Genomic DNA, 72,089 nt, shown 5'->3' with positions numbered 1-72,089 from the left:
TCCTGACTTTTGCCTGGACAATGGACTCATTTCTCTCCCTGCGTGATTTTACTCCCTTAGTGCCTCAGTGGTCGTTTGATTGTTTTGAGTTATTAGGATAAGTTTTCTTATTCTTTTTTTTTGGTTGTTATTGTTCGTTTGTTTAAGACAAATAGCCACTACAATTTGTCTGTTCATTTGTTGTGTATGGATTTGTCCTGCATTTATTTCAGTGTGCAGACATGCAGGGTGTATTACATACAGACCTTTGAATGTGTCTTTATTCTTGTATTGTATAATATGCTTTGATTCTGTGCTTTCTATCATGTAGAGTCACTGTGTGAAGGAGCTGATTGTTTACCTGCTTTGATTTATCCTTATTCAATAAAGGAATGTCATGTTACTCTTTGATGTGTATTTATATTTATATGGGATGTGTATTTTATAGTCTATGGGAAACTGTAAATTATCTAATATTGCAACATCTAAAATCATCATTTATCATCAAATTAATGATCACAAATGTTTAAATAATGACAGGGGGTCTAGTTTCAACACCTTCCTAAAATAATCGCCTAAGTCTTTTTTTTTTTTTTTTTTTTTTTGTCAAAAACAAGTTTTTTGCCTAAATCATCTCCTCTTGATGCTGGCCACCTCTGGTGAAATCACCAGCATCAGAACAGGTCATGCCATTCTACCCCTGAAGTATAACTGCCTAAATCGCTTGTGTGCAAAAACTGTGACTTTGGTAGTTTTATTTTTGCCTAAGGAAAACAAAAAAAAAACATTTTTAGGCTATTTTAAATATTTCAGGATGGCAGCGGTATCAAGAAGAAAGAAAATTTTCTCTGCCAGTGAAGTTATTTCAATGATCCAGGGCTCATCCTCAATTGGTAAGTGATGAGGTTTAGTATAACTTTGGCATATAACATATTACAATTGCCTAAGTCAACAAAGGCATGTTCAGAAATTTGCCTAAGTCATTTATTTCTGTTATATTACATAATTGACTGACATTGTTTTTAGTATGTCAGTAGTCATCTTCTTTTATATAACATTTTTGAGTGAAATTATCAATAAATATCATAGTTAATTTTTGGTGAATTTTTTTGTGTCTCTTGAAAAACCTGAAAAAATGACTTAGGCGATTATTTTAGGAAGGTGTCGATGTGATAACAATGCGTAGTGGGCAGTGGAATAACGTTTAGTTTCCGTTTGTGGTGACTGTTGACTGAGATAAGGGATAAGATTAAATAAATCCTGGAACTTAGCCTGGTCTGGAGCAGGCTAGCTCCACAGAATAAATCTCCATGGTAACTTATATCAAAACATATCCTGCTATCCACTATCCTACTTTTGTGCAACCGGATCAAGGATAAGTTAATCCAGGATAACCAAGATATCCCGGCTTAATCCCTTATCCTAGTTTTGTGCAACAGGCCTCTGATGTTAGAATAACGCCTTTTTTTTTTTTTTACAGTAAACTGTTTGATGTTGTACTTCAACATGTTTTATAATATGTAATGATGTATTTCTTAATTGCACTTCAGCATATGTTTTATAATATATAATGATGTATTTCTCAATAGCACAATGTATCTTTTACAATCAACATATGTTTTATAATATGTAATGATGTATTTCTTAATTGCACTTCAGCATATGCTTTACAATATGTAATGATGTATTTCTTAAGCGCACTTACATAGGGCCTCTGCAGAGGCCTGGAAACCATGTTAAGTTTTTGGAAGTTTGATAATTTACTGATCTGAAAATGATAAGGATGTGCACTTGTCCAGTCCTGAAACACACGTGTTTGTGTTGTTGCAAACCTTGCTGTCATTCCTCAAATTCCATGAGGGATTCCTGCAGTTTGCGCTGCCTGTCCAGTCATTTGGTGATTATATTGTGTTGAACTTGTGAAAGTTTCCATTTCTGTCAAGACGTTAAAGGAATAGTTCACCCTAAAATGAAAATGAAATGAATGGCTGAGATGCAGCTTCGGGGTCGGCTCGCTGTGGCTTTGGTTTTCCTGTGAATTTCTGGGTAGTTTCCAGTGGCATGAAGGGAGGAAATGACAAAATCTTTCCTTTAATTGGGTGAACTGCTCCTTTATGTTCCTCAACAATCCTAGACAATGAAATTTCATTTTCATGTTTCCTTTTTTAAAGAACTAACTGTAACTGATATTTTGAAGAGACAATACAGAACAGCATGTAGAGCAGATCTGTGAGTCGACGTCATTATTTACATGTTTAGACAGTTCACGTTCAGTATTCACCCCTTGAACTTTTCCACATTTTGTCACATTTATTATGTTTTTCTATGCTGCATTGAAGGATTGCACCTAATTTCATTGTTAACCATGACAATGGCAATAAAGTGATTCTTATTCTTCTTATATTCTTATTCTTACATTACAACCACAAATTTAAATGTGTTTTATTGGAGTTTTATGTAATTGACCAACACAAAATAGGCAGCATTGTGATTTCGGGGGTAAATATTCCATTAGTCAACTACTAATTGTGCACTCCACAAATCTGGCTTCATGGAAGAGTGGCAAGAACACACCATTGTATGAATAGAAGCCACATCTTTATGCAAGTGTGAGGACAACACTTTCCACCAATCAGGACACTGCATAATAGCCTCAAAACCAGTTAAAGTTGATTAATATTTCCTGCCCATCAGGATTGCATTCTGCAGTTTCTGGAATTACAGATGCAAACCATCACTACTCATCACTTTCATACATTCATTTTCCAAACCACTTATCCATAAGGGTCGTGGGGTGCAGCTCCTCAATTCAAATATTTAACTTCATATAATATTTAATAAATTCAAATTAAAAATGAGGCCCACCCACAATGCCATGCCTGCAGTCTGCACAGCTTCATCTGTGAGACAATATTTTATATATTATATTTATATTTATATTATATTTTATCAGTGCCATGTTTTTTTTTTCAGTATCCTCATGTCAGAGAACAAGAAACACATAATTTTTAGATCATAAACAACAGACCATCCCCACAAATACCTACATATTTCTATAAACAAAATGAATGTGCTGCTTTAGACCAGAAATTTCTCTTTTTCAATCACCAGAACAAGCTCATAAAAAGTCAAAGGCCTAAGCTGATTTAAAAACAAACAAACAGAAAAAAAACATAAGGTCAAAATTTAAATTATAGTTCCCACCCACCACCATTATCTTCAGCATTAAACACTGTCACCAGGAGAGGATGCTGAGCGGTGCTGTGCGCCAGTACTGTGATCTTACACTGCCATCTAGTGGATGTTCAGGAGAAATGATCATCGTCAGATTTCAACTGTAAGGTTATGGACGCGTGAGCAGACTTTTGAACATTTACCTGTAATAATTATAAAATTACCGTTATGAGCATGAATATCCTTTTTTTTTTTTTTTTTTTTTTTTTTTTTTTTTTTTTTTTGCCAATTTATGTGAGAAAATAACAGGTCGTGAGTTTTATCCAAAAACTAAAATTATTCTTTTTCCTAATTATTTTTCAAAGAGATGTTTTTTTTATTTTTATTGATTTCTAGTTCATTATTTTATGTTTTCATATTAACCGAAACTGAAAGAAGAAGAAAGTATGAAGTAGTTTTACTCACCACATAAACTTTGGGTGTAATTATACTAAAAATAATTTCTAAACATTTTTTTTGCCAATTTATGTGAGAAAATAACAGGTCGTGAGTTTTATCCAAAAATTAAAATTATTCTTTTTCCTAATTATTTTTCAAAGAGATGTTTTTTTATTTTTATTGATTTCTAGTTCATTATTTTATGTTTTCATATTAACCGAAACTGAAAGAAGAAGAAAGTATGAAGTAGTTTTACTCACCACATAAACTTTGGGTGTAATTATACTAAAAATAATTTCTAAACATTGCCACTACTTGGTATTCATTCCCTCAACTAAACAAAACAGCAGCTTCCTACATCACTAACAGTGGGTTTTACTGGACTTATTATAGATCTGTGGTTTTACTGTTTGAACCTCTTAGTTAGTGAAAGAAGTGCCTTTCAAAGTGGGGTTGGGAGTCCTCCCAGGGGGCGTGAGAGCCCTCCAGGTGGTTCTCAGCAAAATGATGAATCGATTAATTTCACTTCAGTGTAAATGCTTGTGGAAAAAAAAAATTGAGCATAGTCTTTCACAAGACTTTAAACACAGAAGTCTGACGTCTGTCCAGCACCAGTGATGACATTTAAATAGATTTAACATAAAATGAATGAAATCGATACATTTTGATTACGAATATTGTGTAAGTGCAATCTTTTCTTATAAAAGATGCTCTTGGTTCTCGGTTACATGCATCCATGTCAGACGCGCTACAGCGCTATTGTTTTTAAATGACCATGAAATCCAAACACTTTTCCTCTGGTTCAAGATATTTATTTCCAAAAACTAGACTTCTTGCCGCAGCATGGAGTGACAGACAGATCAAATCCGTTGATTACCCTCTTTTCCATTCCATTAAACAAAACCAAAAAACAATGCTTAGCAGCGGTCTAAAACTGTATGGCTGCGTGCCTGAAACCGAGAGCCTCGCCGGCCCCAACAGCCAACCCTAATATAACCCGGGTGCTGCAGTCACCTGTCTATAAAGAGAAGGCGGGGGTGAGAATAGGCATCAATAATACACAGCTATGTCAGCTTCTAATAATTAAAATTAGCCATAACTTCATAGTTGTTATCAATTCAACTCATAATTCAAACCAGAATATTTCACGTTCATGTCTCATAATTAATCAGGTAAATAATAATAGTAAAACAGATAAAATAAAATATTCATCAAAACACAAATCAAACATTTGGCATTTGTTTGTTTGTTTGTTTGTTTGTATGTTTGTTTTCTGTATTTTTATTATTATTATTATTATTATTATTATTATTATTATTATTATTACTATTTTTACACAAAAATAGCTTTTTGTAAATACAACCAAATTTCTTCATATTTCACAAGGAACTTTTTCACTACTTCTCATCACTGAAATTAAAAGAAGAATGCTGTGAAACCATGTATTTTAATCGAATAATTTAAACTTGCAGAGAACCCTAGGACTCCTACATTCATTATTTTTACCATGCCTTTATTGTTAGTAAAGGTTGGTGTGTTTGTGTAAAAGTTTTAACAGAAAAAACACAAGGAAGCGGGAGTCGGAGACTGTAACCCATACAACATCATTTATGTATTTGTAGATTTTTTAAAGAACTACAGGATGTACTTTTATTGCTAGAAGACAAAACCCGTTCAGGCCAGTGAGCTTCGACATCCGGTCAGCTCCGCTTCCGCCTCGCTGTTTCCCACCTGTCCCCAAGTTTCCCCAATGCATCAGCGGGTCATCCTCGGTCGGTAAGTCGGCGTAACCTCTGTTGGTTTAGTTACTTAACGAGTACAAATGGTGTAGTCAGTCATCGTGTCCTAACAAGCTCATACACATGTGGCCAAGACCAAGGCGGCTGTGCTGAAGCCCCGCGTCCGCAGCAGGGAGGCGGCAGGCAGGAGAGGTTTGCTCCGGGCTGGAGGAGCTTCATGACGAGGCTTTAGACACAGAAACCAGACAGACTCCGGCTGGAAAAACACACAGCAGCAGGACGGAAAACTTTCCTAAAGAGACACGACAGAAATCCACTGTGTTTTTGACTATTCAAAATCTCAACAACGGCGACGGCGTGTCGAGGCCATTGTAGGCAGGGGGCGGATCTAGAAAAACAGTGATGCTCAAGGGGGGCATGGGCATTTTACAGGGTGGCAGACAGATCAATACACAGACAGATAGACAGGTAGACAGACAGACAGGTAAATAGATAGGTGACTTTTATTAGCACTACAAACTGTCTGAAAACAGATCCACTGGCCTTACAAAGTCCTGATTATTCTGATTTCTTTAGAGCTGAAAGTAAATGTGGTTGTCTTTCTGTCACTGGTGAATCGCTCTGAAAACTGAATGCAGACAACTTGCATGAGTCTGAGTGGTAGATTGTGCTGTGGAGTGGAGGAGAGAGTCAGCATTCACTTGCACTTGGACAGCAGACTTTCAGTTTTGTAAATGATTGACCAGCAAAGACATTTAATTTACATTAAATGATCTAAGCAAGAATGGCAAGGGCTATTTTAAGGATGGGGTGAAAAAATTACTTTGAATTTCAGAGAGTGCAGTGGTAAATTCATGAGAAAAGCCTCTGGGAAATTCTTTTTCTTTTTTTTTAAAATTAATTTGTCTTTTTTGTTTTGTTTTTCAGTCAAGGAACCTACGATGCTGTATTAAGGTCACTGTAGGAGAAAAAAAATATGAAGCTGGGGAGGCGGGTAGGGTAATATTCTGGGGAAAATAACTCAGAATTAAGTTTAAAAAGTAAAAAATTGAAAATTCTAAGATTATAAAGTCACAGATTTACCAGCCACACACTGCATACACTGCTGCTCGCCGTGTATCAGACCTGCAGCTGATGAAAATTAAGTGATGTGGCTCTTTCACTGCCTGTGTTGCATTGAAAGACATCTGTGCTGTTTACTTGAAACTGCAACTTCATATCAGCTTGAAACTTTACTCTCATATTTTGCATGAATGTTAAAAGATAACTGCATTAAAAGCCTGTCCAGCCACAGGTGCTGCAGAACTCCCCTGCAGGCTCTTCTCAAGGAAGTCACAGACAAAAGGAAAAAAAAAAAAAAAAAGAAAAGAAAAAGAAAGTCATTTTATTGATGCAGTAAGGAGGAAATCAGTAATAACATGCAGCATGGTTGTTAATTAATAGTCAGTTCCACTTAGTCACTCACCCCAGTGCACCAAGTGGACATAAGCACTTAAAAACACATTAAAGCAGCATAAAAGCCATGGCACCCAGCGACCCATGAGAATTTTAATTTCTCTGCTCTCTTTTATGGTTCCAGGAGGACGCGGAAAAAGCCCAGAGGAAGTCGAGGATAAAAGGGTGAAAGAAGAAAGTCAAACCAGGAGAAAAGATGAAGCGTTCACAGCGCGGCAGCAGGGGGTTGCATGGAGTGAAGCGTGGAAAGCTGTCAGATGAAGACAGAGAAGAGTTAGCGCAGACAGCCAGCAGCCAGACTTCACTGTCAGACGAAGGCTCGGTGGCTGGAGGGACACCTGAGCGCCGCAGCGAGCAGTCCTCCTTGTTGGCTGAGAGCTATGGACGGGATGCAGCGAGCGGCGTGATGTCAGCTACAACAACAGCTCCAAGTGTGAGCACAACATCAGATTACCATCATGTCCTAGATCAGATGCAGCAGCGACTCAGCAAGGTAGGAGGTGACTTGATTAATTGTGGCGTCCGCCCCACCAGTACCTACTCGGCTCGACTCGGCTTGACTCGACTCAGTCTGTAAGCTTTTCCATAATGTGGTAGTACCTTTTACCAGGTACTATTTTAGTACCTACTCGGCTGGGGTTCCAAGCGAGCTGAGTCGAGCCGAAATGTGACGTAAACATCGCGCAGGCCAATGATTGGACAGGGAGTGACGACACATGAGAGTGACTCCTTCACGAAAACCAAACTTGGCATTTTTAAAAGAAAACGGCAACAGTGACCTTGCGCATTGATCATCGCTGAAGTTGGCAAAGTTGGAAAATGGCAAGCAAACCGGTACCGTGGTCAAATGAAGAGGTGGAGACTTTTCTGTGCTTGGCGGTGTGGCGGCCTTGCTATGACGACTCCACCGACGGCGAGATGGTAGTCAGTTGTAATGGAAAACTAACGAAACCGAGGCCAGTCGAGCCGAGTAGGTACTAGTGGGAAAGCGCCATTATCTCCTCTTTCCTCAGTCCTAAAGTGACGTCATCCCATTTAGATACCATTTTCCCAGGTTGGCTCATCATGTTGCTCCTCCTCTGTTTCAGAAATCGCCCCTGAGGAAGATTCAAAGACGCAGTGCATCTCTGCCTTCAGAGTCCAGACGCAGAATTTCTTCACAACAGAGCAACTATACTAAGCACTATGGCACACTCCCTCTGCCTGTATATACACCACTATATACACCACTACCCTATGTCTCTCCTGTTACTGAAGTCCATCATCATGATGGACTTCGGGGAAAGTCTCTCCAACCACCAGGGAAAGTTGCAGACACAATAAATTCTCCCAGTTACAGCCTCCTGACAGGAACTGAACCACTCCCCTTCTCTCCTGTTCTTGGACATGATGAAGCGTCCTGTGTCACTGAACCTCCCTACAGAGGGTTTGGTTTGGACACACATATGCCAGTTTCAGCGAATACCAGCATCAGTACCATTTCTTCTCAGTGTAAACCTGGTCCCCCCTGTGAAGTCACAGAAACAAAATTGAAAACACCCCTCCTGTCTGTAGCAAATGCAAGTGCTTCTCTTTCTCCTGAAGTTACCTCAATTCAAGGAAGAAAAACGATCTACTCTCCCCTAAGAGAGAGAAGGGATACACTTTCAAGTCAATTACAAAAACTCAGGCGTAAAGAAATCTCACTGATGGAAGATGATAGTGATGATTCAGATTCTGCATACTCCTCCATTTGCTCAGAGCGAGCTAAGTTAGCACAGACACCCAGCAGCCAGACTTCACTGTCAGACGAAGGCTCGGTGGCTGGAGGGACACCTGAGCGCCGCAGCGAGCAGTCCTCCTTGTTGGCTGAGAGCTATGGACGGGATGCAGCGAGCGGCGTGATGTCAGCTACAACAACAGCTCCAAGTGTGATTGCATCGTCATATTGGCATAATTACCGAGAGCCGATACAGCTGAGACACAGCAAGGTAGGAGGTGACTTGATTAAATTTGGCCTCCTCACCCCGAGCATCTGTCGGCACCCCCCACCTCCACCACCTGTTCCTCCTCCTCTCTTTTACCCACTGAAGATTCAAATACCGAGTGCATCTCTGCCTTCAGAGTCCAGATGCAGAATTTCTTCCCACCAGGGCAAGCATACCGAGCACTATAGGAGATTGGAAGCTGAGCTAGCAAGTTTAAGAAGACCTGCCCCCCCCACAGAAGTCACAGAAACAAAATTGACAACACCCCCGCTGTCTGTAGCAAATGCAAGTGCTTCTCTTTCTCCTGTGGTTACCTCAATTCCAGGAAGAACAATGATCTACTCTCCCTCTCTGAATCATCTAAGAGAGAGAAGGGATACACTTTCAAGTCAATTACAAAAACGCAAGCGTAAAGAAATCTCATTGATGGAGGATGGTAGTGATCATTTGTATTCTCCAGACTCCTATGTTTACACAGGGAGATCTAAGTTTAGCCCCCCTCCTCTTCCTTTGAACCCTTCAGTCCGACCTCGTGGACCAGAGGGTCAGAAGTCACTTAGTTATCCTGAAGGAAAGGCAGGTGTCTCCTACACAACAATTCCTTCCCAAAAAGATACAAGTGGTGCCCAGCTTTTTTATCCTGCAACCATGGCTTCTTCCTCTGTTTGTGCCCCTTCATCCATCATTACATTCTCTAACTCTGCACAAGAAGCCTCCAAGCAGAGTTCTTCTCCAAAACCCCAGTCAAGCCTGTTTCAAAGTTGTGAGGGTCCTGAAGAACAATCAGCCGAGGTCTTAACACCTCAGAACAGAAATGCCACAGACGATGGCAGCCTCCCAATTCATACCCCCACTTCCACTTCAGATGTGGCCACGAGTTCAGTCACTGGTCCTCTGTTTCCTGAGAATAGCCACAGGTCCCTCATGGACTCCACTGTCAGAGACATTGCAGAAGACACATTAAGAGATATATTTAGGAATGATTTTTTGGTATTGAAAAGCCAGTTAGGAGAAAACCACGACGCCATAGAGGAAAAGATTCCACTGGTCACAGCTAGCCCCCCCTCAGCCACAGACACTATGCCAGCTTCTTTTCTCCTCCCGTTCCAGAGAAGTGGAGAATCCAGTGCCTTCTTTCGTTTTGGCATCATGCCCTCACTGAGTGAAACTCCCTCCACAAGGAACAGGAAACATACACAACAGAAGCGATCTCAGAGTTTACCTGATATCATGTCACAGAAAAGCTTTGACAGGTTCACGCCTGAGATCTCTGATGATGGAAACAGTGAAATCTACAGGTTCCAGTGCACCAGCCCAGGCCTGTACCAGTGCAGTGTGACAGGCCTGGTGTTTAACATGGAGGGAGAAGGGGATGTGACTTACAGGATCGTCCACTGGGACCGGAGGCTGCTCGCCCAGCATCACAAGAAGCCTGCAGGACCGCTGTTTGACATCAAATGCCGGCAGCAGTCTGTCTGCCAGCTTCATCTCCCACATTGTGAGATCAGATCTACAGGTGCATGTCAGTTCTTGTCAGTGGCTCATGTGACCGACGAGGGCACCGAGTTCATCTTTCCACATGAGATAACAGAAACTCATGTTGTTATCAACATCACTGGATTTTCCCGTTTTGGTGTTGCCAGGGATAAAAACTCACCACCTTACCCGATTAAGGCAGCTGTGTTTCTGTTCTACACTCCTCCAGTTGATTCTATATCCCTCCTTAATGTGTTGTTACTGCCAGGAAACGTTGTGCTCAGGAACGTGCAGAACCAACGGGAGAAAAGAAATGCATGTGAGAGATACATAGAGGTGCCCCCACAGTGTCGGCTCTACCCAAAGCAGAAGTACGTGCTGTCAGCCTCTCACAAAGATACATCAATTCGAATACAACCAAAGAAGGCAGAATTCGACTGTGAAAACTACCATAATTTCTTGACCACATTCCAAGTCATTCTGAAAGACAAGATGGAAAGTATTAAGCTGCTTCTGAGAGATCGTGACAGTTCCCACTGTGTATGGAGAAATCGAGTTTATCTTTCATCAGCTGCTGTCAGGAGACCCCAGGTTCAGGGAGGTCAGCATCTCACCTCTGTTGAGATTTTGCGCTCTGTATGGGAGCCCTTCATCAACAGGGTATCAGGACCTATGCTCAAAAGTCTGTTGGACAGGCTTCATCACAACGGGGTGATAAGTAAGTCCGAGAGGGAGGCAGCAGATGTGAAGCAAAACAAAACAGAAATGGCCAGTTTTGGTATCAGCATGGTGATGGACAAAGGGGAGCGTGCTAGTTTAGAGATGATCACATTTCTCTGTGAGGAAGACAAGTACCTCTCTGAAACCCTTGGGTTGATGTGAAAACACAACTAACCAAAGGAAGAACTGCGTTACTCATTGGCATCAGAAACAATCTGTCACCATTTAAACTCAATGGCCGCCCAAAACTTCTCTTGTGCGATAATGTGAACATATCCTCATGACCATAAAATTTGACCAAAGAATAAAAATGGGACGAGGTGTCGGTGTTCCTCAGCACCCAAACTACTGTCAGCACTTCTCCCCTCAGATATTCAGCTTGTGAGGGTGTCATGTTGATGTCACACGTCATAATCCATAGGTTTTGTAAATTTGATGAAATGGTGCCTTCCTTTGAATGTTTCACCCAAAGCGTGACGTCGCCTCAGGGAAGCTTCAGAGCTCGTCGATACAGACATTTATCAATACACAGAATTTACTGTTATTGTGCCATAAATGTGTAAACATGTCAGAGTGTGTGTGACACTTTTGTACAGTGTGGGAAAATGTTTTTTTTTTTTTTTTTTTTTACTTTGGGGCATCTTGAGAGGAAATTCAGAGGGACGTCCCCACAGTCTCACTGGTCTGGTCTTTCTTTTTAATCAGTGATTAGTCACCAGTAACCGGGACAGTTTTGTCGTATACAGTTTTGGGCTAATTTCAGAAAAAAACGATGTAATGAAGCACAGCTCCTCCCTCTGGCCAAGTCAGCGCTGTGTCAGAGCCTAAAGGACGTCCTGCACTGCTACACACACTTGATGCTGTAGCCAAACCACAGTTTTACTATATTAGACTGACATCCATTATCTTTCTGTAATCACACACATGTCTTTTTGCACACTTCTTACTCATGTGCACTATACATATGCACTGTCTTTTTTTAATCATTTGAGGTACTGAGTTTTTCTTAACTGCAAAACTTTGTATTATATTTTTATCAGCCTTTTTTAGGTTAATATTTTCTTATTTTTTGTATTATTGTCACGGCTGTTTTCTAAGAAAAGATGTCATTTTAAGCCAGCTGTGTTTCTATTGGACGACGACATGTGGTGCCTCTCAACAACATGTGTTAGGAAGCATTGACTTTGTGCTGTTTTTATATTAGAACAATTTTTGGTTTTGAAAAGTAAAACAGATGTGTGTTGTCCTTAACTAGTCGCCCAGACGTTAGAATAATGCCTTTTTTAGAGTAAAATGTTTGATATTGTACCTCAATATATGTCTTATATGTAATGATGTATTTCTTAATAGCACTGCAGTATATGTTTTATAATATGTAATGATGTATTTCTTAAGTGCACTTGAGCATATGCTTTATAATCAATATATGTTTTATAATATGTAATGATGTAGGTTTATATTTTTCTTCTAAACAAGCTTACAATTTTGTGTGTCATACCTTGACAGTTTCGACTGCTGTCTCTGCAGACATCATCAGAATGGTCACGTGATGTTGCTGTGATGTCTGATAGGTGTGTTATATCCAAGTTGTCATTCCACCTGAGTGGTAGAATGACTGTGCCACCTGGTGCCAGGTACCAGAGGGCGTTTATCCCTGCTGTCCGTCAGTCCATCTGCTGTTTAGAAGAAAAATATAAACCTAAGTTATTTATGTAGGCAAAATGAACCTATTTAGTATACAATGTGTAATGATGTATTTCTTAATTGCACTTCAATGTATGTTTTATAATATGTGATGATGTATTTCTTAATTGCACTTTTATACATAGGGTCTCTGCAGAGGCCTGGAAACCCTGTGAAGTTGTTGGAAATTAATTCCTGCAGTTTGCTCTGTCTGTCCAGTCATTTGGTGATTATATCATGTTGAACTTCTGAAAGTTTCAATTTCAGTATGGAAATATCTGCATCTAATGATTCTCAAATATGTACAATAAGCAAAACAAGCTTTCTCTGTGACAAATTGCCAAGTTAATGATTAATGATGAGTTATGATAAATTAATTAGAGCTAGCTCTACAAAGTGTCCATCAGCTGCAGGTCAAGTTAAACCCAGCAGGCTGCTTACTTTAGCAAACCTGCTGGCAAAAAAATAAAGGTTTGACACTGAATGAAGAATTTTTTTCCAGAAAGATGGAAAGCAGTTCTTTTATTTTCCTCTGGGAGCTAAAAGTCAAACCTGTCTGCTGTGTGTTTGCTGCATTTCTCTTTTCTGCTTCATGTAATTCTACATTTTGTGTTATTTTCATGAGCCAACAGGCACCAAACTGATTGATTTAAAATAATAAATCAGAAAGTGGCCTGAAATATCCATGTGTGGACTCATATTGTGCAGACTCTGGATGTTTTTCTGTCATTTCTTCTTTGACACTGCAGCGCTTGGCAGCCAGACAGGCTCCACTCTGCCTCTCACATCTGTTCCTCCTGAATTTTTACAAAACGGAGGAACAGTCCGACGCTAAACTCCATGAAGTGGATGCGGGCTGGACCAGAGTTGTTGCTGCGATCCAGAGGAGCAACATGGACATGAAGGTAAACAGCAATAATGTCACATGTTTCACTCTTTAAGGCCTGAATGTGTTGAAAACCAAAGCAGCTCTTGTTGCCTGAGCTTTGTCTCTCCGGCTGCTTCAGTGGAATCCATGTGCAAATAATCTCACTGGGAAATGTGGAATAGAAATCTGTACCATCTGCAGATCTGTGTTCAGTTTTGCAAGTGAATGTGGAGATGAATCTGTAAATGTGGTCATAAAGTCTGAGTACACACGTGCAGATTCCTGTACACAGTCACAGATTTCAGTACACATTCAGAGATTCTTTTGCACATTTTCAAATCTTGACCACACACAAACACACACACACAGACTGATATACATTTACACAACTCTCTACACACATTTCCTAATAATTCTGCTACAGTAATCTCATAGTCATCACTGTAAATGTAGTAGCCACAGGTTTTGGTAATAAAATGGCCTGAGGTGTGAAAAGTGAGCACATGTGAAGCCTGCTCTCTCTCAGAGTGTCAAGTTGTTGCTGCATTAACCTGGAAGAGGTGATGTGATGTTGGACTCTCACTGCTCCGTGTCCTTTGGGCTCAGGAGCCGAGGAGCTGAAGTTGGAGAAATGGAGTGCAGTCAAAAGTAAAAACTCTGAAATGGAAGAGAGGAAAAGTGAGAAGTTTCACAAAATGAAACGACGTCGGCTCTTTAGCAAATCTTCTTGGATGCTCTCCCTCCTGTGGCTGAAACTGAAGCGGCAGCACTTCAGCCTGCAGGAAATAATCCAGAACTTTCTCTTCCTCCCAAAGCAGAGACTCCACAGAACAAACCATCAACCAGCGACAGGTTTACTGAAGTGTCAGCCGCGTCGCCGCGGTTTTGGAAGTGTGGGAGGAAACCGGGAAGACCACACCCACTCCCACAAAGGGGGCGGGGCCATATGCTGAAGCCCCGCCCTTCCTGCTGTGAGGCTGCAGTTTCCACTGGGTCTGTTGGAAATGACATCCTTCTTAAGAGCGAGCACTCATCTTGAAAAAAAAAATCCATCAGGATGAGACCATCTTAGGGCTGTGTGTGTGTGTGTGTGTGTGTGTGTGTGTGTGTGTGTGTGTGTGTGTGTGTGTGAGGGTCAAAGGGAAGCAGGGCTGGTTGGAGATGAGAGGGGCAGGGGGTTTGGCTATGTGAGAGTGTGTGTGTGCGTGTGTGTGTGTGTGTGTGTGTGTGTCTCTGGAAGATCTCATCATATTTTTTTTCAAGATGAGTGTGAAATAAAAAGTCACTTTTGGAAGAAACGGAGGAACTTTTGGCCGAAGCTGGACTTCTTCTGCTCGTCCTCCCTTTTCTTCTTCTTCTCCTCTTTTTTTCTGCACCTTCTCCATCAGTTTGTCCCTCCAGTGCAGCTCCTCCCTCCGTCTGTCCTCCTCCTGTCGGCTCAGCCTCTTCCTCCTGTGCGTCTCGATGTCCTTCACGTGCTGCTTTACACACCACCTGCTTTTTGTAATTATGTGAAGCATTTTTTTTGTTGTTGTTGCCATGGTTTATAGCAGTTAAAGCAGAGAGAGAGAGCACAGTTTCAACTAGGGGAGACTGGGGACAGTTGCAACAAGGGACGGTTGCAACAAGCCTTATTTCTCCAATCAGAAACATGCTAGAGTGATGACACTCACACTGCACATGCTCACTTAGACCCTCTACCCACAAATAAGAGAGTGGCCATATTGATCATCTGGTCCAGCTTTTATCAAGGCAAAACTGTTTTGGAGGTATGAAAGTAGATTTTTTCATGAGCTGTATTTTTGTCATACTGTCCTGGTCTTTTGTATGAATTAATCCAAACCTACCTAGCTTGAATCACTGTTTTGTTGACTATTCAGTGACACCGTTTACATGTGTCAATGTCACTGTGGCTAGTTAGCACATGGTGTTTTGTCATGACTGATACCACAGGGACGGTTGCAACAGTTGCAACTGTCCCTATGCTAATATCAAAACAGACCACACAACAGTATTTTTGAAGATTTTTAGCTCAAAATAGGCACAATTAATATATTTCATTGCTCATGATGAACAGAACAGGCAATCATAATGAGAAACTAATGCTAATGATAAACAAAATAATTCCCCAAATAACTTGTTGAGCAAAAGTTTGTATTCACTGGAGTTTTAAAACAATGTTAATTTTGTTAACTAAAACCGTTAACTGTTTGTTAACATGTTTAATAAATGTTTTTTGTACTGCAAACGATTCCATTCTTTTTGTCCCAAACTGAAATATTGAGTTTCTATAGCTTCAGTAACATCTACACATTAACTCAGGGTAGGCCTATGTTTTACACAAAACAAAACTTAGTAAATACTTTAATACTGTATACTGTGCTTATTCAGACAAAAATCAGAAGATAATTGGTGAAATTTAATGATTTTTTAATATGTTGCAACCGTCCCTGATCCGTGTTGCAACTGTCCCCAGGTTTGGGGTCAGTTGCAACGTTTGAATTCCTTTATTCAAATAAATATTGTGATTGATATGTTATATGTAGCCATCTTTAAATGGTATGGGTATATAGCAGACAGATGTAGGTTTAATATGTAAAAATTTGGTGTGCCTAGTCCAAATAGTCTCTGAGTAACTGAGGGTAATGTAAAAAGTGTTGCAACTGTCCCCAGTCTCCCCTACTGAACTGAGCTTTTTTTTTTTTTTTTCTGCCTGACTGACAGTTTTATTGATCACTAAGAGCAATGACTTGGAATGAAGTTGGTTCAGTGTTAAAAAAAAAAAAAAAGTAGCTTTGATGTAGTTGATGTAACTTGCTACATTTCTCTGGAGGGGAGCTTCAGTGTAGTGAAGCTTCATGTAATGCAGAGTAACTGGTAGATTAGCTCACTACATTTTCCAAGTAGCTTGCTCAACACTGGTAGGCTAGATTATTTTTATGATTGTTAGAATAAAAGAATTATAAGATCCATTCCTGACATTAAAGCAGGCCATTACATGCATCTGCGTGCTGTAAAAGCTATCGGAACCGCTACTACTCTGTCTACTCTGCGAAAATAATCCCAAACAAAGCGAGCTGCTGGCGCCAGCGTCCTCTGGCAGGCTAAATGTGTGTCGTTACTATAAACATTAGAATAAACGTGCAAAACATTTTTTCCTGTTTCCCGTCATTACATTTCCCGGGAAATGGGAAATGGTTTTAATGATATTTCCCAGGAATCCATTCTTTTGATGGTGGCCTCCTGCTCCTGCATGACATCCTGGAACTCAGCGATCTTCCTGGCTCCTCTGCTCCCTCACCCTGTCTCTCTCCTTGTGAGCCTCCAGGAGACTCCCAGGGTCTGTCTCAGTCGAAGGGCTAGATGACTTGGTCGCAGCCTACGGTGCCCACGTAGGAGGCGTCCGACGTAGGTGCCGATATCAGATTTACCGTAAATAAAAGTTTGGTGAATTGGGACGGTGTGGCCTGCGGAGGATTCCTACGTCATTATTATCGAGTTTTCCCGAAGCGCATTGGAGTGATGCAGCGTAAAATGCCGAAGTAGGTTTCACAGGTGTGTCAGTGAACACCTGTGCATGAAACAAAACGATAAGCAGTTTTAACGCTCTCAAGGTGAACAACATTGATTCTGTGGTTTTATGTATTTTATTTTATTTTGTCTTCGTGAAGATGCAGAAAATTACTAATTATTATTATTACCACTCTGGCAGCATTAATATTACAGATTTTTCTGATTGCTTAGGTACCGTCTTTGAAACTAGAGGCTATTTAAAAAAAAAAAAAAAAAAAAAAAAAAAAAAGTGTGTTTTGTCACTACAGTACACACACACACACACACACACAATCATGTGAATAAGCAACAGTAAACAGCGAGTGCAGTGAGTCTTCATCTGCAGCTTGAAATAAAGTTTGAGGAAAAACCCTTTTCTCTTATTTGATAATGTGATATGTCCTGAATACACATCCACACTGTACACATGTGGATACCTGTGTGTGTGTGTGTGTGTGTGTGTGTGTGTGTCCTGCAGAGAAAGAGAGAGCACAACACATACACACACACACACGTTTCATTTCTACTGTCAGTGTGTAGTGTTACTGCCTCCACTCCCACTGGTGTGTTTACAATCAGCTCTGTCATGAGAGAGGAAAGCGGCTCGTCCCATCACACGACGGTCACATCAGGTCAGACTGAGGTCAGCGAGCCCACCTGAGCAAACACTTACCTTCAGCACAGGTGAGCTCCCAGCTGTTTTCACCCTGTGTGTGTGTGTGTGTGTGTGTGTGTGTGTGTGTGTGTGTGTGTGTGTGTGTGTGTGTGTGTGTGTGTGTGTGTGTGTGTGTGTCAGGCGAGCTGACAGGAAGCTCCTCTGCTCGGCTGTTTGTGCTCTGAGTTCTGCTGACGTCACAAAGCCTCGCTGGAACGTTCTGAGCAGGTAGAGGCAGGTGAGCAGACCCGTGTTCAATGGCGGGCTTTAGGGGGCTGGCCCGCCCAGGTCATCAGATGGGCCCGCCCTGAACGAAAAGCAACGGAAAGCTTTTTATTTATTTATTTATTTATTTTTGACACTCAACGTTGTACTACTACTACTGTCCTGTCTCTTTTAGTTAAATAGTTTTTTCTCTCTCTCTCTTTAAGTTAAATCTTCACTCTCTCTCTCTCTCTCTTTCTCTTTCTCTCTCTCTCTCTCTCTCTCACACACACACACACACACACACACACACACACACATCTATCGCATGAAATCTCTGCGATGACGCCTGGGTTATTCTGCATCTGATTGGCTCACCTGATATTCCTTTAACCAATCGAACTCCTCTGGCCTAAATCCTGACCAATCACAGCCAAGGAACGCACCGTTCATGTTCGCGTGCCGCGCGAGGGAGAGAGAGAGACTTAAGGGTTAGTCTGTTAAAAAACTTGGTCGGAATGAATTAATTACAAATATGGATGCCGAACAATTTTTAAATTATTTAGCTTAGCTGTGAGTGAGTCCTAAAGAGGCAGGGAGTAAAAATTTGAAGTCGGTTGGCTCTAACGCCAGATTACGGTGACGGTCTGGACTTGCTTTAGTTTCTGTCTGCTAGCTAGCTCGTAGCTCCAGACACCACAAAGCTGCACTCTGACGTCAGCTATGAAATGACTGAAGGCTGAAGAGACTGAAGCTGGAGGTGGATTACAAAGCTTCTTCACACCCTGAGCTGACCTGCTGGCTTCCAGGCAGAAGGTAGGCTACGTTTATCTGCTCTCTCTCTCTCTCTCTCTCTCTCTCTCTCTCTTGGGTGATCAATTTGGTCGTTTCATTCAAATGGTGGAATACACAGGATAGAATTAACTGGTTGTGCGCAAGTTTAGAAATGGATATTTTGTTCATTGTATTGTTCATTATTGTTCTTTATTTTTCAAATGCTGCAAATCCTGTGTCGTTGACAGAAGCAGGTGAATCTGTTGATTGACGTGACTGTTGAGTAAACCCTGTTGAGATGCAGCAGGTGAATGTGAACCGCTGTCATACATGATACAGGCCATGTTGGCGTGATCACTGTTTTTATTATTTGTAATAATGCGGTTATACAACTATTACCCACAAAGTACCCACTCATTCATACTGTGGGCATTCCGCTCTCAATATATATATATATATATATATATATATATATATATATATATTTTTTTTTTTTTTTTTTTTCTGTTATTCTCTCCGTTTCAGTGGAAATACATGAGATCTGACGCTAGTCCTTGTCAGCCAGCCAACTTGGGCTTATCATGTTTTCTAGACATTGTGATTCCCCACAATTGAATAAATACCTTACACAGCAACATAAAACTGCTCTGCTAGCTCAATCATGTTGTTACTAGAATATCCGCTGGGAAAATTTTTTTTTTTTCATGTACTGATAGTTATACTTCTGCCGACTTCTCAGTCATTTTTAATCTAACAGGTGCCGTGACAGCGACTCACCAACACAGCTGAATTTTATCTACAACCAACTTATATTAACAGTTATATTTAAATATAGGCTACTGCTTTCCAGTGTCGGTGCCATAACAAACATCTGTCTTTTCGTAAACTCACCGGCAGATGTTTTATTTCAGCTGGGGGTGTGTCACTCCAATTTAACATCATCTCGGATTAATGTGGCTAAGCAACAAAAGTAACGACAGTAAGCAGTCACATTCAGGCTGAACAGAGTTATATAATCACCTTTTCAGGCTATTATCAATTTACCTCTGAAATAAAGACGACAGTTTTCACAGATGTGTTGATTTATTAAATGTCCATTTCAATGTACAGATGCAAACAAACTGACAAATTAATTAAATCAATGGCCTAGGAAACTCATAAAGACTAAACAAATTAATAACGATTCATAGGCCATTTAATAACTGATAACATTAACACGTTAATAACAAGAACAAAGTTATAGCCGCACATCTCCGTGGAAAATCTGACAGGTACTGTCCGTGGTGCTGAATCTTCTGAGGCATTTCATTCTCTATTATAGAAACTGAAGCTCCATAAAAGTCACGGAGGATCTTGTTTAGCTCTTCTTTCCTTACAGCTGAGAAATCAGCTGTTTGCCCGGTGTTTGTCAGGTAGTCTTGTAGACATTTGACGGCCCAAGACGTTGACCGGCCGTACCGGCTTCATTTCCTGACCTCTCCAGAAGATCCAGCTCTTCACTCGTCACTCTCACGTATCTCTCCTTTTTCTGTTCTGTCTTGTCTTCCTCGTTCAGCCTTTTATCCAAACTTGGGTCGCCAAAGAAATCAAAATTGACAACAAAACGGTCCATTATGCAGGCTAACAAAGCTGACAGCGGCTTTTGATGCGGGTTTCAGTGAAACGTTTCGTGTTGCCATGGAAACCACACAGGAGAGCAATAGGAGAGGCAGAATAATATTTTCAGTGATGAAGTATAGCACGGCTAGCCGTACTGTCATGCTCATTTGAGCACATTCTAAACCTCTGATTGACCAGTCAGATTGCTCGGTCGGATCTACGTGTTGTATAATAGATATTTCATATGCATGCGCTATGCAATTTGAGTTCTGCTGCATTAATTGACCCTTGGCCATGCTCGCTTTTTGAATGAGTTTAGTATAACTGTAGTCCTTACAATCCGGTGCCAGGGTGAGGGCTTCCTGCTACTGCTGAGGGCTGTGGGACAGAGCCAGACGCCTGAGAGTCACACACACACACACACACACACACACGGACAGAGCCACAGGCAGGAGGGAGCCAGTGTGTCGTTCCGTGTTCTCACCACTAGATGGAGACAAAGCGCCTCTGATGACAGAGGAGCGCCTCAGAGCCTTTTCAACAAAACAAGAACCAACTGAAAGTCACCTCACTGTGTGTTTATGAGAACTGAGAGGAAAACAAACACTCTGCTTTTCAAACAAACAAACATCTGAACACACACACACACACACACACACACACACACACACACACACACACACACACAGACAGTCAGAGGTGAGCATGTGACGTCAGCTGAGTCGTGCTGCGTTCGGATGGTGTCGGGATTATCAGACAGTTTAGCTTCCCGGCAGGAAGTGCACGTGAACGCCTCACCAAATCGTCCGATAAAGTCGGGAATTAACACGAAGTGACGTCTCAGAATGTCAGCTCACGGCACGGAGTTTTCTGTGAATGAACACAAATCTGCTCTGTTGAAACCTCAGCGGGCCACAGCGGGACATTTCAAAGTAAAAGTCACGTCTGATGAGATTCTGTCCCCAGATGCTTTGTTTCCCTCTGCGGATGTTTAAATGAAACAGTGAACAGTGTGAGTTTACTGGCCAAAGACTTCACGGCATCAGATTATAATCTCATGACGTCCAGAGTCCCAAAGCACAGGGATGCAGGTGGGAGCTGCTGAATTATCCCATGAGGACGTGAACGCAGCACAAGTGAAAGTGAAAGTTTGGTTGAAGGCTTGGACGAGCCGCGACCAGGAGGCTCATCATCATTTTGGACTTCGGTCACACTGTCATGATGTAGAGGAGCTGCAGACGGTCGGACGTCAGGAGAAGATTTCTGTTTCATCTTTGTATTCAAGTCCGAGAAGAAAGAAAGAAAGAAAGGAAGAATGAGTGGAAGAAAGAAAGAAACTTCCGCTTCTGCTGTGAGTCGCTACTTTTGTCTGACGCCATTTTCAAGCTGCATTTTTCACTGTTGAGTTCATCTCTTAGAAATAAATTTTAAAAGTAAATAAAAGCAGTGATCATTTTCTTTGTGGTGATGGAAAAAAAACCTCATCAGGCGGTAAAAAAACAAATGTTAATCAGTTCTATACATCAGACACCACCTTTTTAAAGCCGTTTAATTCCGTTTTATTCCACAGGAAATACAGACTGATCTGTGTGTATGAATTTCTGCTTCATGTGAATCTGCATTTATTTGTGCAGATCATCAGCGTGATATTTCTTGACCATATACCTCAATATGGTTAATGTGGTGATGACTGCTGTTGCTCTGGGAAAATATTCAGACTCTGAGATTTTAATTAATTCTTTTATGTCTTTATTTTTCTGTGAGTGTAAAATATATTCAGTAAAAAAGACGACATTTACAACTCAGCAAAGTGAGTAAGGGGGAGTGAACCAGTGAGGAACAACAGGTGATCTATGAAGACAGGGACAACTCTCTCTCTCTCTCTCTCTCTCTCTCTCTGTATGTGTGTGTGTGTGTGTGTGTGTGTGTGTGTGTGTGTGTGTGTGTGTGTGTGTGTGTGTGTGCGTGCGTGTGTGTTTCAGTGCTTTCTGTGACATGGGAAACAAAATCATGAGCAAATCAGTGAAAAAACAACAACTAATTAGCAAGATGTTAATAAAAAAAAAAATACATAAATGAGACCAGTATCAAGAATGACCACAAATAAATAAATAAATAAAATGTAAAAAAAATAAATCATACATTTGCAAAATAACATTTGTTGGAAATGAAGAGGAAAAAACAACAAAAAACTTACATAAATATACACTTAATATAAAATAGCAACAAAATAACTGAAGTTTCCACAAAAATATGTTGAAACACATTATTTATGTGCAGCTGCACTGACTCCATTTAATACAGTTAATGCCTGTTGTCCATTGTGTGTGTGTGTGTGTGTGTGTGTGTGTGTGTGTGTGTGTGTTTGCACCTCTTAGACTGACTTAAAGCTGAAGATGAATGACTGGGCGGAGGAAGAGGAAGGCAGAGCAGAGTCTGCACTGTCCCGCTATCTGTCCATGAAGAGTCACCGGCCTAAAGCACGATCTCTATACTTCAGTGATGACCCTGGACCTTCAGACACAAAGACAGCTGTTACAGTGTAAGCCTGCCTGATGGAATATGATGACATGAGATTATATAGCCGAGCAAGTAGTGAGGATATCAAGAAAAGATTAAGATTCACTTTATTGCATCTTCATCGTATTACATATAAGAAAAAGCAAAAATCTTAGGTCTTGCCTCCCGTCGACACCAGCAGCAATAGTAAACAACAATAAAAAATAAAAACAATAAACATAATAAAAACATCAAGACAATTAAAACACTACCAATAAATATATTGTGTAAAGAGCAGGAGTGACAGTGTGTTAGCAGTGTTAGCAGTGTTCAAGAGGCATTCAACAGTCTGATTGCTTGGGGGAAAAAAAGAGTCCTTAAGCCTGCTTCTCCTGGCTCTGAGGCTTCGGTAACGTTTGCCGGACAGCAGCAGCTGGAAGAGTTTGTTGTTGGGGTGGCTGTCTTTAATTATTTTCCTGGCTTTGCTGATGCAGCCATTTTCATAAATGTCCAGAATGCATGGGAGCTCACAGCCGCTTATCTTCTGAGCTGTTCTGACCACTCTGTGTATTGCCCTGCGGCTGTGAGCTGTGCAGTTACCAAACCATGCAGTGATGCAACCTGTTAAAACATTTTCAGTGGTGCTCCTGTAAAAGGCACACAGGATGCTGGGACCCATGCCAAACTTCTTCAGCCTTCTCAGGTGGAAGAGACGTTGCTGGGCCTTCTTCACCACCTGGTTGGCAAGGGTTTCCCATTTCATGGTGAAAAAAAAGGTTGTGACCAAATCATGAGCAACTGCTGTGAGCGACTGCCAGTGGAAAAGTTAGTCTGGAACCCTGATTTACAAGAATTAATAACATGTTTCAAATATTTGTGTTTCCAGAGGTTCCTACCACAGAGCAAAGTTTGCAGTGTCCAGCGGTCTGTCCATGAAGAGTGACTGGTCTAAAGATCCACCTCTATACTTCAGTGATGAACCTGGACCTTCAGACACAAAGTAAGACAGCTGTCAGACTGTGAGCCTGATGGAATATGATGACATGAGATTATATAGCAGAGCAAGTAGTGAGGATATCAAGAAAAGAGACTGCAAAGAGAGAAATGACTGCTCCCTGCTCTGCAGTCCAGCTGTTCAACCAAAACCCATCAGGGTCTGTGCTGTTTTCCACAAACTATGATGCTGTTTTATTTTTATTTTTTATTTATTTATCCTTTATTTTACCAGGAAGGTCCCATTGAGACACAATGTCTCTTCTTTCAGGGAGTCCTGGTCAAAATGGCAGCATAAAGAAAGTTTCAAACACAGAAGGACACCAATTACACATAGACACACACAGGGGTACCATTTCACAAAGACAAAGGCTGACAAGACAATACAGGCTAATCCAGGGCTAGGATCACCAGCACTAAGCAGAAAGAGGAGAAAAAAATAAAATAAAATAAAATAAAATAAAATAAAAACTCAACAACATGTTGTAAGTGGCCTATATCAGACAGTGACACTGTTCTGTAAGGACTGTATTTAACAGACTTTTAAAAATATGAATTGTAGGTAGGGAATCTAAGTTAAGAAGGCTTTGCAGCTCATTCCATGCATGTGGTGCATAGGCATGGAAGGCAGATTTCCCCAACTCTGTCCGTGGAGAAGGAGTTTGAAGAAGAAGCTTATTTGAAGAACGTGTATTATATGTTTGATGGCGGATGGATAACAGGCTACATATGTAATGGGGTAATTTGAACATTAAGGCTTTAGCTATAAAAATTAAAAGATGTATTCTCCTTCTCAAATACAGTGAGGTCCATTCAACCTTCTCATACAACACACAGTGGTGGGTCCTAGCAGAAGCACCAGTTACAAAGCGTAAAGCTGAGTGAAAAGCAACATCTAGCTTCCTCAATAGAGATGAAGCTGCATGCATATATACTACATCACCATAGTCCAGCACAGATAAGAAGGTGCTCTGAATTAATCTTTAGTTAATTAATTAATCGTTTGATGTTTTGCACCAAAACACCTGAACATTTCCACTTGCACCTGCACTCACAAGTTCTTCACATTGACTGACAGATAAATCTGATCCTGTGCTGCTCAGACTGATGTGCATGTGATGCACCATGACTCACGTCACACACACAGCGGCCACACCCACCCCAAGCCCATGACTTGAGTCAAGTGTAGATACTCCTGGTCAAATATTGCTGCACTGCCAGTGGAAGTTGCTCAGTCAAATGTTTTACTTGAGTTGAAGTTATTCTCTTTTAAAAATACTTAATTATTCAAAAGTACATTTTCATTTCAACATCAAGGTTCAAGGTAAAAAACACAAGGTTCAACACATTGCTGTATTTTCACAATGTATTTACAGAACCTGCAGCCACGGCTCTCCCCTTTGCAGATGTGCCCACCTTCTGCTAATCCCATGCAGTCTGGGCCACAAAGCCTGCAGTCCACATGTGTTCTTGTGGCCTGTTGTAAAATGGTGTGTTTGTGCAGACTGGGGCCTAAACAGTCTTGGAGCTGCATGAGTTGGCTTTGACTGGAAAGCTGAGACTCTTGTGGATTCAATGAGCCACATTTAATTCCTGTGTGATGATGTTGGCCCCCATAGCAGCCATTTCACTGCAGGCAGAGCATTTTTTCAAACTGGACGTTGCTGTAGAAAATGACCTCTAGTGACCTCTAGGAGAATCACAGCCTCATCAAACTTTACAGACAAACTAGAGAGCGAGGCCGTTCAGAGGAGCTCTGCTTCTCCTGCTGGACTGACAGGAAGGGCCAGTTTCTGACACATTTCCACAACGAGGATAAGAGGATACTTAAGAATCGCAATATGTATTGATCGGCTCCCAGGTGATAGTATTCATAGTATATACTATACTATATAACATACTATATATGATACTATATCATGATAGTATTGGATCAGGAGATAAGCATATTGTCCCAGCCTGAGTGTTGCAATACCTGACTTCTGGTCCTGGAACCAGACAGGAGCACTGGAACCCAGCATGAAAACCCACTTGGATGTGGAGGGGATTCAGACATTTGTTATGGGGTCTTCACTGGAGTAGTAACAATGGTGACTAATCTCAGGGTTAAGTCAAGGGGGCGTCGTACTCTTTTGCTTGTTGAAAGCTTGTTGCAGCGAGTTTCCTCCTCACCCCATATTGTGGAGATTTTTTGCTTTTGTTGTTGGTCAACCTTTCTTTTACGGATTCACAATAAAAAATCAGTAAAAAAACATGAGCTGTCAAACTCTTGGATTGCTGTATTTGTCATAATCGGCTGCAAAAACTCAAAGTGGATGTCATGCTGCTTACATGGACATTTATTCTTGTAAATGCTATCTTAATTGAATTAATATTAGAATATTGCAATACATGTAAATGTAGTCGCTGAAAGTGACATAAGAGACCGCTTATGCCAATTGCAATAACCTTGACTAATATCGAGTGTCCCATCATCATGTTTGTTTGTTTTTTACTTTTTTTTAAAAAAAAAAAAAAAGATTTTAAGATTTGAGTTAAAATGTAATGTCTAAATTTAAACAAACTGCTCTCATCTCTACAGGGACAGGAAGAGGATGAAAGCAGTCCTGAGGGATCCAGTCTCCACCAGCTGTGGACAATGGTTCTGCAGACGGTGCATCACCTCATACTGGGACCAGTCTGATCCATCAGGAGATCCTGGCTGTCCCCAGTGTGGAGAAAGATCCAGAACAAGACCTGGACTGCAGACAACCAGTCAAACCAGCACAGTGGACAGCGGTCTGCAGGAGGTTTTAGACAAGCATAAGATCAGTCTGAGGAGGAGATGTGAATTTGTGACAGAAGGAACTGCTGCAGCAGGAACTGGAACCCTCCTCAACAGGATCTACACTGAGCTCTACATCACAGAGGAATGGAGGGAAGGGGTTTATACCCAACATGAGCTGTGGTGGCTGGCGACAACATCCAAGATGGTGACCCTCCATGACACTCCAATCAGGTGCCACGACATCTTTAAACCCTTACCTGGCCAAGACACACACATCAGAGTAGTTGTGACGCAGGGCGTTGCTGGCATTGGAAAAACCTTCTCAGTGCAGAAGTTCACTCTGGACTGGGCAGAGGGCTTGGAAAACCAACATGTCAGTCTTGTGGTTCTGCTTTCGTTCCGGGAGCTGAACTTGATTAAAGATGAGCGCTACAGTCTTCTCCAGCTGCTCCGTGTTTTCCATCCAACATTACAGACGGTCACAGCAGAGCAGCTCGCCGTCTGTAAAGTCGTGTTCATCTTTGACGGTCTGGATGAAAGCAAGTTTTTATTGGATTTCCAGAACAATGAGGTCGTGTCTGATGTCACACAGACATCATCAGTAGACGTGCTGTTGACAAACCTCATCAAGTGGAATCTGCTTCCCTCGGCTCTCCTCTGGATAACTTCCAGACCTGCAGCGGCCAATCAAATCCCTCCTACATGTGTCGACAGGGTAACAGAAGTCCAAGGGTTCACTGACCCCCAGAAGGAGGAGTACTTCAGGAGGAGATCCAGTGATGAGGAGCTGTCCAGCAGAATCATCTCACACATCAAGGCGTCCAGGAGCCTCCACATCATGTGCCACATCCCAGTCTTCTGCTGGATCACTGCTACAGTTCTGGAGCACATGTTGACTACAGACCAGAGAGGAGAGCTGCCCAAGAGCCTGACTGAGTTGTACTCACACTTCCTGCTGGTTCAGACACAGAGGAAGAAGCACAAGTATGATGAGAGACATGACAGGAGTCAGCAGGAGCTTTTGGAGACTGACAGGGAAGTTCTTCTAAAGCTGGGCAGGCTGGCGTTTCAACATCTGGAGAAAGGCAGCCTGATGTTCTACCAAGAAGACCTGGAGGAGTGTGGTCTTGATGTCAGAGAGGCCTCGGTGTACTCAGGAGTGTGCACAGAGATCTTCAAAACAGAGTGTGTGCTCTTCCAGAGAAAAGTCTACTGCTTTGTTCATCTGAGCATTCAGGAGTTTCTCGCTGCAGTCTACATCTTCCACTGCTACACCAACAGCAACACAGAGGTTCTGGCCAGAGTCATGAGGAGGGAATGTGATGACAGAAAGCCATCGTTGGATATCTTCCTGAAGACAGTCATGTCTGAAGCCCTGAAGAGCAAAAACGGTCACCTGGACCTCTTTGTCCGTTTCCTTCATGGCCTCTCACTGGAGTCCAACCAGAGGCTCTTAGGAGGCCTGCTGGGTCAGACAGAGAGCAGACCAGAAGAGATCAAGAGAGTCATCTACAACCTGAAGGAGATGAACACTGAATATATCTCTCCTGACAGAAGCATCAACATCTTCCACTGTTTGATTGAGATGAACGACCTCTCAGTGCATCAGGACATCCAAGAGTTCCTGAAGTCAGAGAACAGATCAGAGAAGGAACTCTCTGAGATCCACTGCTCAGCTCTGGCCTTCATGCTGCAGATGTCAGAGGAGGTTCTGGATGTGTTGGACCTGAAGGTGTACAACACATCAGAGGAGGGACGATGGAGACTGATCCCAGCTGTGAGGAACTGCAGGAAGGCTCGGTTAGTCCTGATGTGAAATCAGCATTACACAAATAGTGCAGAGCTGCTTCCATACCTAACACTGTCAGGAATATGACAAAGATATGTAGTTCTCTAAATATTCAGGATAAAGGATTGATGCTGAGAGAAAAAAATATATACTTCAGTGTAAAAAGGAGGCAATGTAATGGTGATGCCCATAGCAGCTCACCCCTACAATACTTCAAAATCAGAACCAGGTTTTTGCTATGGAATTGAACTTGAGCATCAGGTTTCTACAAGGGTTTAACATTTTTCCTGAAAATTAGTTATTTTATTTTAAAAAGAAGAAAAATTTCCCGGGATTCCAGGATTTTTTTTTATTGCCATATCTTTTATCGATAAGGCCTATAGCCGACCATGAAGCTCAGCCCAGGTCATTGTCAGACATTAATCTAGGCAATTATCTGTATACATATGCCAGCCTAACCTTTTGTAGGTTAAATATAGTAGGCTATATTATTTTATGATTGTTACAATAAAAGAATTATGACATCCATTCCCGACATTACAGCTGGCTGTTGCATCTGCGTGCCGTGAAGGCTATTGGAACCGCTTGAGAAGTGGCATGTGAATGATTGAGGCTATGTGACTTTTTTAGGGAAGAAACTTTTACACTTTAGCAACTTTTACATACATATATATATATATATATATATAATAAACTAACAAAATTCGTCATTAGACCATTTCTAGAGACGACTCAATAGGCCAATAGGCCTAGGCTATATGACTGTGTGCGGCAGCAAATGCGAATGATCACTCGAGATTCACATTTTTTATTATTATTGTTGTCGGACCGACATTTCTCTTGCTAAGAAGCTAGCTTCCTTCCTGTGGCTGTAATGTGAGCAAGCTAACAATGTCCCTCATCAGTGCTGAGTCTCCTCAGCAGCGCTGTCTCATCACCATGCTGATGATACAGAGCTGGCACAGGTCCAGAGGCTTGACTTTATCTCACTGCTTGAAGTGTTTAGCACCCTCTAGTGCAGTGTTTCCAAAACTGGAAGCTCACACTCACATATAGTCTCTACTAATTTTTGCTGTCCTTGGACACTTGGACATCTTCACGGGGTGCTGAGACTCCAAATGTCTCCTCAAACCACAGGTTGATCCCCCTGAACGCCTCATCACCCTCTCACACAACCTGCACTCTGCAGTTTCATTGTCTACTCTGCAAAAATATTCCCAAACAAAGCGAGCTGCTGGCACCGGCATCATCTGGCAGGCTAGGTGCTAGGCTTGTATCGTATCCGTGAGCCTGTATTACCGTAACTATAGTACTAAGGAGCTGCTGCTCGCAAAATGTGCGTCATTACCGCAAATATTAGAATAGAGGTGCAAAACATTTTTTCCCATTGCCCGTCATTCCATTTCCAGAGAAATGTAATGGTAGTCTGACTATCAGTCTGGTCTAGTGAACAATGATGTTACTGCTCAGGCAACAAGGGAAAAATAAACATGACTTGTAACAAATAATCTGGAATGAACTGCTCACTCAGACGCACTGAGGAACAAAGAACAAAGGGATCCTCCTCACCTGAAGAGCAGAGAGTGAAGGAGCTCAGGAGACTTCATACACCTGTGTGAGCTCCTGTCTTCAATTAACATACATGTGGCTGATAAACACCCAAGCTGATAAACAGTCATTAGTAATATGGATATGATGAGCGAGCAGGCTGAGGCCAATAACAGAGCAGCGAGGACGTCTAATAAGTTGAGAAAACTGCATCCCTTTACTGTAACGCAGCCTTTAAAAGCAGGAGAGGACAACACTGATGCCATAAGATATTACCATATCCCAAATCCCACATGATATTAGGGCTGGGCGATATGACCTTTTACTAATATCTCAATATTTTTAGGCCATATCACGATTAGGGTTGGGTATCGGTTGGGTTTTATCCGATACTGGTGCCTACTCGGTATTTTTTAAACGGTTCCCGTGCTTTATCAGTTCTCGACCCAGTACTTAAAAAAACAAAAACGCACACACTTTGTCAAAACACAATACCCTTTTATTTCCAGGGCCAGATTGAACACAATATTAACTTAAATATTTAAACAGTATAAATACAAATAACATATGGCAATAACAAACTCGTGCCATTTGTGCACAACTGTGGGGGAGAGGGAGTTACAGTCGGGCTGCACGGCTTTAAGGCGTCTGTTGCATGTCGCAGTCTGCATCCTCCTAAGACATGAAATGTAGCCAAACCTTGGAGCGTTTTGCCTTCGGCATCTTTATTGATCCTCTCACTATCAGTTCTGATCAACAAGTGTGCTCAATAGCGGCACTGACGTCACGTTCAACAACCGCAAGTTGACGCCAGAACACCAAGGGGCGGCACCGAAATGAGGCACCGAAATTTTCGTTCTTATTCGGTCTCATTACTACCGTTTACAATGGAACCAATGCCCTATTGGCACCGCGTTTCGGTACCCAACCCTAATCACGATACACAATATATATCTCGATATTTTACCTTTGCCTTGAGATGATGCTTTGATGCATACAATCGAACCAGAATGGCAATACCTGATATATATTGATATTTTTTCTGTGACGTAATTGGGGTTTCCCACAAAGCATTATAGCATAGTGTCCCAGTTAGTTTCTTTTTTCCAGATGCAAACCCTTAAAATAAAACAGTCAATTATAAGTTTAAGCCACATGCCAAATGTCACACAGGCACCTTTATTAACAGAGGTCACTCTCATAACAAAATGTATAAAACAAATTGAACAAAAAACGGTGTGCACATAGTAATTAATTCAAAAATGCACTGTGTTACAATTTTAACAGTAACAGTAAACAGACTTGCAGCAGGCCGTGGCGCAGGTGTATTGCCCACCTGGTCAGGTCTGCCGGATCTGACAGGTGCACTGCGCACACACACTGCAATAGATAGTTTTCAGTCATGTGACTTGCCGGTAGCCCTGGAGGGCAAAACAACGTTCCAAGATGCCGGTGAGCAAAGGACTCTCAACTGACAAACAAGACTTGTCAGAATTGTCATTTAAATCCCCTGTCAGCAGCCGAGAAACAAAGATATCAAAATAAGTTGGAAGTGTTGGGCACTTTTGACCCGTATACAGCACCGGCTGCTGTGAACAAGCCGTTAAACACCACTATGTCCTTGCTGAAACTCGACTTTGGCGATGTTTACATTTACCTGATTGAGAACCCATATAAAAGCACCGATAGTTCGGCTACCGGCATTTCCGATCAGGATGGGTGAGAATGCTGCTGTTTGGGAAGTAAAGTAGGCCTACAAGGCATTCTTCATTCTGAAAGCAAAGGTGAATACTAATTTAGCTAACACTATCTATCAAATTAATTTTAATTTACGTTAATTCATGAGTCAGTTTCAGGGACATTGTCATCAGTGTGTAGCATGACGTGTGTGTTTGGAGGGCTGCCATGGTTTTCTCTCCTGAGACTGAGTTGCGTTTGATAGCACTGATCAACAGATTTCTCCTCTCGGGTTGTCTTTACAGGACGGAATACAGTAAAAACACAACCCCGGCTTTTCTCTGCGGCGGTTTGTGCACCGATTTCTAATGACGTCGGGCCATGCATGATTTGTATTTCAACGTGATGACGTGCGTCACAGAGCGAGGGAGGCGGAGCAGAGAGGCTGTGTGTGTGAGACATGGACACAGAGAGGGAGAGGAGAAATAGGTGTGAACTTGCGGCTCAAAGGAAGAATTGTATTGCTATTTTAATGCAAAATGAACTATATCGATAGAAACAATACTGTTCTGTGTTGTATCGCGTTTAGAAATATATCGATACGAATTAAAATCTCGAGATATCGCCCAGCCCTACATGATATCTCATCTCATATCACAGTATCCATCCATTATATCTATATACTGATGGTCCCACGTCTACTGCCATCACCTGGTCAGTCTTTTGAAATGCGAATAACTTTGGCCCTGATTGGTCAAGAGACTGGGTGCTGGTGTCATGTGATGCAGAAGCTCTTGTTCTACAGTTTTACTATGAGAAGATGGGAGCATACTTGCCAACATTGGGTTGTGAAAAATAGGGAGATTTTAATTTTTTTTGTAAACTTTCTGAAGAAACTTTAAATGTGCTTAGTCCATGAAGGTTCATAATGTCTGCCATTTGTATGGATCGCAAAGTTTCATCTATCTCAGACACGAAACAGGTTTCTTCTTACCTGACATGTTTCGGCGGCTTGCTTCCGCTTTCATCAGAGGTGTCACTAGGTGGTGTGTGACGTGTCTTTATCAGCTGATGTTACTCACAGAGGTTAGCCGACCTGCCTCCATTATCCAGCGTTGCTGTTTGTTTTCTTGAGTGCGGATGACTTTTGTTTTTTCCCAGTCCATAATATGATTTTCCCATTTGCAATGGTTTGTTATTGCCGATTTTAACTTCTCCTGTAGTGCCTGTTCTTTTATTACTTTACTTTACTTTTATTGTCAGACACGAGTCTGAAATTGCAAGTGTGTGGCTTTTTTTCCGGGTGCTGAGTGATCTTCCTGTTTCCCCTATGTAGGTTTTGTTGCATGATTTGCATGGTATCTCATAAACGTTGCATTTGTGTTGTTGGTCTATCTTGTCCTTCGGGTGTACTAGTAGTTGTCTTAGTTTTATGTGTGGTTTCACTGGTGTGCTGATGTGCTGCTTCTTAAACGCTCTCTGTATGCGTTCTGTGATCCCCTGATGTATGGCAAGGTGACTGCCCCCACGTTGTCTGTCTTGTGTGTCTGCAATAACAGACCATTGCAAACGGGCAAATCATATTATGGACTGGGAAAAAACAAAAGTCATCCGCACTCAAGAAAACAAACAGCAGCGCTGGATAATGGAGGCAGTGGAGATCAGGAAACGAGCGCAAACAACAATGAACCGGGACAAGGGGGTGTACATGCTCTCCACAACCTGGGACAGCGTACTCAAGCGGCAGAGTGGCGGCGAGAGGCGTGGCCGACCTGTCAAATTTGACAGGTCGTCTACACCTCTATGAGTAACATCAGCTGATAAACACACGTCACACACCACCTAGTGACACCTCTGATGAAGGCAGAAGCATACCGCCGAAACATGTCAGGTAAGAGCAGAGCCGCCGCTCCTGCAGGGGCCCCAAAAATTAAGGTTGATAATAATAAAATGTGATGATAATTATAACATTATTACATAACAAAAAATACAAAACAAAAAAAAATAAATTAGTTTTGAGCAGGCCCACCGTTGTCTTTTTTAATTGTGTACCCCACTCAATTTCAGCAAAATAAATGTTTTACCCCAAAGAGGCCCCCTCACACACACCCCTTCCCTGAAATGGTACAGTCTTCAAGTGCACGTCTTTTTCTCCATCGGAGTTTGCTGCTCCGCCTCCGGTGCACTGTGTAGGAGCTATTGCCTTAATAGCTTGCTAGCCTTATGTTTTGTTGAAGGGAAGGGAAGTAAATCTGGGTGGCACAACCCCTCCAATCGTTTCACCTGCACCACCAAGAAAAAAAAAATACAACAACTGCAACGGCACCGTACGAGTCCAAAAGGCAGAGAAACTTTCCAGCTACAGCAGCGCACTGACATAGATTGTGTTGTTACAATTGGCCTTATAGTTCATGTCTCTTGTAGTCAATGTTTCTTGTATTATTCAGAACAGCTTGACTGTTAGTAGAGGGCAGATAAAGCTGGAGCCACACATATTTTCTCTATCTTGTTTGTTAGGTCTATTGCATTAGGCAAGGCAAGGCAAGGCAAGTTTATTTGTATAGCACATTTCAGCGACAAGGCAATTCAAAGTGCTTTACATAGAGCATAAAGGCATTAAAACAATATAAAAGAACACAAGAAAACATACATAAAAACAATTAATAAATAGAAGCTAAAAGGAGAAAGGCATTAAAACAATATAAAAGCAACACAAGAAAATATGCATAAAAACAATTAATAAAAAGAAGCTAAAGTTAAAGGAAGTTAAAAGTTACAGTGCAGTGTAAAATATTAAACCTTAATGTGGTTTAATGGAAGGCAGCGGCAAACAGAAAAGTCTTCAGCTGTGATTTAAAAGAACTGAGAGTCGCAGCAGATCTACAGTTTTCTGGGAGTTTGTTCCAGATATGTGGAGCATAAAAACTAAACGCTGCTTCTCCATGTTTAGTTTTTACTCTGGGGACAGAAAGCAGACCTGTCCCAGACGACCCAAGAGGTCTGGATGGTTCATAATTTAGCAGCAGATCAGAGATGTATTTTGGCCCTAAACCATTTAGTGCTTTATAAACCAACAGCAATATCTTGAAGTCAATTCTTTGACACACAGGAAGCCAGTGTAAAGATCTGAGAACTGGAGTGATATGATCCACTTTCTTGGTCTTAGTGAGGACTCGAGCAGCAGCATTCTGAATCAGCTGCAACTGTCTGATGGATTTTTTAGGGAGACCTGTGAAGACAGCATTACAGTAGTCAAGTCTACTGAAGATAAATGCATGGACAAGTTTTTCCAAATCCTGCTGAGACATAAGTCCTTTAATTCTTGATATATTCTTAAGGTGATAGTAGGCTGACTTTGTAACTGTCTTAATGTGGCTGTTGAAATTCAGGTCTGAGTCCATGACTACACCAAGATTTCTGGCTTGGTTTGTGGTTTTTAACATTATTGACTGAAGCTGAGCGCTAACTTTTAATCGTTCTTCCTTGGCTCCAAAAACAATTAATTCAGTTTTGTCTTTGTTTAACTGAAGGAAGTTCTGACACATCCAATGTTGATTTGTTCAATGCACTTACTCAGTGCTTGAACTGGACCATAGTCCCCTGGTGATATGGTTATGTAGATTTGTGTGTCGTCAGCATAACTGTGGTAGCATATTTTGTTGTTTTCCATAATCTGAGCTAGTGGGAGCATGTAGATGTTAAACAGAAGAGGCCCCAGAATGGAGCCTTGGGGAACTCCACATGTCATTTTTGTCCGCTCAGATGTGTAATTACCTATGGACACAAAATACTCTCTGTCCTTTAAGTAGGATTCAAACCAGTTTAGCACTGTGTCAGAAAGCCCCAACCACTTTTCCAGTCTGTCCATTAATATGTTGTGGTCAACCGTGTCAAATGCAGCACTGAGATCTAGTAAAACAAGCACTGTAACTTTGCCACTGTCAGTGTTTAAGTGTATGTCATTAAATACTTTAACAAGAGCGGTCTCAGTGCTGTGGTTTGATCGAAATCCTGATTGGAAGACATCAAAACAGTTGTTTAGTGCCACGAAGTTGTTCAGCTGTTGAAAAACGGCTTTTTCAATGATCTTGCTTAAAAACGGGAGGTTTGATATGGGCCTATAGTTGCTCATTAGTGAAGCGTCTAGAGTGTTCTTTTTTAGGAGTGGCTTGATAACTGCAGTTTTCAGGGCCTGTGGGAAGACACCTGAGAGAAGAGATGTGTTGACAATCTGTAGAAGATCTGGGGCCATGCAATTTGAAACTGTCTTGAAAAAGCCTGTAGGCAGAATATCAAGGCAGCAAGAGGAGGATTTCAGATGTTGTATAATGTCCTCCAGGTTTTTATGGTTGATCGGATGGAATTGTGTCATACTACTCAAATTGATTTTAAGTGGACACAGGGACAACGCATATCCTGCACCTGATATAGAGGCATTGACTGTTTGTCTTATTTTCTGAATTTTGTTGGTAAAGAAGGAGGCAAATTCATTGCAGGCCTTGGTGGATAGAAGTTCAGGGGCCATGCCCCTGAACTTAGATACACGCCCAGCCAACACACACACACATAGCATCGCACATTCTAGCAACAGGGCATGGACACTGGTTGGCCTGTCCATGATTAGGTAACTGGCCAATTACACTCAGTTGCGTTCAAGTCCAACCTATTTACGGGGCAGGCCCAAGCCCAAGAAGATAAATGTGCATCATTTCCTGATATCGGGGTTCATTCTGATGGAGATCCTGCGAGAGCTCTGTCACTCTGAGACCAGAGTCACATCACGGAATCGCGGAATTAGCCAAATAAAACGGTATCTATTTTTAACGCAGAATTTGACATAACAACTGCACCGCCGCACTGCACGAGCCAAAAGGCAGAGAAACTTTCCAGCTACAGCAGCGCACTGACATAGATTGTGTAACAAAGTGAAGAGCTGCCACTCTGCTCTATTTTCACTGGCTAACAGCAGCACACTGGCCTAGCTTGTCTATTCAGAGAAGAGGCATCACTTCGGCTTATTTTTCAATCTGTGTTATCACAGGCATACTACTGCTCATTCATTGTTAGTTGAATTGTTAGGTCTGTTTGATAAGTAATTTACATTATTTACATTACTTAATTTACATTAATTACATTACATTACCAGACGGCGATTCTGCTTTACAATTTGATTTTATGACTGCAGGATCAAAAAGGTTTTCCCAGGTTGTGTGTTTTGTTAAATTAGAAGACAATAACAAAATAAGAATGGAGCAAACAAAAAAACAAAACAAAACACGTTTTTATAAATAAATAGAGATTTTAAAAGCATACATGATATGTTTATTACTCTGTTGTTAAAAGGACTCGAAAGGACTTGAAACTCAAACTGTAGGACTTGGGACTTGACTTGAGACTTGTCAGTCTTGACTTGGGACTTGACTCGGGACTTGCCTGTCTTGACTTGGGATCAACTCCCCTCAAATTGTTTTCAAACTCCCAAAAATCCCAGAAAGACAGAAACCCTGCCAGTGTCTTTCTTCTTCTTCTTCTTTTATTTTCCGGCAGTATCAACGCTACTTAGCCAGTGACTGAGTCATATCACCGGCCACAGGCAGGCCAGGGTTGCCAGATACTGCGACAAATACCCCCCACAATCTGACTTGTTTCCTTCACTGTAAAATCGGGAGATTAGCGGGAGAAATTACTGACCGGGAGCATTGTGGGAGATAGGGTTAAAAATAGGGAGTCTCCCGCGTGAATCGGGAGAGTTGGCAAGTATGTGGTAGACTGAAAGCGTCTGAGGACTTTTCACTGAGCCATTCATTTGTTATTTATGGATGTACCTATGGCTGTTTTCACGTCTACCGTATTAAGCACTGAATTTGAATTATTTTGGCAGCAGCACAGACACGTGCACTGGCACCTTATATACTGTGTCCTGGTAGGCTCAACTAGATGCTTCCACTATTGGGTATGGTTAATAAATTATTATGTAACAAGGTCTCACAGATAAATAATATAGAATATAAATTTACAGCTACTATTTACAACTATTTACATAGTACAATTACGTTCCACAAAATAACCAAATGAAACATAATTACAACAAATATTTAGTACACCAACTACCAACTCCCCCCTTTCCTATCCTGCCACTTGGTCCCTCCCGGAACGTTTATTTGGGTGCTGGTACCACCCGGGATCCTTCTGGCTGAACACCCTGGAGCGGACACAGACCAGGACAGGTGAGGACAGGTAACAGACAACTAACACGGTGTTTTTGCTCAGTAATGCACTTGCACATTTCTTTTGTGATCTTACCGCACCTCCGTTTCTGCACACAGTGGAACACTTGCTAACTGACTTATGAACAAATTATGAACCAAACGTCCCCCACAAGTGTGGCGTCAGCGACTAATTCAGTCTTGCTTCTTTCAGGTGGAGCCAAGTGCTGACGACAAGCCCAACCAGAAGACACACATCACTCACGGCTTCATACTGTTAAATACACATGCTATAAATTATTCAATGAATAGACACAATAAACAGTCTGTATAACATGCAAATATGCAATGTGCAAATTTTCTGTGCAAACAATAAAGTGCAAATATCCCAACTAAAGTGCCATCATTAAAGTGCGTAGCTCAGTTGTCTGTTTACAGTGCAATTTATACAAACCAAGTTGTGCGATATGTACAAGGCTAAGCCGTCACTCACTGGTAACGATGTTGATGTTCATTGTCTATTTATTTGTGTTTTTCATATTTTGATGTCTTTTCATTTCAGGTGTTATCTTTATCTTTTCATTTACTCTGATGGTTTTGTAAAGCACTTTGGAACTTTCCTTTAAAGGTGTAACATAAATATGAACTAATATTATCATTATTATTAATAATATAATTGTTATAATAATTATTTCATTGGTCTGTCCTGCCTTTTTGAATATTTTGAAAAATCTGTTAACTGATAAATATCCAAAACACTGGAAATTATAGCTACATATTATTCTCTATTCAGATTGAGTGGCTGCAGGTTGTCAGAGAGCAGCTGTGCTTCTCTGGCCTCGGCTCTGAAGTCCAACCCCCATCTGACAGAGCTGGACCTGAGTAAGAACCAGCTGCAGGATTCAGGAGTGAAGCTGTTGTCTGCTGGACTGGAGAGTCCAAACTGCAGATTGAAGACTCTCAGGTCAGACTGCACTTTTTGATGATGTGTGAACATGTAATATTCTGTTAGCTGAACAGGAGTTTTACAGGCTTACATCTCAAATTGTTGTCAAACTGTATTTTCACACAATCCTTGTGTGTTGAAGATAAAGTGTGGGGCGAGTCGGGTGCACTGCGGGTCCGCGTCTTCCTAGAATACCTTTTTTTTTCTTTCTCCCTTACCGCACCTTTCCTCTTGTTTCCCCGGATTTGGGGAATTAATGTATTAACTTCAGTTCAATCACGCAACCTTTTCTTCCGCCTCCTCTCCTCTCCTCCACAGTCAGGCACACACACACGAGTTGCGACACCCCTTCCTCAACATGCTGCCTGTGTTTTCTCGACGATTGAAATGGCGCTGTAGAGACGGCAGCCTCTCCAGTATCTCCACAGTACCGAGTGTCTTTCTCTCCTTTTTGTTCTTTTCTATCTATATATCCTATGGATATTTTAACCTTAAAACCAGTCATCTTGTTTATTCAAGAGAGGAATTGCTGACCTTAAAGACAATGGCAAAAGCTGGAGAACGACATCACATACCGTCTGAACTCAGGATAGTGGGGCGGCATAGCTAAACTATCGTTCATTTTGTGATAAAAGCACCAAATCTGGTACACTCATTGCTGAATATATGTTGAATGAATCTGGATTTTGGGCCACTGCAAATTTTTATTCTGATGACTGTGGCAGCTATTTTCAAAACTGGCCCCCAGTGGTTACTGGCATGGAATGCTTTGCCTACCCTACAGCTGCTGTTTCATGTTTTCAGCACCACAAATATAATTTAGAGACATTTTAAAGTGGGAAAAAGCTTTATTACAGTGTAACAGAACAGAACATAAACTTTCATAGGCTCTCACATTCCCCTTCACAGTCTACGAATCGTGTATTTTAAAAATTCTACAAGGGCAAAATCCTTGTCCTGAGTGTGTGACAGTGATGGAGTGATAAAATAAATAAAAAAAAGAACCACATGGGTAAAGAAGACATTTAAGTTCTAAAAAAGCATAATGAAACTAAATTAAGTTTCTTGCTTTCAGGAAGTGTTTTTTTTTTAAATATTTGTTTTTAGCTAAAAAAGTCACAAAACTACAGTAAAATAAATTTGGCTTGTTTGCTGTCACTAATGACATGGCTTTTTTTTTTATCATTATCAGTACAGCATTTCAAAGAATATCAATATTTTCTTACCCCTACTATCTATGAAAATGTAATTTTGTTGAAATGTCTACATTCTACAATACATCATTTTACAGTGTCTTACTCTCCCACACTCAGCTTTGCTACATTCCAAGCTAACTACCTAGCTTAACTAACTAGTTTTGCTAGCTTGAAAATTTACCTCCCCACAGCGTTTTCATTGTGTCCTATTGTAAATTAAATGCAGTAAATAAACTCCTACAGTAAGTAGAAAATACATTCATGTCAGCTGTATAATGTTTACAAGTATTGCTTCAAACTAAAATCACATAGCATACATGTAGACTGTAGTAATCTGAAGCTAACAGTCATCCAAACTATCTCAGTTAGCTTAAATGCTAAATTGTGATCATGCAAACAAGTGAAAACGGACACTTTAAAGAGTGCAAATACACACCAGGGCCTAAACAACACTGTAAGAAGAGGTAAGTAACATGTACATATTAATTTCATTACTTGAAGCATAACTTTCATCATCAATGACTGCTACACCACTGTAACCATACTGACAACCGAGCAGAGAATGTCTAATATAGGGAGAAGTGCCACTCTCGTCTGACTTCCGGGTCTCGGAAACACGTCTCTGTCCATGTGAGGGCGCTTGCGGGCGAGTGCAGAATGAATGGGAGTCTATGGGGACACACCCCTAAAAATCCACTTTTCTCTGGAAATAATTTTTTGTCAAGTAATTTGAATACTGTTTTCAAAAGGGGGGACTAAAAAATACACTCAGCTGAATAATGGATTTTTTAAGTTCACCTATCTGTTCTAAAAAGCCGTTCAAAAAGTGTGATGACGTCACACATTGAGAGGTGCTGCTTTACGGCGATTTCCAGAGCCCGTCTCCGGAGAGCAGACGGAGACACTCGAGAGAGCCGTCTGTGCTATATTAGACATTCTCTGTACACACAAATATCAACTTTGATGGAAAAGCCCTCCTTAAGAGTGGTGTTTCCCGTTTCTCTTGGTCTTCAGGTGCCATCAAGTGGTTTCCCTGGTCGTAAACAGCCGCAAGTCTGTCACTGACCAATCAGCATTCATTAGCAAATGCTAGCGTGTTATGGCCAACAACAGCCCAAACTGTAGGAAACTGAAAGGATATAAGTTCTCGCTAATTTCACTTTTAACCTATAATCCATATTGAACTTTCAGAAACTACAACAGTATTTGCGATTTTTCAAGCATAAACAGGAGTAAGAGACAAATTTAGCCGTTTAGCTCCATAGAGCCCCATTCATCTGCACTCACCCGCGATCACCCCCAGTGGAATTACGGTGGAACTGCAACCAAGTTCGATACAATGGGGGTTAATGGAGAGTGGCAAGGCTCGTCGTAGACGGGCTCTGCAACTGAACATGGAGAAAAGAGGAAGGAACTGCATAGATGTCCACTTCAAAATAAAAGCTTAAATGCTCAAAGACTACAACTTAAAGAATTCTTAACACTGTATCTTTCACAGATTAGGCATGATGGGATGGAGTTGATATGTCCAACTTTTCCCATCCTGATCACATTCCCTCAAGGTAACTGTTGTCTTGTAACTGTTCTGAACCTCAGCTAAACCTTTAGGACCTCTTGTTTTTCATTGATTATTATTTTCATCATCTTCACACACTTTTTCCCAGCTCACCTACTTCCCATGCAAAACTTTGTGTAAACTCTGCAGGCTGACAGACGACCACGCCAAATGAACATTTTGTGTATTTCAGGATATTTTCTGTCTATAGTCCCTCAGACTGAGCCATATGAACACAGTCGACTGTCACCATGTTTTTGACTGAATACCGTGATATCCATATTGATGATGATGAGTACTTTATTGATCCTTCACAGGAAACTACAATACATTGTTGCAGCAGCACACATTCATACATAAATAAATAAATAGATCTAAAAAAAAACCAAAAAAAAACACCCATGCAGACCTTAAAAGAAAGAAAGTGCTTATGCATAGAAGACCTATTCCAAATGCTCATTAAACAGTTTAATTGCAGCAGAGAGGAAAGACCTCCTGCAGTGTTCCGAATTGCACTTAGGTGCAATCAGTCTGTCACTGAAGGTGCTCCTTCTGATCAGATATTGTGAGGATATTGTTAGGATGACTGGTTGGTGCTTGCATGAAAGTGTAAATTAGTGCTAAACAGTCATTAGTAATATGGATATGATGAGTGAGCAGGCTGAGGCCAATAACAGAGCAGCGAGGACGTCTAATAAGTTGAGAAAACTGCATCCCTTTACTGTAATGCAGCCTTTAAAAGCAGGAGAGGACAACACTGATGCCATAAGATATTACCATATCCCAAATCCCACATGATATCTGATCTCATATCACAGTATCCATATTATATCAATATATTGATGGGCCCACCTCTACTGCCATCACCCGGTCAATCTTTTTATTTATTCATTTATTTTTTAAATGTTATTTTTATTTTGGAAAAGCATTCCTTATATATTGTCTCACCTGGTATTAAATACTCTAATATTCAGCTCACACAGCAAGCTCTGGCCATGCAGTCCAACTGGTTGAATTCCACTGCACTTCACATATTCTCTGCCAACTCTTGTCCCAAATCTGAAAATGAGCCTCCTTCTCCCATTTCTTTGTTACATAAAGCGTATTTTCAGAGCGACACTGGAGAATATTGTAATTGGAGATCATTGTCTGTGTTTTTGTGTTTTTCATATTTTGATGTCTTTCATTTCAGGTGTTATCTTTATCTTTTCATTTACTCTGATGGTTTTGTAAAGCACTTTGGAACTTTCCTGTAAAGGTGTAACATAAATATGAACTAATATTATCAGTATTATTGTTAATTTAATTGTTATAATAATTATTTCATTGGTCTGTCCTGCCTTTTTGAATATTTTGAAAAGTCTGTTAACTGATAAATATCCAAAACACTGGATATTATAGCTACATATTTTATTCTTTATTCAGATTGAGTGGCTGCAGGTTGTCAAAGAGCAGCTGTGCTTCTCTGGCCTCGGCTCTGAAGTCCAACCCCCATCTGACAGAGCTGGACCTGAGTGAGAACTGGCTGCTGCAGGATTCAGGAGTGGAGCTGCTGTTTGCTGTACTGGAGAGTCCAAACTGCAGACTGAAGACTCTCAGGTCAGACTGCACTTTTTAATGATGTGTGAACATGTAATATTCTGTTAGCTGAACAGGAGTTTTACAGGCTTACATCTCAAATTGTTGTCAAACTGTATTTTTGCACAATCCTTGTGTGTTGAAGATAAAGTGTGGGGCGAGTCGGGTGCACTGCGGGTCCGCGTCTTCCTAGAATACCTTTTTTTTTCTTTCTCCCTTACCTCACCTTTCCTCTTGTTTCCCCGGATTTGGGGAATTAATGTATTAACTTCAATTCAATCACGCAACCTTTTCTTCCGCCTCCTCTCCTCTCCTCCACAGTCAGGCACACACACACGAGTTGCGACACCCCTTCCTCAACATGCTGCCTGTGTTTTCTCGACGATTAAGATGGCGCTGTAGAGACGGCAGCCTCTCCAGTATCTCCACAGTACCGAGTGTCTTTCTCTCCTTTTCGTTCTTTTCTATCTATATATCCTATGGATATTTTTAACCTTAAAACCAGTCATCTTGTTTATTCAAGAGAGGAATTGCTGACCTTAACGACAATGGCAAAAGCTGGAGAACGATATCACATACCGTCTGAACTCAGGATAGTGGGGCAGCATAGCTAAACTATCGTTCATTTTGTGATAAAAGCACCAAATCTGGTACACTCATTGCTGAATATATGTTGAATGAATCTGGATTTTGGGCCACTGCAAATTTTTATTCTGATGACTGTGGCAGCCATTTTCAAAACTGGCCCCCAGTGGTTACTGGCATGGAATGCTTTTCCTATGCTACAGCTGCTGTTTCATGTTTTCAGCACCACAAATATAATTTAGAGACATTTTAAAGTGGGAAAAAGCTTTATTACAATGTAACAGAACAGAACATAAACTTTAATAGGCTCTCACATTGCCCTTCACAGTCTACGAATCTTGTATTTTAAAAATTCTACAAGGGCAAAATCCTTGTCCTGAGTGTGTGACAGTGATGGAGTGATAAAATAAATAAATAAAGAACCACATGGGTAAAGGAGACATTTAAGCTCTAAAAAAGCATAATGAAACTAAATAAAGTTTCTTGCTTTCAGGAAGTGTTTTTTTTTTTTTTTTTTTTTTTTTTTTTTAATATTTGTTTTTAGCTCAAACAGTCACAAAGCTACAGTAAAATAAATATGGCTTGTTTGCTGTCACTAACGACATGGCTTTTTTTTTTTATCACTATCAGTACAGCATTTCAAAGAATATCAATATTTTCTTACACCCCTACTATCTATGAAAATGTAATTTTGTTGAAATGTCTACATTCTACAATACATCATTTTACAGAGTCTTACTCTCCCACATTCAGCTTTGCTACATTCCAAGCTAACTACATGCTCCAAGCTAACTACCTAGCTTATCCACCTAAGCTGAGTTCCGATCCACAGTGTACTGCAACAGAGCTCCCAACTCCCTGCACAGGGAACGTCGGCTTAGGAAACTTCACTTCACGAATTTACTCCAATCGGAACACCCTGCAACGTCACAGCTGTTTCCGGCCGAGTTTCCAAAACACGCCCCGGTGAAACGTCTTGTGAAATGTTATTTCATTCATTCACATTACCGCTGTCATTTGCAAGATGTGCGGTTGTCATTCCTAAATAACCGTCACGTCTCGTGCACCCCGTTGTTGTCAGCGTAATCAACTTAGCTTAACAAGCAAAAACTTATAAATAAATGTGATTTCATTGCAAGATGTACGGTGTCATTCCTGAAGAGATTCGTATCACATCATTTACAAATTGTGTGTCATATTGTATCTTGATAACTGACAGATTATTTTAAAATCCTTAATAATGACGGTGGTGAGAGAAATAACCGCCGCGTCTCGAGTCGCCTCGTCGCCATGACAACGGGCAGCATATGTCGTTCAAAGCGAGGTGGTTCAGTTAACCGTTGGTTCGACTCGCCGGCGCGCAATGACTGATGGGTAATATGCGTTGGCAAATTGGGCGAAGTGAGGAGCCGTTGTTCACTTATTCCCTGCACAGTTCACAGGACCCTTCGAACTGCTCCCTGTGGTTTGGAATCACAGTGAACATGGCGGCACACCCTGTGTAGTCCACTGTGCAGGGAACTACAGGGCGATCAGAACGCACCTCTAATTTTGCTAGCTTGAAAATTTACCTCTCCACTGTTCTTCACAATAATTATTTTTCTCGTTAGCCTTTATCTATGATGTTCAAAATGTATACATCCAAAAACTAACATACTTTATTCATAATTATTAAAGTTGAAATAAAATGTTTAGGCCTACCTTGATGGACTGTCTACTGCACTGTTTGTCGCAGGAAGCTAGCTAGCTCGTTGGCTAGCTTTAAAAATGAAAACCGGTTGACTGATAAATATCCAAAACACTGGAAATTATTGCTACATATTTTATTCTTTATTCAGATTGAGTGGCTGCATGTTGTCAGAGAGTAGCTGTGCTTCTCTGGCCTCGGCTCTGAAGTCCAACCCCCATCTGACAGAGCTGGACCTGAGTGAGAACTGGCTGCTGCAGGATTCAGGAGTGAAGCTGCTGTCTGCTGGACTGGAGAGTCCAAACTGCAGACTGAAGACTCTCAGGTCAGACTGCACTTTTTAATGATGTGTGAACATGTAATATTCTGTTAGCTGAACAGGAGTTTTACAGGCTTACATCTCAAATTGTTGTCAAACTGTATTTTTGCACAATCCTTGTGTGTTGAAGATAAAGTGTGGGGCGAGTCGGGTGCACTGCGGGTCCGCGTCTTCCTAGAATACCTTTTTTTTCCTTTCTACCTTACCGCACCTTTCCTCTTGTTTCCCCGGATTTGGGGAATTAATGTATTAACTTCAATTCAATCACTTTTCCCCAGAGTAATTATTTTTCTCTTTAGCCTTTATCTATGATGTTCAAAATGTCTACATCCAAAAACTAACATACTTTATTCATAATTATTACAGTTGAAATAAAATGTTTAGGCCTACCTTGATGGACTGTCTACTGCACTGCTTGTCGCAGGAAGCATATGCCAGCTAGCTCGTTGGCTAGCTTTAAAAATGATAACCGGTTTTACCAGCCCACAACCCCCCCCCCAAAAACACACACACACACACACACACCTACACCCCCACCCCCCACCCCACCCCACCCCACACACACACACACACAGAGACCTTCCTCCTCCCCCCTCCCCTCTCCACAGCCTCCTCCCTGCATCACTTTACACCCGGTCAGGGGAGAACTGAGGAGGTTTACCCTGGGAAAGCAGCAGCAGGCCCAGACACGGTGTCCCCTCGGCTGCTTAAGACCTGTGCTGCTGAACTGGGTCAACCGCTCCAGCATGTCTTCAGCCTCGGCCTTCAGCTGGGGAAAGTGCCCACGTTATGGAAAACATCCTGCATCATTCCTGTTCCGAAAAAGCACCGGCCCAGCGAGCTGAAAGATTACAGACGGTGGCATTGACATCACAGCTGATGAAGACACTGGAGCGGCTCTTCCTCAGTCTCCTCAGGCCCCAAGTGCAGCATGCCCAGGACCCGCTACAGTTTGTCTAGCGGACAGCTGTTGGTGGATGCCATTCTCCATCTTCTACATCGCACTTACTCCCACCTGGATAAGGGAAGTGGCTCAACGAGGATCCTATTTCTGGATTTCTCGAGTGCTTTTAATACCATCCAGCCCCTTATGCTGCAGCACAAACTGATGAGGATGCAGGTGGACCCCTGTCTGGTGTCCTGGATCTCTGACTATCTCACCAATAGACCACAGTATGTCAGGCTGTGTGCAATATGCACTTCAGGAATTCCCCTGGTTCTCCTGATGTACAGTCTGGGCCTGGTCCAACTATGGATTCACAAAGGATTCCAATATTTTCTTTGATGAATCATCAGGGACAAAAATCCCATGTGGGCATATCAGTGCATTCTGGGATCTTTCACAGATTAGGCATGATGGGATGGAGTTGATATGTCCAACTTTTCCCATCCTGATCACATTCCCTCATGGTAACTGTTGTCTTGGAACTGTTCTGAACCTCAACTAAACCTTTAGGACCTCTTGTTTTTCATTGATTATTATTTTCATCATCTTCACACACTTTTTCACAGCTCACCTACTTCCCATGCAAAACTTTGTTTAAACTCTGCAGGCTGACAGACGACCACGCCAAATGAACATTTTGTATATTTCAGGATATTTTCTGTCTCTAGTCCCTCAGACTGAGCCATATGAACTCAGTCGACTGTCACCGTGTTTTTGACTGAATACACTGATATCCATATTGTGAGGATATTGTTAGGATGACTGGTTGGTGATTTCATGAAAGTGTAAATTAGTGCTAAACAGTCATTAGTAATATGGATATGATGAGTGAGCAGGCTGAGGCCAATAACAGAGCAGCGAGGACGTCTAATAAGTTGAGAAAAGTGCATCCCTTTACTGTAATGCAGCCTTTAAAAGCAGGAGAGGACAACACTGATGCCAGAAGATATTACCATATCCCAAATCCCACATGATATCTGATCTCATATCACACTATCCATATTATATCAATATATTGATGGGCCCACCTCTACTGCCATCACCTTGTCAGTCTTTTTATTTATTCATTTATTTTTTAAATGTCATTTTTATTTTGGAAAAGCATTCCTTATATATTGTCTCACCTGGTATTAAATACTCTAATATTCAGCTCACACAGCAAGCTCTGGCCATGCAGTCCAACTGGTTGAATTCCACTGCACTTCACATATTCTCTGCCAACTCTCGTCCCAAATCTGAAAATGAGCCTCCTTCTCCCATTTCTTTGTTACATAAAGCGTATTTTCTGAGCGACACTGGAGAATATTATAATCGGAGATCATTGTCTGTTTATTTGTGTTTTTCATATTTTGATGTCTTTCATTTCAGGTGTTATCTTTATCTTTTCATTTACTCTGATGGTTTTGTAAAGCACTTTGGAACTTTCCTTTAAAGGTGTAACATAAATATGAATTGGTATTATCAGTATTATTATTAAAATAATTGTTATAATAATTATTTCATTGGTCTGTCCTGCCTTTTTGAATATTTTGAAAAAAATCTCTGACTGATAAATATCCAAAACACCGGAAATTATTGCTACATATTTTATTCTTTATTCAGATTGAGGAGCTGCAGGTTGTCAGAGAGCAGCTGTGCTTCTCTGGCCTCGGCTCTGAAGTCCAACCCCCATCTGACAGAGCTGGACCTGAGTGTGAACCGGCTGCTGGATTCAGGAGTGGAGCTGTTGTCTGCTGGACTGGAGAGTCCAAACTGCAGACTGGAGACTCTCAGGTCAGACTGCACTTTTTAATGATGTGTGAACATGTAATATTCTGTTAGCTGAACAGGAGTTTTACAGGCTTACATCTCAAATTGTTGTCAAACTGTATTTTCACACAATCCTTGTGTGTTGAAGATAAAGTGTGGGGCGAGTCGGGTGTACTGCGAGTCCGCGTCTTCCTAGAATACCTTTTTTTTTCTTTCTACCTTACCGCACCTTTCCTCTTGTTTCCCCGGATTTGGGGAACTAATGTATTAACTTCAATTCAATCACTTTTCGCCACAGTAATTATTTTTCCTCTTTAGCCTTTATCTATGATGTTCAAAATGTCTACATCCAAAAACTAACATACTTTATTCATAATTATTAAAGTTGAAATAAAATGTTTAGGCCTACCTTGATGGACTGTCTACTGCACTGCTTGTCGCAGGAAGCTAGCTAGCTCGTTGGCTAGCTTTAAAAATGATAACCGGTTTTACCAGCCCACAACCCCCCCCCCCCCCCCATCTTGTTTATTCAAGAGAGGAATTGCTGACCTTAACGACAATGGCAAAAGCTGGAGAACGACACCACATACCGTCTGAACTCAGGATAGTGGGGCGGCATAGCTAAACTATCGTTCATTTTGTGATAAAAGCACCAAATCTGGTACACTCATTGCTGAATATATGTTGAATGAATCTGGATTTTGGGCCACTGCAAATTTTTATTCTGATGACTGTGGCAGCCATTTTCAAAACTGGCCCCCAGTGCTTACTGGCATGGAATGCTTTACCTGCCCTACAGCTGCTGTTTCATGTTTTCAGCACCACAAATATAATTTAGAGACATTTTAAAGTGGGAAAAAGCTTTATTATAATGTAACAGAACAGAACATAAACTTTAATAGGCTCTCACATTCCCCTTCACAGTCTACAAATCTTGTATTTTAAAAATTCTACAAGGGCAAAATCCTTGTCCTGAGTGTGTGACAGTGATGGAGTGATAAAATAAATAAAAAAGAACCACATGGGTAAAGGAGACATTTAAGTTCTAAAAAAGCATAATGAAACTAAATTAAGTTTCTTGCTTTCAGGAAGTGTTTTTTTTTTTTTTTTAATATTTGTTTTTAGCTCAAACAGTCACAAAGCTACAGTAAAATAAATTTGGCTTGTTTGCTGTCACTAATGACATGGCTTTTTTTTTTATCATTATCAGTACAGCATTTCAAAGAATATCAATATTTTCTTACCCCTACTATCTATGAAAATGTAATTTTGTTGAAATGTCTACATTCTACAATACATCATTTTACAGTGTCTTACTCTCCCACACTCAGCTTTGCTACATTCCAAGCTAACTACCTAGCTTAACTAACTAGTTTTGCTAGCTTGAAAATTTACCTCCCCACAGCGTTTTCATTGTGTCCTATTGTAAATTAAATGCAGTAAATAAACTCCTACAGTAAGTAGAAAATACATTCATGTCAGCTGTATACTGTTTACAAGTATTGCTTCAAACTAAAATCACATAGCATACATGTAGACTGTAGTAATCTGAAGCTAACAGTCATCCAAACTATCTCAGTTAGCTTAAATGCTAAATTGTGATCATGCAAACAAGTGAAAACGGACACTTTAAAGAGTGCAAATACACACCAGGGCCTAAACAACACTGTAAGAAGAGGTAAGTAACATGTACATATTAATTTCATTACTTGAAGCATAACTTTCATCATCAATGACTGCTACACCACTGTAACCATACTGACAACCGAACATGGAGAAAAGAGGAAGGAACTGCATAGACGTCCACTTCAAAATAAAAGCTCAAATGCTCAAAGACTACAACTTGAAGAATTCTTAACACTGTATCTTTCACAGATTAGGCATGATGGGATGGAGTTGATATGTCCAACTTTTCCCATCCTGATCACATTCCCTCATGGTAACTGTTGTCTTGTAACTGTTCTGAACCTCAGCTAAACTTTTAGGACCTCTTGTTTTTCATTGATTATTATTTTGATCATCTTGACACACTTTTTCCCAGCTCACCTACTTCCCATTCAAAACTTTGTTTAAACTCTGCAGGCTGACAGACGACCACGCCAAATGAACATTTTGTAGATTTCAGGATATTTTCTGTCTATAGTCCCTCAGACTGAGCCATATGAACACAGTGGACTGTCACCATGTTTTTGACTGAATACCGTGATATCGATATTGATGATGATGAGTACTTTATTGATCCTTCACAGGAAACTACAATACATTGTTGCAGCAGCACACATTCATACATAAATAAATGAATAGATCTAAAAAAAAAAAAAAAAAAAAAAAAAAAAAAAACACCTATGCAGACCTTAAAAGAAAGAAAGTGCTTATGCATAGAAGACCTATTCCAAATGCTCATTAAACAGTTTAATTGCAGCAGAGAGGAAAGACCTCCTGCAGTGTTCCGAATTGCACTTAGGTGCAATCAGTCTGTCACTGAAGGTGCTCCTTCTGATCAGATATTGTGAGGATATTGTTAGGATGACTGGTTGGTGCTTGCATGAAAGTGTAAATTAGTGCTAAACAGTCATTAGTAATATGGATATGATGAGTGAGCAGGCTGAGGCCAATAACAGAGCAGCGAGGACGTCTAATAAGTTGAGAAAAGTGCATCCCTTTACTGTAATGCAGCCTTTAAAAGCAGGAGAGGACAACACTGATGCCATAAGATATTACCATATCCCAAATCCCACATGATATCTGATTTCATATCAGAGTATCCATATTATATCAATATATTGATGGGCCCACCTCTACTGCCATCACCCGGTCAATCTTTTTATTTATTCATTTATTTTTTAAATGTCATTTTTATTTTGGAAAAGCATTCCTTATACATTGTCTCACCTGGTATTAAATACTCTAATATTCAGCTCACACAGCAAGCTCTGGCCATGCAGTCCAACTGGTTGAATTCCACTGCACTTCACATATTCTCTGCCAACTCTTCTCCCAAATCTGAAAATGAGCCTCCTTCTCCCATTTCTTTGTTATATGAAGTGTATTTTCAGAGCAACACTGGAGAATATTATAATTGGAGATCAGTCTGTTTATTTGTTTTTCATATTTTGATGTCTTTTCATTTCAGGTGATATCTTTATCTTTTCATTTACTCTGATGGTTTTGTAAAGCACTTTGGAACTTTCCTGTAAAGGTGTAACATAAATATGAATTAGTATTATCAGTATTAATATTAATATAATTGTTATAATAATTATTTCATTGGTCTGTCCTGCCTTTTTGAATATTTTGAAAAACCTGTTGACTGATAAATATCCAAAACACTGGAAATTATAGCTACATATTTTATTCTTTATTCAGATTGAGTGGCTGCATGTTGTCAGAGAGGTGCTGTGCTTCTCTGGCCTCGGCTCTGAGGTCCAACCCCCATCTGACAGAGCTGGACCTGAGTGAGAACGAGCTGCAGGATTCAGGAGTGAAGCTGCTGTCTGCTGGACTGGAGAGTCCAAACTGCAGACTGAAGACTCTCAGGTCAGACTGCACTTTTTAATGATGTGTGAACATGTAATATTCTGTTAGTTGAACAGGAGTTTTACAGGCTTACATCTCAAATTGTTGTCAAACTGTATTTTCACACAATCCTTGTGTGTTAAAGAGAAAGTGTGGGGCGAGTCGGGTGCACTGCGGGTCCGCGTCTTCCTAGAATACCTTTTTTTTTTCTTTCTCCCTTACCGCACCTTTCCTCTTGTTTCACCCGATTTGGGGAATTAATGTATTAACTTCAATTCAGTCACACAACCTTTTCTTCCGCCTCCTCTCCTCTCCTCCACAGTCAGGCACACACACACGAGTTGCGACACCCCTTCCTCAACATGCTGCCTGTGTTTTCTCGACGATTAAGATGGCGCTGTAGAGACGGCAGCCTCTCCAGTATCTCCACAGTACCGAGTGTCTTTCTCTCCTTTTCGTTCTTTTCTATCTATATATCCTATGGATATTTTTAACCTTAAAACCAGTCATCTTGTTTATTCAAGAGAGGAATTGCTGACCTTAACGACAATGGCAAAAGCTGGAGAACGACATCACATACCGTCTGAACACAGGATAGTGGGGCAGCATAGCTAAACTATCGTTCATTTTGCGATAAAAGCACCAAATCTGGTACACTCATTGCTGAATATATGTTGAATGAATCTGGATTTTGGGCCACTGCAAATTTTTATTCTGATGACTGTGGCAGCCATTTTCAAAACTGGCCCCCAGTGGTTACTGGCATGGAATGCTTTACCTACCCTACAGCTGCTGTTTCATGTTTTCAGCACCACAAATATAATTTAGAGACATTTTAAAGTGGGAAAAAGCTTTATTACAGTGTAACAGAACAGAACATAAACTTTAATAGGCTCTCACATTGCCCTTCACAGTCTACGAATCTTGTATTTTAAAAATTCTACAAGGGCAAAATCCTTGTCCTGAGTGTGTGACAGTGATGGAGTGATAAAATAAATAAATAAATAACCACATGGGTAAAGGAGACATTTAAGCTCTAAAAAAGCATAATGAAACTAAATTAAGTTTCTTGCTTTCAGGAAGTGTTTTTTTTTTTTTTTTTTTTTTTTTTTTTTAATATTTGTTTTTAGCTCAAACAGTCACAAAGCTACAGTAAATTAAATTTGGCTTGTTTGCTGTGACTAACGACATGGCTTTTTTTTTTTATCATTATCAGTACAGTATTTCAAAGAATATCAATATTTTCTTACACCCCTACTATCTATGAAAATGTAATTTTGTTGAAATGTCTACATTCTACAATACATCATTTTACAGAGTCTTACTCTCCCACACTCAGCTTTGCTACATTCCAAGCTAACTACCTAGCTTAACCACCTAAGCTGAGTTCCGATCCACAGTGTACTGCGACAGAGCTCCCTACTCCCTGCACAGGTAACGTCGGCTTAGGGAACTTCACTTCACCAATTTACTCCAATCGGAACACCCTGCAACATCACAGCTGTTTCCGGCCGAGTTTCCAAAACACGCCCCGGTGAAATGTCTTGTGAAATGTTATTTCATTCATTCACATTACCGCTGTCATTTGCACGATGTACGGTTGTCATTCCTAAATAACCGTCATGTCTCGTGCACCCCGTTGTTATCAGCGTAATCAACTTAGCTTAACAAGCAAAAACTTATAAATAAATGTGATTTCATTGCAAGATGTACGGTGTCATTCCTGAAGAGATTCGTATCACATCATTTACAAATTGTGTGTCATATTATATGTTGATCACTGACAGATTATTTTAAAATCCTTAATAATGACGGTGGTGAGAGAAATAACCGCCGCGTCTCGAGTCGCCTCGTCGCCATGACAACAGGCAGCATATGTCGTTCAAAGCGAGGCGATTCAGTTAACCGTTGGTTCGACTCGCCGGCGCGCAATGACTGATGGGTAATATCCGTTGGCGAACTGGGCGAAGTGAGGAACCGTTGTTCACTTGTTCCCTGCACAGTTCACAGTGCCCTTCGAACTGCTCCCTGTGGTTTGGAATCACAGTGAACATGGCGGCACACCCTGTGTAGTCCACTGTGCAGGGAGCTACAGGGCGATCAGAACACACCTCTAATTTTGCTAGCTTGAAAATTTACCTCTCCACTGTTCTCCACAATAATTATTTTTCTCGTTAGCCTTTATCTATGATGTTCAAAATGTATACATCCAAAAACTAACATACTTTATTCATAATTATTACAGTTGAAATAAAATGTTTAGGCCTACCTTGATGGACTGTCTACTGCACTGTTTGTCGCAGGAAGCTAGCTAGCTCGTTGGCTAGCTTTAAAAATGAAAACCGGTTGACTGATAAATATCCAAAACACTGGAAATTATTGCTACATATTTTATTCTTTATTCAGATTGAGGAGGTGCAGGTTGTCAGAGAGGTGCTGTGCTTCTCTGGCCTCGGCTCTGAAGTCCAACCCCCATCTGACAGAGCTGGACCTGAGTGAGAACAGGCTGCAGGATTCAGGAGTGGAGCTGCTGTCTGCTGGACTGGAGAGTCCAAACTGCAGACTGAAGACTCTCAGGTCAGACTGCACTTTTTAATGATGTGTGAACATGTAATATTCTGTTAGTTCAACAGGAGTTTTACAGGCTTACATCTCAAATTGTTGTCAAACTGTATTTTTGCACAATCCTTGTGTGTTAAAGATAAAGTGTGGGGCGAGTCGGGTGCACTGCGGGTCTGCGTCTTCCTAGAATACCTTTTTTTTTCTTTCTCCCTTACCGCACCTTTCCTCTTGTTTCCCCGGATTTGGGGAATTAATGTATTAACTTCAATTCAATCACTTTTCGCCACAGTAATTATTTTTCCTCTTTAGCCTTTATCTATGATGTTCAAAATGTCTACATCCAAAAACTAACATACTTTATTCATAATTATTAAAGTTGAAATAAAATGTTTAGGCCTACCTTGATGGACTGTCTACTGCACTGCTTGTCGCAGGAAGAATATGCCAGCTAGCTCGTTGGCTAGCTTTAAAAATGATAACCGGTTTGACCAGCCCACGAACCCCCCCCACCCCCACCCACCCACCCACCCACACACACACACACACACACACACACACACACACACACACACACACACACACACACAGAGACCTTCCTCCTCCCTCCCCTCTCCACAGCCTCCTCCCTGCATCACTTTACACCCGGTCAGGGGAGAACTGAGGAGGCTTCACCCTGGGAAAGCAGCAGCAGGCCCAGACACGGTGTCCCCTCGGCTGCTTAAGACCTGTGCTGCTGAACTGGGTCAACCGCTCCAGCATGTCTTCAGCCTCGGCCTTCAGCTGGGGAAAGTGCCCACGTTATGGAAAACATCCTGCATCATTCCTGTTCCGAAAAAGCACCGGCCCAGCGAGCTGAAAGATTACAGACGGTGGCATTGACATCACAGCTGATGAAGACACTGGAGCGGCTCTTCCTCAGTCTCCTCAGGCCCCAAGTGCAGCATGCCCAGGACCTGCTACAGTTTGTCTAGCGGACAGCTGTTGGTGGATGCCATTCTCCATCTTCAACATCGCACTTACTCCCACCTGGATAAGGGAAGTGGCTCAACGAGGATCCTATTTCTGGATTTCTCGAGTGCTTTTAATACCATCCAGCCCCTTATGCTGCAGCACAAACTGATGAGGATGCAGGTGGACCCCTGTCTGGTGTCCTGGATCTCTGACTATCTCACCAATAGACCACAGTATGTCAGGCTGTGTGCAATATGCACTTCAGGAATTCCCTGGTTCTCCTGATGTACAGTCTGGGCCCGGTCCATCTATGGATTCACAAAGTATTCCAATATTTTCTTTGATGAATCATCAGGGACAAAAATCCCATGTGTTCATATCAGTGCATTCTGGTATCTTTCACAGATTAGGCATGATGGGATGGAGTTGATATGTCCAACTTTTCCCATCCTGATCACATTCCCTCATGGTCACTGTTGTCTTGGAACTGTTCTGAAGCTCAACTAAACCTTTAGGACCTCTTGTTTTTCATTGATTATTATTTTGATCATCTTCACACACTTTTTCTCAGCTCACCTACTTCCCATTCAAAACTTTGTTTAAACTCTGCAGGCTGACAGACGACCACGCCAAAAGAACATTTTGTATATTTCAGGATATTTTCTGTCTATAGTCCCTCAGACTGAGCCATATGAACACAGTCGACTGTCACCGTGTTTTTGACTGAATACCGTGATATCCATATTGTGAGGATATTGTTAGGATGACTGGTTGGTGCTTTCATCAAAGTGTAAATTAGTGCTTAACAGTCATTAGTAATATGGATATGATGAGCGAGCAGGCTGAGGCCAATAACAGAGCAGCAAGGACGTCTAATAAGTTGAGAAAACTGCATCCCTTTACTGTAATGCAGCCTTTAAAGCAGGAGAGGACAACACTGATGCCATAAGATATTACCATATCCCAAATCCCACATGATATCTGATCTCATATCACAGTATCCATATTATATCAATATATTGATGGGCTCACCTCTACTGCCATCACCTGGTCAGTCTTTTTATTTATTCATTTATTTTTTAAATGTTTTTATTTTTGAAAGTTTCCAAAATTTTTATTTTGGAAAAGCATTCCTTATATATTGTCTCACCTGGTATTAAACGCTCTAATATTCAGCTCACACAGCAGAGCTCTGGCCATGCAGTCCAACTGGTTGAATTCCACTGCACTTCACATATTCTCTGCCAACTCTCGTCCCAAATCTGAAAATGAGCCTCCTTCTCCCATTTCTTTGTTACATGAAGCGTATTTTCAGAGCAACACTGGAGAATATTATAATTGGAGATCATTGTCTGTTTATTTGTGTTTTTCATATTTTGATGTCTTTCATTTCAGGTGTTATCTTTATCTTTTCATTTACTCTGATGGTTTTGTAAAGCACTTTGGAACTTTCCTTTAAAGGTGTAACATAAATATGAACTAATATTATCAGTATTATTGTTAATATAATTATTATAATAATTATTTCATCCGTCTGTCCTGCCTTTTTGAATATTTTGAAAAATCTGTTAACTGATAAATATCCAAAACACTGGACATTATAGCTACATATTTTATTCTTTATTCAGATTGAGGCACTGCAGGTTGAGAGAGAGCAGCTGTGCTTCTCTGGCCTCGGCTCTGAAGTCCAACCCCCATCTGACAGAGCTGGACCTGAGTAAGAACTGGCTGCAGGATTCAGGAGTGGAGCTGCTGTCTGCTGGACTGGAGAGTCCAAACTGCAGACTGAAGACTCTCAGGTCAGACTGCACTTTTTAATGATGTGTGAACATGTAATATTCTGTTATCTGAGCAGGAGTTTTACAGGCTTACATCTCAAATTGTTGTCAAACTGTATTTTTGCACAATCCTTGTGTGTTGAAGATAAAGTGTGGGGCGAGTCGGGTGCACTGCGGGTCCGCGTCTTCCTAGAATACCTTTTTTTTTTCTTTCTCCCTTACCGCACCTTTCCTCTTGTTTCCCCGGATTTGGGGAATTAATGTATTAACTTCAATTCAATCACGCAACTTTTTCTTCTGCCTCCTCTCCTCTCCTCCACAGTCAGGCACACACACACGAGTTGCGACACCCCTTCCTCAACATGCTGCCTGTGTTTTCTCAACGATTAAGATGGCGCTGTAGAGACGGCAGCCTCTCCAGTATCTCCACAGTACCAAGTGTCTTTCTCTCCTTTTTGTTCTTTTCTATCTATATATCCTATGGATATTTTTAACCTTAAAACCAGTCATCTTGTTTATTCAAGAGAGGAATTGCTGACCTTAAAGACAATGGCAAAAGCTGGAGAACGACATCACATACCGTCTGAACTCAGGATAGTGGGGCAGCATAGCTAAACTATTGTTCATTTTGTGATAAAAGCACCAAATCTGGTACACTCATTACTGAATATATGTTGAATGAATCTGGATATTGGGCCACTGCAAATTTTTATTCTGATGACTGTGGCAGCCATTTTCAAAACTGGCCCCCAGTGGTTACTGGCATGGAATGCTTTGCCTACCCTACAGCTGCTGTTTCATTTTTTCAGCACCACAGATATAATTCAGAGACATTTTAAAGTGGGAAAAAGCTTTATTACAGTGTAACAGAACAGAACATAAACTTTAATAGGCTCTCACATTGCCCTTCACAGTCTACGAATCTTGTATTTTAAAAATTCTACAAGGGCAAAATCCTTGTCCTGAGGTGTGTGACAGTGATGGAGTGATAAAATAAATAAAAAAGAACCACATGGGTAAAGGAGACATTTAAGCTCTAAAAGAGCATAATGAAAGTAAATTAAGTTTTTTGCTTTCAGGAAGTGTTGCTTTTTCTCTTTAGCCTTTTATCTATGATGTTCAAAATGTATACATCCAAAAACTAACATATTTTATTCATAATTATTACAGTTGAAATAAAATGTTTAGGCCTACCTTGATGGACTGTCTACTGCACTGTTTGTGGCAGGAAGAATATGCTAGCTAGCTCGTTGCTGGCTAGCTGGCGTGCAGTGGTGGTTGTGGTGGTTGGGCAGAACGTGTTTGAGAAACTGAGTGTGTATTTGTATTTTTTCCTAATTTAATGTGTATTTACATTTTAAAATATTTTAATGAATCATTTTAATATTTTTATTCGTTTTAACAAATCAAATGCCTGCTATACATACACACGGCGTAGTGTCATCAGCGCATCATAGCTGGGGGGGCGGAGTCACCTGGGTGGAAAACATTGCTTTGCTCTCATTGATTCCCATGCATTAAGCACGATTTTTGAATCCAATTTTCTAATAAAATAGAGATTTTCAAATTAATATCAATGGCTTACACTGATTCTTTATTGCCAGCCGACAAAGAACGCTACCTGTCAAAGTTGACCAAAATCAGAATCGATTGTTGTCCGTATCTTATGAAAGACCGGACAGACGATCCAACGCAATGGCCTCCGGTCGTGTACGGAGATATTTACAACTACCTGATTGAGTCGCCTGGTAAGAGACACTATTACATTTTCTACAGCTGTGTTCAATTAAACTTACCTTAATATCAAACAGCAAGAGCCAGTAATGAATTTATCATGTTTATGGAGCTCATTTGAGTGAATTACAGGTAGGCTAGTTGTTTTGACACATGGGCTGACCAATACAGATGTTTGCCAATGACCACCTCTTAGTCAGTTTTTTCTTCTAAGACTCATGTCTCAGTTAGTTTTACTGGTTAAATAAAGGTAAGTTAGCAAGGAAGTTAACATTGTTATGTTCTGTTCTACAACCGTGTTGTGAATGAGGAAAGCTAAGCTAAAGCTATGCCTTAAACAGCACTTTACATAAGCGCACGTAACAATAACCTATCAATAATCAAGAGCATCAGTAAGGTTCTATTTGCTACTCATACAGGTATAAGAAGCAAAATACATTTTTGCAGTTTACAAACTTATCGGTAATAAAGTGGAGACCGCAGAGCCAAACATGTGGTGTGGTAGGGTTCCACAGACGGCCAGATTTATCCTCTCGGCGGATGGCTTGCAACCATTTTGTCCTTCTAATGGGCTCTGTGTTTATATTTGGCAAACGTATAAACTTTAATTCAGGATTTTGAGCAAAATTCGATGAGCAAAACGTAACACAGCGGCTCTTAACCATTGTCCGCTCGTTGTTTTCAATGGTCATTAAGGCTTTGTTTTCCACCCAGGCTAAAACCGGATGTGACGTTTGTGGGCGTTCCGGTCTAGCTCCGTGTGTAGCTATGGCCACTAGGGGGCGATTTTGTGATGGTTGTGCTGGTGCTAAGCTAAAGGCTAAGCTAAAGGCTAAGCTAGCGGACATACGGAGGCGTTTTAAACCATCGATCCCCTCGATCACAATGGGAAATGTCAATTCGCTGCCAAACAAGATCAACTAGCTGTCTGCACTTAACAACCAACGGACTAACAGAGAGAGCAGCTTGTACATCTTCACAGAGACGTAGCTAACTCACCTGATACCGGACGCTAACGTGGATTTGCCGGGTTTTACTGCGGTAAGAGCCGACAGAGACACAAACGCTTGCGGAAAATGCAGAGGTGAGGGGCTCATCATATATGTTAACAACCGCTGGTGTAGTCCGGGTCATGTTACTGTGAAAAACGTCTTGTGTTGCAAGGATTTGGAACTGCTAGCTGTCAGCCTACGGCCATATTATTTACCAAGGGAGTTCAGTCACGTGATCGCGCTCTGTGTTTACATTCCTCCGAGCGCTGATGCATTCACTGCCAGCAAGATTGCAGACACAGCACCCTGAGGCGTTTATCATCATCTCTGGGGATTATAATGATGCTACCCTGGACTCCACCTTGCCTGCCTTCCACCAGGTTGTGGACTGTCCCACGAGGAACAACAGGATGATTGATCTACTGTACACCAACATGAGGGATGCATACAGAGCCACACACTTCCTCCTCTTGGGAAGTCTGATCACAACCTGGTCCACCTACAGCCACAGTGCACTCCCCTGGTACAAAGACAGTCTATTACAACACGCTCCATCAGGAAGTGGTCGCCTGAAGTGGAGGACGCCCTGAGAGACTGCTTTGAGGCCATAAATTGGGATGTACTGTTGAAATCACACAGTGAGGACATAGAGGAGCGGACACACTGTCTGACAGATTATCTAAATTTCTGTTTGGATGTTGTCACCCCTGCCAAGACTGTACACTTGGCAGGGGTGCAGTCTGACTCTCAGGTCAGACTGCACTTTTTAATGATGACATAAATATATGGATATTGTTTGAATCATATAGTAGCACTATGGGCCCTATCTCTGCACTGCGCTACCCGTTCCCACTACCCGCTACCTGTGAATTACGCATTTAGCAGCTTCCACTATCCCTAAACTGTATCTTGCAGCCACACTACCTGCTATACATTATGCTGACTCCTTTATTTACACCTGGAGGTGTGCCCGTGGGTGTGTTTATGTGCTTTCCCTACAATTGCTATCTTGAGCACACACTTTAGGGAAAGTGGATAGCAGGTCCTCAAAATCACCCGCTATCCCATTTGCGCCCAGGTGGCTTCAATGCGCGTCCACTTGGACACATGTGGACGTGAACATGCGGCTCCACCTCCCGAATTAACTTGCCCATAACATGCCACCTTGCTTTAGCCTCAGTTGAACCCCTGAGAAAATGGCAGAGGTAGTACTAAATCGTGGGTTTCAGTTTGCGGATTTAGGATAGCGCAGCCTGCTCTCAAAGGCAGTGGCATCTGGCACACTCAATCAATCAATCAATCATACTTTATTTGTCCCACAGGGGGAAATTTGGTTTAAGTTACACTTCAGGTCAGCCAGCGTGCAGCGCCCCTTACATTAGATGAGAAAGGAGGACAATAGGGAAGAATGGGGGGAAAAAAGGTCAAATGTCAAACTGGGCTCCTAGGGGAGCACAACATGGCATTGGAAGGAGGAAGGGATTTGGGGAGGGAGAGGTGTCCCAGCACAGACGAGAGGCGTATGCAGCCACTACGGCGCTCCGCACCCACGAACTGCACTGTGACGGGAGGGAGGGGGGGTGGGGGGCCAACGAGGCATTGAATTTCATGGGATGTGTGTATGTGTGTCCTTGTGTATGTGTGTGCGTAAGTCCAGGACCAACTTCCCTACACAGTCTACACATTGTCTCTGCCGTCTGATAAGATGACAGCCCCGGCCGTTGCCCAGGAGACGGCCTCATGAGTCCTGAACAGGGTAGAAGATCCCAGGTGGAGGGTCATGGGGAGGGAGGGGGGAGAGTGGCTGTCTGCATAAACATCCAGGAGAAAGTGAAGATAGCGGCGTTCCAAGGTCGCTGGGGCGCCGAATTGTAGATAAGATGATTGTTTTGGTCAGGCTGACTCTGCAATTTCCATCAGCCTTGAGTCTCTGTGGTTCTGGTGATTCCGAAAAATTTCAAATTATGGCACATTTCCTCAGAGTCGAGCTTTCAACTTCTCCAAGCTGTTATCCATCTGGCGTAAAAGTCCAGGAATTTATTCCTGCTTGCGAACTAATTCACGAATCAATTCGCACAACACGAGTCTGAGTGTTGTTAGCTCGGCCCAAACCTTCTATGGCTGGCAGCTTCTCCAGAGCCAAAAGCGTTGCCAACACCCTCTGAACTTTGCGATAAATCAGGAATCCACCAGCACCAAACAGCAGAAATCATGTTATCATAAATCCAATCATGTAGACGTCTTCAACATCCTCGACGGAAAGAATCGACAGGCACATCATCCTCCACTTCTCCCAGGAGTCCATGGTGTACCCGGTGGCAAACGTTCCGGCGGGGCATGCAGGCTCTCCTTTGCCCAGTTTCCTTGTAGAGAAAATTTGATCAATTGCATTGAGACCAGCTGATCAGATCCATTGTTGTAGATTTTCGGAGAGAAATGCAGAGAGAGGCTCCGAAAGATCTGACTAAGACAAAGACAGAGAGCAAAGCAGGGCAGATAAGGGCAGGAGGGAGCTAGAGAAAAAGCGTCCGCCTTCGATGAGAGCAGGAAGAGAACCCTGATTGGTTTAACTGGCATAACGCCCAAACCACGCCTATGCATAATGTAACGGGTAGCGCAGGTGTTTTATGGCTAACGGCAGGTGTGCAAGATAGCAACTTTTGCAGGGGAACGCCTCTTAGGCAATGCTAAATCCCCAAATAACGGGTTTAGGGACTCTGATGCAAGATAGGGCCCCACATGTCTATAAGGCTGATATTGCTGTGAAGTACATGTTGTGTATCATGTATCATGGATGCATGCGTGCTTTGTGAGGTTTGACAATTAAGGATTCAAGGATTCAAGGAACTTTATTGTCATACCAGCTCACATTTACATATTTTAACTAACAACCATCTCATGTGTCAGGAGAGAGAGAGAGAGAGAGAGAGAGAGAGAAACCTTAATCTTAGTTTAGATTGGAGTGTTTCTGTGTGTTTGAAACACGGTTTCTGTCAAGAGCCACATGACTTCTATCACAAAGAGCTGGTGAGCCGTCAGTTCCAGATCTCTGCTGTGATGTGTGGAAGAAAATCAAACACATCAGGACTCATCAAGTCCATTTGTCCAAAGGCCAGAATGTTTTTAAGCAGACACTGTGGGGACCAGACTTTCAAATAACAACATATTCATTTATTTAGGAATAATTTGCTTATTATTGTTTAGTATTTTCACTTTCTTACAAAATGAATACCTGTATCAGTGTGAGCAGGCTGCTAGAAAACATGGCAAATCCATAATAATAACTAGATACTGAAGTAGAAAAAGCTCTTAGAGCACAAGGAGCCAGTTCACTGAGGAGTGACGCTTCAAATCTGGAATTATGGAAATGTGATGACTGACAGGAAGTTTGAATCACCATTAACTGGTGTTGACTCTGTTATGCAGTGCCCTGATTGGAGGAAAATGTTGAGCCCATGCTTGCACGCAGATACAGCACAAGACTCATTCCATTCCAAAAAGACAGGAAGTGGTTTGAGCTTCACCTGTCAGGCTGCTGCTCTTCAGTGACAAGCAGCCAGTCAGACGCAGCTCTGTGAGGGAGGCCTGCCACAGATCTGCTCTCTTCATGTCTTAGAGTTGTATGTTTTATTCTTCATTCAGACTGAGGTGCTGCAGGTTAACAGAGAGCTGCTGTGCTTCTCTGGCCTCGGCTCTGAAATCCAACCCCCATCTGACAGAGCTGGATCTGAGTTGGAACAAGCTGCAGGATTCAGGAGTGAAGCTGCTGTCTGCTCTGGTGGAGAGTCCACACTGCAGCCTGAAGACTCTCAGGTCAGTAGAGGGGTGGAGTCAGTCCTCTGTGGTCAGTAGAGGGGTGCAGTCAGTCCTCTGAGGTCAGTAGATGGGTGGAGTCAGTCCTCTGAGGTCAGCAGAGGGGTGGAGTCAGTCCTCTCAGGTCAGTAGAGGGGTGGAGTCAGTCCTCTCAGGTCAGTAGAGGGGTGGAGTCAGTCCTCTCAGGTCAGTAGAGGGGTGGAGTCAGTCCAGGCGGAGCAGCTTGGTTGCTTGGTTCTTGTTCTGGACACAGTCAGTGCAGGCAGCATTTCCTGGGAAATGTCCAAAGTTCTCAGTGGCCTCAGGACTGGACAGAAAGACAGAGAGAGATCAGCCAATCAGAGCAGTCACAGTGTGTTGGGATCATGTGCTTGAGTTGACCTGCAGATGATGATGATGATGATGAAGAGGATGATGGTTTTGTGTTCATCCCTACAGGCTGGAACCTCTAGAAGACTGGATTCCAGCTGGCAGCCTTACAGGATGTGAGTAGTGAGACAGTATGAGCAAGCGCACACACACACACACACACACACACACACAGGGCTGATAGTGGAAAAAAATCCTGAGCCTGAACTTTTTTCCGCTCCCGGGGGAATATGTGTATATGTATGCGGCAAATTTCATCATATAACACAGGGGTTTTCAACTGGTTTTGTCCCAGGGATCACCATTATAACCAAGAAGCAACTTGGGGACCACTGCTTTGGGGGATGTTTGTTTTATGTTGCACCATGATTAAAATAAAAAAAGTATATAGGCCCATATATGTAAAGAAGGCTATTTATTTGCATCAGTGTCTATTTATTTGCACCTTGTGATGAAAAGAAAAACAGTCAATTAATAACACTGGTCAACAACAAATTTATTGTTTAGGTTTTTTGAGCTGATTTAGGATAATTTTGGTGTGCTAAATCCAAAAATCACATTGGTTTTGCTCAATCAGGTCAACTTTCTGAACTATGCTACATATTGGCTTTTTAACATGTTTGCTTAGATTTATGGGCATTTTCACGTCCTATGATACAAAATTCTTTCATATTTCTTGCAATAAACAAATTCTGAAGATTTTACTTTTGCCAATTTATGATTAATGGTAGAAGATTGTAAATTTTTTGTTGGGGCGACAGTCCGGCTTCACCAAGTACCCATGCTTTCTGTGTATGTGGGATAGTAGGGACACTGCTCAGCATTACACAAAGAAGGACTGGCCGGTGCGGCAGGAACTGGTGCCTTGCAGAGCAAAGAATGTCATCAACATTCCTCTGGTAGACAGAGACAAGATTCTCTTCCCACCACTGCACATAAAGCTCGGCTTGATCAAACGGTTCACCAAAGCTCTAGATAAGGATGGTAGCTGCTTCGCCTACTTGTGCCGTGCTTTTCCAGGATTAACCACAGAGAAGTTGAAAGCTGGCATCTTTGATGGTCCTCAGATCCGTCAGTTCATCAGAGATCCTCAGTTTGAAAACTCAATGAACAAAGTGGAACTGGAAGCATGGAAGGCTTTTGTTCTGGTCGTGAAGAACCTTCTTGGCAACAACAAGGCCAGGAACTATGCAGACCTTGTCACCAATATGCTGACTGCTTTCAGAAACCTTGGATGCAACATGAGCATCAAAATGCATTACTTATTCTCACATATGGATCGGTTTCCTGAGAATCTGGGATCAATGAGTGATGAGCAGGGAGAGAGATTCCATCAGGACATAAAAGAGATGGAGGCCAGGTATCAGGGACGCTGGGATGCAGTCATGATGGCTGATTACTGCTGGACTCTGAAGAGAGACATCCCTGCTGCTGAGCATTCGAGGGGTTCGAAGAAACAAAAGTTCATGCCCTGAATTTTGCACAATGACGACTTCATGTTCAATTTACATGTACTTACCTTTATCAATGTCTATTATTCAATTTACAGGAATTAAAGTTTGTAACACTTAATAAATACATCCTGTTAGAAAATGATTTTTTTTCTCTTAAAACCTATTTTGGGTGAGAACTATATAAAAAACCAACTGATAAAGTCACAAAAATGTAATCAATTTTGTGAGAAGATCAAATTTTTCAAAATCAATTTAGCAAAAAAACCTGACCTGATTGAGAAAAATAGATGTCATTTTTGGATTTAGTGGTGCAAAATGGTCCTAATTCAGTTGAAAAAACCTAGACAACTTGCAAAAAAAATTTTTTGTAACCCAGTGTAATGAACAACAATAGTATGTGGGAAGCCAAGAGGGCTTGTGCTGAACAGTTAGCCTATGTTACGTGAGGCAGGACTCAGCTCGAAGTCATGCAAAGAAACAGTCCAATTTTTTCCGTTTTTTTTTTTTTCTTGGCTCCTCTTACCCCGAACTCTGAGTTGATCTACTCTGAGGTAGGAAACGCTGAGTTTTCGGTTCCAGAACTGATCTGAGTTAGTTTGATCAACTCGGAATAGTTTCACCTGGAGTTAAGCGCGTGAAACCCGATTTGACGAGTCACCATGGCGACGGGGAAGCGTCGGGCTGCGTTTTTCACCCCAGTTGAATTGGAAATCTTAATGCATTCATACAGAGAGTTTGAACAGGTTTTTAAAAAAAAAAAAAAAAAGTGCAACACCGCTGCAGCAGCAAAGGAGAGGGAGACGGTGTGGGAGAACACTGCTGCTCGGGTCAATGCGTAAATTTAAATGTAGTCTGTTGCAATCACAATAATATTACCGGGAAAACTGCTTGAATGGTAGCCTATGAATTTATTTCATTTAGGTGCAATCCCGCGGGGGAGAAGCGCACTTGGCAGCAGCTTAAGATGAAATATAAAAACATTGTTCAAACAGGTAAGACCTCGGCATAAACATCTATGCGCGGCCTTATAACCATCTCCCGACGAATATTTAATTCTCTGCGCAGTAACACTGCACCTTCATCCACGAGATCGCTTTCGAAAGGACATGCCATATTCGTGAAAAAAAGTCGCCACCTAACTACTAATGGACTTCTAATAAAGGCCTACTGACTGTTTTTTTAATTTTGTATTTTTTTAAAATAACAGTCGGCAGAACTAATACGCCACGCCAAAACTCGCCTGCTGACTGAATGAATGAGGAAGTTAAATACCGTGTGTGGCTGAAAGAGGGCGGACACAGAGAGAAACTCGAGGTTTCATGAGAAAAACCTGGTCCCGACCAGGTTAGTTTCATGGAGTCTGTTACTGCGGTAACTGACCGAGAGCTTAAGTTACCTCCCTCTGTGAAACAGGCTAGAGTTACCCCTCTTTCTCTGCTTTGAGTTACCTCCCTTTGTGAAACGGAAAACTCAGAATTTCCCTCATTTCAGGGTTAACAGACTCAGAGTTTTCACTAAACCTGCTTTGGGAAACGGACCCCAGGTCCGTGGTCCTGTGCGGCCAAGATGGGACGTCAGTGGTGACATGAGGCTTGGGAGAATCTCTATCAACTCCATTTGACATAATTTGGATGGGTAAATTATTCACAAAAATGAACTGTAAATGGAAAATAAATCATTTTTTAAATGATTATTATTATTTTCCATTTACAATTTCACGGACCACCTGCAGTACTGCCACGGACCACACAGGGCCGCAGACCACCGGTTGACAATCCCTGATATAACATGTATACATTATTTGAAAATAACCCTATTAACTATCTTGTAACTATCTATTGCCACATCGCTCCCACTCTCCTCTGTCCAAGCCCAGCTCCATTTCTTCTTAACGCCCTTATCGACATGTTGGCTGTCTTCCCCGGGCTTCATGAACCTGCAGTCTGTCCTGTGGGTTGCAGTGCGTCACTGTAGGCCAGGGGTATTCAGTTAAAACTGAAAGAGGCCCAGTTACTAAAATTTCCTCCCAGCAAAGGTCCGAGTCTTGCAAGGTCTAAAATTTAGACATTATTGATTATTGATTCACATCATATGAGACACAATGGTTTAGAAGTGGATACAGGCAGAATGAACATGTATTGGTCTGTCCATTCATCTTTAAAAGTTTTTCACTTCTCATTTTGGAGCAAGCCATTTTCTCGTCTCATCTCCTCTCTTCCACTACTCTCTGGTGCTGAAAGGTAAACAATCGATTGGATTGGCTTGGCTATTGATGACGCTCCTGTCAGCTTTCACATAGCGCATGGTTTGGGCCGCGCTTTGCGCAACAGTATTGATCTTTGATCGCAGAAAAAAAAAACAAAAGCAAAAACATCATACTGTATTTCTCTGCCAGTTTTTAAACACACCTGGTCAATATTTAACATTTAATTTAATATTTAACAATATTAGAATTGTCACGGGTCCGGACAGAACCGTCACTGGGTCCGTGCCTGGACCGCCATCCGCCATTTGGTGATGCCCGCTGCAGGCTAACAAGGCTCACTTTCGACGGCACATGGAGCGCCTGATTGTCAACACCCAAGTCCCGCCCACGCCCTACTTCTGATTGGCTAGTAGGCCTATTGTTAGTGTGGTTGAGAACGAAAGGTGCGCTTCTATTGGATCCAGAGAAATGCCTGTTAGATAAATCTGGGCGAACCCCCTTTTTTTTTTCTCACAGTCACACCGGTACGCCGGAGATCAGTCCTGTGTTCAACATCGCTTTTAACTGTTTTTTTATTCTGTTCTTTTACATATGAAGTGATTCTGTGTCCTTAGTTTTATTTATTTTTAATTTAATTTTTTTTAATCTCCCATTGTGTAAACTGTCTGATTTTTTTCTCTAGGTGCTATATAAATTATTATTATGATAGCTGTTGTTGTTGAGCACCTATGTTCTATAATTGTATTTTGCTCAGTTAATAAACTTGAATTATTTTGTGTGACTTAATGCATTTATGGAGAACTTTAATTCTTCATTCCCCTCATTCTTTCATACTTCAATATAGATGTTCATCAAACTGGAGAAATGCCATCCATGGTGACGGAGAACCTGCCCAGAGAAACATCTGCAGGAACCTCTACAGACAGCCTGGATACATCCTGGATACCTCTGCCCTCTCACAGCTCTGCCACGCATCAAACCTCGACTGTTGCTGCCTTGCCTCGCTCTCGCAGCATGCCATCACTGAGTTCCACTGCGAAGAGCAAGGAACATACACAACAAAAGCGATCTCCGAGTTTACCTGATATCACATTACAGGACAGCTTTGAGAGGTTCACGCCTGAGATCTCTGATGATGGAAACAGTGAAATCTACAGGTTCCAGTGCAGCAGTCCAGGCCTGTACCAGTGCAGTGTGACAGGCCTGGTGTTTAACATGGAGGGAGAAGGGGATGTGACTTACAGGATCGTCCACTGGGACCGGAGGCTGCTCGCTCAGCATCACAAGAAGCCTGCAGGACCGCTGTTTGACATCAGATGCCAGCAGCAGTCTGTCTGCCAGCTTCATCTCCCACATTGTGAGGTCAGATCTACAGGTGCATGTCAGTTCTTGTCAGTGGCTCATGTGACCAACGAGGGCACTGATTTCATCCTTCCACATGAGATAACAGAAACTCATATTGTTATCAACATCACTGGATTTTCTGCATATGGTAATGTCAAGGATGAAGACTCACCGCCCGATCCGATCAGGGCGGCGGTGCTGCTGTTCTACACTCCTCCAGTTGATCCTGATCTTAAATGCTTCCTTTATGTGTTGTTGGTGCCTAGAACCGTTGTTGTTTCTAGGTTCTGGGATGTGCAGAACAAAAGGAGAAAAATAAATGCAGATGAGATGTACATAGAGACACCACCACACTGTAAACTCCAGCCAAATCAGGAGTACACACTGTCCACGTCTCCTGAGGATGAATCAGTTCTAATACAACCAAAGAAGGCAGAATTTGATGACGATGTCGAGAACTATTTGTCTCATTTTAAAGTGACTTTAGGACAAATCAGGGGAAATATTAATCTGTCTCTCACAGACAGTAACAGCTCCCTCTGTGTATGGGAAGGGCAAGTAGATCTTCCATCAGCTGCCATAAGGAAGCCCCAGAGTCAGAGTGTTGTGGGTCTCCCTCCAGACAAACATTTGTTCTCTATACGTAAAGCCTTCATCGACAGAGTATCAGGACCTGTGCTCCAAAGTCTGCTGGACAGGCTTTTAGAGAAACAGGTGATAAATGACTCTGAGAAGGAGGCAGCAGATGCAAAGCAAAATAAAAAGGAAATGGCCAGTTTTGTCATCGACACGGTGAGGAACAAAGGGGAGCGTGCTAGTTCACAGATGATCACATTTCTCTGTGAGGAAGACAAGTACCTCTCTGAAAGCCTTGGGTTGATGTGAAAACACAACTAACCAAATAGTGATGAAGATAAAATGATAAATGAAGAACTGACCATTTAAACTCAATGGCCGCCCAAAACATCTCTTGTGCAATAATGTGAACATATCCTAATGACCATAAAATTTAGATTGACCAAAGAATAAAAATGGGACGAGGTGTCGGTGTTCCTCAGCGCCCAAACTACTGTCAGCACTTCTCCCCTCAGATATTCAGCTTGTGAGCGTGTCTGTCCAAAGCACCTTGATTTCTCATAGAGGAAACACCGTGAACTCTCAGTGGACCCAACCTTGACTCATAATTTGGGTTCTTGTGTCCAGCCTGTGGACTGTAAAAAAATTGAGGAAAAAAAGCCTTTTAAAAACTCAGGATACCAGAAATGATGTCACACGTCATAATCCATAGGTTTTGTAAACTTGATGAAATGGTGCCTTCCTTTGAATGTTTCACCCAAAGTGTGACGTCGCCTCAGGGAAGCTTCAGAGCTCGTCGATACAGACATTTATCAATACACAGAATTTACTGTTATTGTGCCATAAATGTGTAAACACGTCAGAGTGTGTGTGTGACACTTTTGTACAGTATGGGAAAATGGGGTTTTTTTTTTGTTTGTTTGTTTGTTTTTTTTACTTTGAGGCATCTTGAGAGGAAATTCAGAGGGACGTCCCCACAGTCTCACTGGTCAGGTCTTTCTTTTTAATCAGTGATCAGTCACCAGTAACTGGGACAGTTTTGGGCCAATTTCAGAAAAAACGATGTAATGAAGCACAGCTCCTCCCTCTGGCCAAGTCAGCGCTGTGTCAGAGCCTAAAGGACGTCCTGCACTGCTACACACACTTGATGCTGTGCCATTTTGCACGCTTCTTACTCTTGCTGAAATACATATGCACTCTGTTGTATTTTTTTAATCATTTGAGTTACTGAGTTTTTCTTTACTGCAAATCTTGGTATTATATTTTTATCAGCCTTTTTCAGGTTAATATTTTCTTATTTTTTGTATTATTGTCATGGCTGTTACCTAAGAAAAGATGTCATTTTAAGCCAGCTGTTTCTAGTCGCCCAGATGTTAGAATAATGCCTTTTTTTTCTTTTCTTTTTTTTTTTTTGATGTTTGATGTTTGATGTTGCACTTCAACATATGTTTTATAATGTAATGATGTATTTCTTAATTGCACTTCAACATATCTTTTACAATCAACAAATGTTTTATAATATGTGATGATGTATTTCTTAAGTGCACTTTTATACACAGGGCCTCTGCAGAGTGCAGGAAACCCTGTTAAGTTGTTGGAAATTAATTTGATAATTTACAGATCTTAAAATGTTGTGAATTTGACAAAGGATGTGCACTTGTCCAGTCCTGAAACACACGTGTCTGCGTTGTTGCAAACCTTGCTGTCATTTCACAGATTTCACATGAGGGATTCCTGCAGTTTGCGCTGCCTGTCCAGTCATTTTGGTGATTGTATCATGTTGAACATCTGAAAGTTTCCATTTCAGTCCAGACGTTAAAGAAATGGTTCACCCTAAAATGAAAATAAAATGATTATCTCCTCCATGAGTCAAAACTGCACTGAACATTGTGAAAAATGAGGACTCTGATGAACAAAAACGTCACCGAGGAAAATGTTGGAGGTGATCCGGCACATTTTGGCTGTTTCTGGGCCACACTGCAGTCATTTGAGCAGTGTTTGGAGGAACAGGATGAACACTGGAGCCGTAAACAGCTCAACAAAAGGCTGAGACGCAGCTTCGGGTTTGGCTCGCTGTGGCTTTGGTTGTCTTGGGAGTTTCTGGGGAGTTTCCAGTGGCATGAAGGGAGGAAATGACAAAATCTTCCCTTTAATTGGGGTGAACTTCTCCTTTATGTTCCTTGACAATCCTAGACAATGAAAATTCATTTCCATGTTTCCTTGTTTAAAGAACTAACTGTAACTGATATTTTGAAGAGACAATACAGAACAGCATGTAGAGCAGATCTGTGAGTCGACATCATTATTTACATGTTTAGACAGTTCACGTTCAGGCCCACATACAGTGCCTTCCATAAGTATTCACCCCTTGAACTTTTCCACATTTTGTCACATTTATTATGTTTTTCTATGCTGCACTGAAGGATTGCACCTAATTTCATTGTTAACCATGACAATGACAATAAAGTGAT

At 41.5% G+C, this 72,089-nt stretch overlaps 3 protein-coding genes across 3 annotated transcripts; all 3 read left to right on the top strand.

The window, feature by feature from the left end:
* The first annotated feature begins 9,765 nt into the window (after positions 1–9,765).
* Positions 9,766–11,208, top strand: LOC115378931 (NACHT, LRR and PYD domains-containing protein 1b allele 3-like). Its single transcript, XM_030079508.1, has one exon. The coding sequence runs from the start codon at positions 9,833–9,835 to the stop codon at positions 11,108–11,110; it is 1,278 nt and encodes a 425-aa protein (XP_029935368.1). The 5' UTR covers positions 9,766–9,832; the 3' UTR covers positions 11,111–11,208.
* A 15,176-nt stretch (positions 11,209–26,384) lies between these two features.
* On the top strand, positions 26,385–65,513 carry LOC115379195 (NACHT, LRR and PYD domains-containing protein 12-like; the record flags this gene model as incomplete). The annotated part of the gene is made up of 10 exons (XM_030079915.1): positions 26,385–28,342; positions 38,556–38,726; positions 42,885–43,058; positions 45,461–45,634; positions 48,177–48,347; positions 51,690–51,860; positions 54,246–54,416; positions 56,981–57,151; positions 63,499–63,661; positions 64,800–65,513. Coding segments are annotated over 10 exons (4,038 nt in total), but the record flags the coding sequence as incomplete, so codon positions are not given.
* Positions 65,514–68,481: 2,968 nt separating this feature from the next.
* Positions 68,482–70,266, top strand: LOC115378930 (NACHT, LRR and PYD domains-containing protein 1-like). The gene has a single exon (XM_030079507.1). The coding sequence runs from the start codon at positions 68,563–68,565 to the stop codon at positions 69,925–69,927; it is 1,365 nt and encodes a 454-aa protein (XP_029935367.1). The 5' UTR covers positions 68,482–68,562; the 3' UTR covers positions 69,928–70,266.
* Positions 70,267–72,089: the final 1,823 nt, after the last annotated feature.

The sequence above is a fragment of the Myripristis murdjan genome, chromosome 20 (assembly GCF_902150065.1).
Source record: "Myripristis murdjan chromosome 20, fMyrMur1.1, whole genome shotgun sequence".
Classification (NCBI taxonomy): Eukaryota; Metazoa; Chordata; class Actinopteri; order Holocentriformes; family Holocentridae; genus Myripristis; species Myripristis murdjan.
Note: the sequence above shows the minus strand (reverse complement) of the source record. Positions and strands in the feature narration are given on the sequence as shown.

Bases quoted from the DNA above. Each gene is read 5' to 3' on its own strand.
- LOC115378931 (XM_030079508.1), top strand. From the start codon at position 9,833: ATGCCAGCTTCTTTTCTCCTCCCGTTCCAGAGAAGTGGAGAATCCAGT.
- LOC115378930 (XM_030079507.1), top strand. From the start codon at position 68,563: ATGCCATCCATGGTGACGGAGAACCTGCCCAGAGAAACATCTGCAGGA.